General features: G+C 46.9%; 2 long non-coding RNA genes across 2 annotated transcripts; both read right to left on the bottom strand.

The window, feature by feature from the left end:
* Nucleotides 1-38,909: 38,909 nt before the first annotated feature.
* LOC131485282 (uncharacterized) lies at nt 38,910-61,122 on the bottom strand. Its single transcript, XR_009248749.1, has 3 exons — nt 60,318-61,122; nt 39,807-40,348; nt 38,910-39,288 (listed from the first exon to the last, which is right to left on the bottom strand). It is a non-coding gene; the product is annotated as an uncharacterized LOC131485282 (long non-coding RNA).
* A 4,228-nt stretch (nt 61,123-65,350) lies between these two features.
* LOC131486227 (uncharacterized) lies at nt 65,351-68,316 on the bottom strand. Its single transcript, XR_009249251.1, has 3 exons — nt 67,847-68,316; nt 66,457-66,926; nt 65,351-65,756 (listed from the first exon to the last, which is right to left on the bottom strand). It is a non-coding gene; the product is annotated as an uncharacterized LOC131486227 (long non-coding RNA).
* Nucleotides 68,317-71,888: the final 3,572 nt, after the last annotated feature.

Genomic DNA, 71,888 nt, shown 5'->3' with positions numbered 1-71,888 from the left:
TTAGCACTATGTTTTAAAGGTAAATCATTGCCAGCAGGGTTGGATCCTGTGATCTTGACGTAGGTGAAATGAAGCCAGGCCACCTGTCCCTCTAGTCCTTCCCTCCCTTCATGCATGACCTTTTCACCCTGTGTTGCAATTGCCAGGTTAACGTTCCATATAGTTGGCTCCTTGTGGTCAAGCACAGGCTTATTCATCACAGGTGCTCATACAGGTATGCAGATGATGTTCAGAAAATTCAGACATTCAAGGTCAGATGGAGGAGCCTGCATTTTTCTCATATGCACATATCAAATTGACAAGGGTAGTGATGTACAGAAGGAAGAGCGAGCACACTAGGCCAGCTAGGAAGCTCCCCAACTTAGTTGCATGAACACTTATTGAACACTAGCTTTGGGCCAGGCACTGTGCTAGTTTTCAGAATATAGACCTCATTCATAAAAAGCATGGCCCAGGCTTCCTGTCCACGTCCAAGGGCAACGTCTTGGAAAGGTCAGCTTAGAGATCTTGCACGTTTGGTCTACGATGGCCTTGCTCACTGCTGGCACATGTAAACTCCCAGTTTATATATTTGCAAATGATATTGCAAACTATAAACCATGATTTTATATGATTCGTGTCTTTGGTTGCCTAACCAAAAAGCCTACTTGATATAATTGGACTGCCTTGTCCCTGATGACTGCCATTACCACCTGGGATTTGCTTCTAAATAGGCAGGCTCTCAAGTGCTCAGCATCTGTGAACATAGTTATTGGCTAAAGATCTAGGGCTCCAAGATGTGTCCCATTTCTTTCTGAGTTGGAAGCTGAACAATCTGGGGGAGAAGATGAAGCTATCAGGGGGAGGGGGTGGGTCCATGTGACCACATCCACCCTGTAGGAAATCTTAACACTACACAGGATGGCTTCTATCTCTGTAAGCTCACCCCCACTGTTTTCCATAGATGTTCTCCTTGTTTCTGGAAGTAGGAGAATTTGAGCAGTTCAAGAATAACTGTTTGTCCAAAGGACATCCTGCCTAACAAGGATTGTGTGGTGTTCCTCCATAGCTTTTGAATGTCCCATGTATGTCCACTCCTGATTTCCACTTCCACTTTCTTAACACACAACTGCCCAATAACCAAAACTACAAAGACAAGGCAGCAACACTTCATATTCTAAAACCAGATTTTAAAAGCCTGATTTGGAGCCATGTTCCTATGGGACCCCAGCTCTTGGGTTTAAAGTCTGAAATCACTTGTACAGAGGCCACCGTACATTTAAGGGAGTGGTCAAGGCCATCTAAGTTTCTTCCTCTCCAGTGTTTGTGGGTCAGCGAGTGGACCAATGCAGGACTCAGAGTGGGCAAGTTCATACAAGTGTCCAGCCTTGGCCAGCAGAAGCCCTGTCCCTACGACTGAGAGACTGAAAATTAACCATCACAATATTGTTTTACAAAGTTCTGTGTTTGTTTAAAACTCTGAATGATGTGTCAGCTTTAGTCTTAAACCCCTGCACATTTCAAGGGATTCAGTATCACATTATTGCTAGAACATATGGAAATTTTATGAGAGAAACATGAAAGGCATTCTATTTCCTTTTAAAAGGACTACTTTCATGTTCTGTGTTTCAAAAATGTCACCTGGGTTTGAAATTTGGGTATGCCCCTCCTGGGGGTTTGGAAATATTTTTACAGCTCTAAATATTTTCCAACCACGAAAGAGATATTTTTAAAACATTTTAAGATGTTTTAAATCTTTGATAATTCTCAAAGTATCAACTTATGCAATCACTTATCTCTCTAATGCATCACTCCCTTGGCTACAGTAATAAGATTTTTCTGTAATTTTTTTTTTGCCACATTATCTTCCTGTTTCTCTGTAGCCTTCTTTGACCCAGTAGCCAGATTTCCCACATTTTATTGCATTCCTTTGTTGTCATCTCTGAAAACACTTTTTTTCTCTCTATTTTTACCCTTCAAATTTCTATATTTCTCTTGATCACTGGTCCTCTTCTTGGGAAACCCAAATGACAGAAAGAGCAAAATCTGACGGGTTGATTTAGACACAATGCTTTTCTCAGTCTCCGAGGAAAGATCTCGGAGGGTTGGCCCTTCCACGGTGCTTCCCACAAGCACGAAGAGGGGAGGAGACAACCAAAGGCTAGGGATGGACTAGAACATAAACATTACCGGGGCGCCTGGGTGGCGCAGTCGGTTAAGCGTCCGACTTCAGCCAGGTCACGATCTTGCGGTCTGTGAGTTCGAGCCCCGCGTCGGGCTCTGGGCTGATGGCTCGGAGCCTGTTTCTGATTCTGTGTCTCCCTCTCTCTGACCCTCCCCCGCTCATGCTCTGTCTCTCTCTGTCCCAAAAATAAATAAAAAAAAAAAAAAAAAAAAAAAACATTACCAAGAGGGCAGCACAAGGAAGCCAACTGAGTGTCCTCTTTGCTCAGATATTTTGTGTCTTGTCTCTAATTTAATATTTCAGGTGATGCATGGCTGTGCAGATTCTTTCTTGTCCAGTGTGAACTTCCCTATGGGGAGCGCCTACCTCACAAGCAGGAAGAGGAAGAGAATAATTGGGGATTAGCCAACAGACTGTGCCCCGTGCTCCCTGAATGTAAGGCGAGCCAACAAGAAAGTCCAGCCAAATGTTCTCTGCCAGTAAAAAAGTCATCCTCCCGTGTTTGGCCAGATAAGAGGCGGGCTTGACTGAGAAGGCTACATCTTTGTGGAACTCCCCCCTCCCCACACAAATACTTCTAGAGCTTTCTGTCCCCAGGGCTGCTTTCGGCACTTTTAGAAAGGCCAGATTTACATCCTTCAATTCTTATTTCTGAAAGCTTAGCTATTCCCTTGCAAATTAAAAATGGAAACCTCTGGTTTGGTATTTGGGGCCGTTTAGTCAGAAGGTGGTGTCATGGGTTCACATCTGTGTTCTGTGGTGTCTGAGGCAAAGCTGCTGTCTACCTCTGGAACGACCCATTGGCTCTGCAGGACTACCTTCTTTCCACATGGCTACAGCAGAGGTCAAGCCAAGGTCACTCACTTTCAGACTGAAGCCCCTCCCTTCCCACTTGAGTTTAGTATCTTTTTGCCGTTACTGGGATCCCCTGCTTTTCAAAAGTTTACGTGACATCACTTCAGTTTGCAAAAGACCTACGTGAGTCCCCGTTTTCGCTCACTGAAAGATATCTAAGGAGGGCTTTTGCTTTTAAGAAAAAAGACAGAAAGCGACAATAGCAAGCAGGGTTGGTTTTGCAGCGAGCTGTTATGGAGGCAGTGCTCCCCGAGATCCTTCCTGCGGGGCCACATGTAGCATCTCAGCATCACGCCAAACGCCAGAGCTCTGGAACGTGTCTGTGAGCACCTGGGCTTTATCTCGATTTATTTTCTGCCTTCATTAGCAAGATATGTGCTAAGGTATCAGAAAATCCCAAGAAAGGCTAGGTGTGGGGTCTGGGAACACTCAAAACGTTTCCACATACATTCGTGTAATTGCTTCCTTGCTTTGCGCCATCTTGGTTCCTGAAAGGTTTCCTGGGAACGCTCTACCTTTGGATAAGGGTGGACACTTGTATTTGTCACAGGAGACCCTGACCTCTACCTTGGCCTGTGGCTTCCTCTGCTCCTCCCTCTCTTTCGTGTCAGCATGAAAAACTCATCCTTCAGATATCTTACCATAGTGAGGTAGTGCTGTTCATCTATCCTAATGTCGGGATGCGCCGTGCTCGGGATGGCCACCAAGCCCCCCTCCCACATCTGCTGTTCTTCTCACTGTGTCCAAAACCTGCACAGCCAGCAAACATTCCTTACAGAGATTGAGCTACACGTGCTCCTAATGAACAACGACGGAAAGGGCTTTGTTTCTGAGTTTTCCAGAGTCACATCGCAGAAGTTTTCGTGCCTCAAATGTTGCATCATCCCTAAACTTTAAAAGCCCAAGTGGAAAGACCTTGAAATCCGGGTGAGATGTACGAGGAGAGACAGGCCTGTAAGAGCGGCAGCTGGTCACACAGAGAGGATAGAATCCACTGGCGTCAGTATCTTGCCAGATAAAAGCTCGCTTCTGTCAGAAAGTTAACATAAATAGGAAGCATGCATGAAGCCATAAATAAAATGAAAGAGGAGGGTGAGCTTTCCCAGGGGCTTGGGTCAAAGGTCAAGTAAGTTAGCCAAACATTGTCCCCTCAGGATTCGGCTCCTTCCCAGACCTCTCTTCTCCCAAACCTCAGCCCTTGCATGTTTCCAACATCTTCCTTTCAGGCCTCCCAGGGGTTTACAGTTGCCAGCACTGAAGAAGCAGTTGCCTGATAAGAGTCGGCTGTGGGGAGACAGGGAGGGAAAAGGGGGCAGTGGGGGTGATGACAAGGGAAGCACGTCCTCCTCCTGGGGCAGCCTGGGCTGGGAGACTGCGCACCCCAGGACGGAGGGGCTGGGGGGTAAGCTCCCTCAGAGGGCTCCCAAGTGTCTTGAGAGAGCCTTGCAAGCAGTCCCCTGGCAAGCCAGTTCATTCCCACACTGTCTGTCTAGAGGCAGGGCTGGGTCCCTAGGTTTCCAAGACAGGCCCAGGTATGTGCCCCTTGTAAATGGAGACAAAAACCACCGCTGTGGGCACAGATGGAGCCGTTAAGGGGACGAAGCCTGCTTAACGCTTTTGTGAGGATAATAGATGCCTGAGTTAAGAGAATTATATGCCGTGTCCCCGATACCCTTTGGAGAAGGAGAACTAGCTAGAGAATGGCTCCTGCACGCAGTGCTCGCTGGGGTCTAATGCGGCAGCGGTAAGCCCACAGCCCGGAGATCAAGCTGCCGCACAGAAGCTCCCGACCGCCATTCCCGCCCTAACCCAACTCGTCAGAGCCGCACAAAGACACACGACTGGCTGCTCTGACGGAAAGATGAAGAGAGAAGAGAAAAGCAAAACTCAGGTAGCAGAGGAGGGAGGGGGCATGGCGTAAAGAAGGAAAGGAAACCTTCAATGGAGTGGAGGTGGTGAGGTAGAAAAGGGTAGAAGAGGCCTCGTTCTGCGGCCCACGCCAGCTTGAAATGCAAAACATCTCCTCAGGACACTGTTGTCAATGCTTCGCTGGTACGAAGCAAGGGACTCCAGGGATGAACTAAGTCTACATTTTTTAAATATTTTAATACTGTTGCTGGGACCTGGAATATTCATGGTGTTTTGGTGTCCCCCTCTTGTCACTGATTTCAAGAAGAAGCATCCATCTGCTTCTTAAGGCCTCGGAAAAGGTTCTTCTGAGAAAGCTCAGTCACAGAAACGGATCTGGAGACAGCGGGTGACCTGGCCCAGCGCGCTGAAGGAACTTGTGTTCAGACGTAAAGCCATTTGCACAACTCACGCAACTCGAAGAGGTCAGAAAGCAAATAAGGGCATTATTAGAAACAGCATCTAGCGATTCCCAGGCAGGCCATCCTAGAATAGGCTTTTTCAGGTCAATAGCCCCAGAAAGGTTTGAATGATGGCACCAAAAAAATAAATAAACAAATAAGGCAGCATGGGGAAGTTAAGAAGAATACCAGAGGACGGGTGAGGAGACCTGGCGAAGCGGGATGCGGGAAGGCCCCTGAACCTTGCTGAACCTCAAAACCACCTTCTGTCTAAGGAGAAGAAAAGGCAACTGTTCTTTGGGTACACTCCTGGATATATTTGAAGACGCTTCATACTTCGTAAGGTGAGATTCAAGTATTCCAGGTATCCCAAAACAGGGTTGTTCTTTAACTTGAATGTTGACACTAGAAACCCACGATTTCCTGATTAATTTGCAAATTTTGCCGGAGAACTAGTTGCACAAAGATTATATACACGAGGGTGCAGGGCTACCCTTAGTATTTGCCAATCCAGGACGAGACCAAAGGAGGCTTACCTGGCACATGACTAAATATTTAATTTCTAACTCAGGCTAACAAAATGTGAAATAGGTTCTACTTTGCTCTCTTTATATCAGCCTGGGAGATGAGTTTTGGATATAAGGTGCTTTGATTCCTCAGCATCCCATGCCAGAGTGTGATGGCGCAGGGGAGCCCCCAATCTGCCTCTCCACTCTCAGCCCTGCCTCAGCGAGACCAAAAGCCTTGAGCACATTTGCATAGATGCTTTGGTCTGTAGTCCAGAGCCCTGTTCCCACCACTTGCAGACTGTTGCTGCCCCAAACCAGGCAGAAATACTGAAAGCAGGGTGCCTGTGAGGTGCACAGGTAACAAGAGATACCGGCCAGATGCCGTCTTTGGAGCATGCCTACCCATTCCAGCTCTCAAGTGCTGCTGGGAATATGGAGGCTCGAAGTCACTGACCTGAAAAAGATGTGTGGAAAATAAATTATTCAGGGAAAAAGCAGGTTTGAAGGTACTCTACACAAAACAACGCAGATTTTGTTGAGGAAAAAAACAGTAAGAAATCTGGAAATACACCAAAATGTTTCACCTTTATTATCCTTTGAAATTTTTTTAATGTTGATTTATTTTTGAGAGAGAGCATGAACAGGGGAGGACAGAGAGAGAGGGAGACACAGAAACCAAAGCAGGCTCCAGGCTCTGAGCTGGCAGCACAGAGCCTGACGCGGGGCTCGAACTCACGGACCGATGGATCATGACCTGAGCCGAAGTCGGACGCTCAACTGATGGAGCCACCCAGGCGCCCCTATTATCCCTTGAATAAAACGATTTCTACTACTTATCTGTCCTCAAAAACAATTATGTTTTGATTGCTACTGTAGTGTGACACTAAAATATATGTATACATAGATAAATGGATGGATGGATGGATGGATGGATATATAGTTAGCTAGCTAGATGGCAGGGGTTTAAATACAGCAAGATATCGTACTTCACAACTCTGAGAAACACACACATGATGGATATATCTGAGGGATATTCTCAACAGGTGATTATTGGCCTGTGGGTGGAGAAGTTGGGGATGGAGAAGGAATTACACAGATGTCCACTCTCCATCCTGATGTGAACAGCCTCCTCAGCGATGTGGATAATAAAACAGGGTTCATGAAGTTAGTGGCCGGGAGAGCAAGATGCTGGGGCAGACAGGCTCCAAATGCTGCAAGGTTAACTGCAGACTAATAGAAGAGCCTGTGCAAACAAACTGCAACACACGTGAGCTGGCAATACATCAAACTGTGAGGCGGTGGCAGTGTGAGATAGGAGGGCAGGGCAAACACAAGCAGACGATGGGAGAGCAACAGGCTACAGGGAGTGCGTGTGTGCGCGCACACACACACACACGCACACATTTGTTGAATACCAGGATGAGTAAAGAGGAAAGGGACTAGTAATTGTATGATGGCCTTCTGCCCTCACACCACATTGGCCAGGGACTGCCAGGGCATGCAGTCTGGGTGCATTTCATACCTGAAGCAAGAAATAATATAGGGTGAAGATCCTCGGGGCAGCTAGCTAAAATAATGACATGTTTGGGCACGAGAAATTGGAAAGCAATATCTTCGCTGAAAGGGCAAAAAAGCCAAGTTGGCTTTTATTAACAAAAATATTTAAAATATGCCGAACTAGGGTAGAAAATGATGTCACATCACCATACCACCACCCAGACTGGAACAGAAATTTCAGGTATAGTTCAATCGCCTTCAGCTTCCCGATCTCATTTCCTTCCTCCCTTCACCAGAGTCCCACATGATCCGCAAGTTAGTGAGTGTTCTTCCTGACCATGTTTTTACACTTTTTCCTACAGGTAATACGGTTTGGAGTGATTTAAAATTTGTATTGATTTGGGGCGCCTGGGTGGCTCAGTCGGTTGAGCGTCCGACTTCAGCTCAGGTCACCATCTCGCAGTCCGTGAGTTCGAGCCCCACGTCAGGCTCTGGGCTGATGGCCCAGAGCCTGGAGCCTGCTTCCGATTCTGTGTCTCTCTCTCTCTCTGCCCCTCCCCCGTTCATGCTCTGTCTCTCTCTGTCTCAAAAATAAATGTTAAAAAAATTTTTTTAATTTGTATTGATTTGAATTACACAGCTTGTTTTTTCCCCATTAACTTGGCGCCATGATTTGCCATTCATTCACGATGAAGTACGTTTCCTTAGTTTATTAACTTTCAGTCTCAGGTAGTATACATAGGATTCCCCTACATAAATACACTACCATTTATCCATTTGCTGCTGATTGGCTTTTTGATTGTCCTTTCTTTTGCTGATACAAACAAGGTACAACAAGCACCTTTACACATCTTCGATGGTGCATAGGTGAGAGATTCTCTAGCATAGAACCGTAACGGTGCCCCCGCTGGGTGGTAGGACATATGCACACCTTCGCTTTCACAAAATATTGCCACGTGGCTCTCTAAAGTTGGTGAAACTGTTTATACTTCTGCCAGGAGTTTGAGAATTCCCGTTTCTCTACATCCTGGTCAATACTTCTCGACTCTACAATAACTCACTGCTCTGTAATTGACATTTTCCTGATTCTTACTGAATGATCACGTCTTCTTATACTTATGAACCAGGCAGCTTTCTTTCTCTGTGTTTTGCCCATTCATATCCTTTGCCTGTTTTTTCTTGGTCTATTCATATTTTATTGATTTGTAGAAATTGTTTATGTTTACTATTGTCCTGGTCTTTTTTTTTTTTTTTTTAGTTATATGAGTTCTAAACTGTGACTTGTCCTTTCATTTAGTTTAGTTCCTCCCCCCACCCCACAGATAACCTTTCACCTAATTGCAGTCAAGTACATCAGTCTTTCCCATGGTATCCTGTGTGTTCTCATTGTAAAATATCTTTTCCTACCCTAATGTCATAAAAATATTTTCTTCCAAATGTTTTGGTTTTGTTGTTTGCATTGGGGTTTTTTTTAATACATCTGGAATTAATCTATTCTCCCTACACTGATAGCTACTTTTCTCAAGTACTATTTATTGAGTAGTCCATCCTTTCTCCAAATGTGTAATGCTGTCTCTGCTACACCCCCAAGTTTCCATATGTTCAAGTCTGCTTTTGGATTCTTGGTTCTAGCCCACTGATGTTTTTGTATAGGCCTTATAATATTTAGCTTTTGTAGGGCAGGGCTTCCAACGTTTTTCTTCTTGAATTTTCATGTTCTTAGGCTTAGAAATGTTTACAAAAATGAGTTACATTTTTCTGCTTCCTTTAGAGGTATGACAAAGCATCAGTTAGGAATCTTTCTTTACAAGGAACAAAATGTGCCTCTATTTTAAGCAAAAGTAAGGGAGAAAAGTTTGGATTTTTTTTTTTTTTTTTTTGGAAAGACATAGGTCTCACAGAATTGGTAGGAAACTAAGATCTGGCTTAGAAAGTGGGTCAGATGTAAGATACTGCTAGGATACCAAGCAGAACGGAGCATAATCACATAGGGACCTGGAAGGAAGTGAGAGCACCACCTCCCTGCTCAGTCGCTACAAAATGGACCCTTTAAACTATGGAGATTGTTTAACAGACACAGCAATTATGTTTGATGCCATTCATGTTGAACCACTCCACTTTTCATTAACAAAGCCAAAGACACTGAAATCATGCCATCCTAAAGGATGAGCGTATTTGACTTGCTCCCCTACATGTCAGATGGACGAGTAGCAAAATCACATCAACTGTGTCAAATTATTCTATTCTATTCTATTCTATTCTATTCTATTCTATTCTATTCTATTTTAATTTTAGAGAGCAGGCCTGCAAATAGTGGTTCTTAATCCTCAATGTAGATTAGAATCACCTGGAAAGCTTTCACAATTTAATGCTACCCTTGCCCTTCTTCAGACCAATTAAATCAGAATCTCTGGAGATGGGACCTGGACTTCAGTACTTCTGTCAGACTTTCCTCCCACCACCTCTGGTGATGCTGATGGGCTGGTCAGGGCTGGGAGGCACTGGGCTCCAGGAAAGCTGTTGTACCGGCACCAGTTCCAAGTGAGAGTGCTTCCATCTTTGATTTACATGGTTGCCCCCTCACACTAATTCAAAGAGGCAATGATGGCTTGCACTGTACTTCAAAATTGCATACTTGATCAATGGAAGCAAAGGCTAGCAAAAGATAGACACATTCCTCAGACACGCTTAAATAATCTTGATGAGATGTACCACGATATAATAGTGTTTGTAGTGAAATAATGGGGCCTGCAACCAGCTTCTCTCTTGTGGGCGATATTAAATTTTCTAAGCCCTTCATATCTTCGAGAAGGAAAAAATCGTGTTTTGAAGAGAACTCTTATTGAATCATAGATTTATAATTTCAGGGAGATAAAAAAAATTCCCTTTGCAAAAGATGTAATATACCAAACTTTATTGTCATCAGGAGAAAACCATGCTGATAGACTTAATTATAGTAAACAGTTTGGCAATTAGTTTCTATCACTCAAAACAAGATCTCAGTAATTCTGATGGCAAGAGAGCTGCTCCTAAGGCATATTTTTCTTCTTCACATTTGAGTGGTTTCATTCTTGAGACTGGTTGGAGTTGCTGGCTTCCAGAAAAGGGAATTCTTGGAACCATTTTAAAGAGGTCTTGGATGACTTTAGAGTGAACGACTTTGTTGAATCATATATGAAGATCTGCGTTCCACGATCTTTTCCCAAAAGCTGTACCCTGATCAACAGCCTCAGCGCTACATGTGTTACTGATCCTGCTGTTACTGATTACTGGTGGTGTGCCGTAGATGTTTAATAACTGACTCTCGGGGCAGGGAAAGGTCCTGTCTGTAGGGATTTCCATTGTGTGAGTACCCCCACCAAAGCTGATTTAATTTCAAGCTACCAAATTGAGACCACTTAACACAGAATTGGGAAGACTAGCACAGTAGCACCCCACTGCATTAGAATTCCACTGTACAGGTGCAATACATGTAGGAAAACTTAGTAACATAAATAATAGTAATATGAAATAAATAAGGAGGAAGCGCTGAGCTTGGGGTTTATTACCTCTGCTTTTAGTACACTTCATTTAATTGGAATTTATGTGGTGTAATTTTTGATAAGCTTTATTTTTAGAGCCCTTTTGGGTTGACAGCAAAATTGAGTAGAGCATACAGAGACTTCCCATATACCCTCTGTCCCCACACCTACCCAGCATCCCCACTATCAACATCCCCCACCGGAGTGGTACACCTGTTGCAATTGATAAGCCAACACTAACACATCACCGTTTGAATCCATAGTTTACATTAGGCTCATTCTTGGCATTGTACATTCTTTAGGTTTTGAGAACTATATCATGACATGGATCCCTCAGTATAGCATCAGACAGAATAGTTTCACTGCCCTAACATCTTTTGCACTTGGCTTATTAATCCCTAATCACTCTCTCTCCCCTGACTCCTGGCAACCCCTGATATTTTTACTGTCTCCAGAGTTTTGCCTTGTCCAGAATGTCTTGTCGTTGGAATCATACAGTACGTAGACTTTGCAGATTGGCGTCTTTCACATAGTGCCGTGCTTTGAAGTTTCTTCCATGTTTTTTTCATGGTTTGATAGCCCATTTCTTGTTATTGCTGAATAATATCCTATTGTCTGGATGTACCACAGTTTATTTATCCATTCATGTACCGAAGGACATCCTGGTGGCTTCTAAGTTTTGGCCAATACGAAGAAAGCTTCTATAAGCATCTGTGTGCAAGCTTTTGCATGGAAGTAGGTTTCCAACTCACTTGGATAAATTCCAAGGAGTGTGATTGCTGAATACATAGTTTAATTTTTAATAATGACAGTGTTTAACAATTGTCTTGGGAGGTTTCTGGAAGTTCAACAGCTTTCGTTAGCCCATGTGAGCCAGCTGTAGCACATCACTGCATAACAATCATATCCTTTCTCTTCCTCCAAGTTGCACTTAATAAAAATTCAAACTTGAGCTTTTGGGTGGCTCCAATTGAAGTCAATTTGTGAGGTAGTCTTTAAAATGTTCCTTTGGTTTCTGTGTATTAAATTAAAAAATAGACTGACTGTGGGGCGCCTGGGTGGCTCAGTTGGCTAAGCCCCCGACTTCAGCTCAGGTCAGGAACTCGCAATCCATGAGTTTGAGCCCCGTGTTGGGCTCTGTGCTGACAGCTCAGAGCCTGGAGCCTGCTTCGGATTCTGTGTCTTCCTCTCTCTCTGCCCCTCCCCTGCTCACACTCTCTCTCTCAAAAATAAATAAACATTAAACAAAAATTAAAAAAAAAAAAAAGACCAGTTGGTTCTTAGCTTTCCAACAAAAGTGAATGAAGGCTAGTTTTATTCTTTTTGCTGCCCTCAAAGCACCATGGGCACAAAGTGATAAACTCCTATGAACACAGATTTTCAAACCACTCACAGATCTCAGGGCTTACAGAAGTGCCCTAGGGAACAAACCAAATTCCAGTAAAGCTTTCCCTCTCCCCACCCTTGCCCATTCTTCCTTCCTCCAGAGCTTCTCCACTTGTCTATTTGATGTCCAGGGTTTCTGCATTCTACTTTGTTTGAGGAAGGATTTTGTGGACTACAAATGTTTTCAAATCACTGCCTTGGACCTCACAATGTGAATAAAGGAATTGGCCTGCACCTCGCCCTGCTATTGCCTAACTCGTCAGCCATACTGTTTGAATGGCGCTTGCCACTTGCCTCAAAAAAAAATTGCTCTCAGGACCAGAATGCGTTCAGAGAGGAGATGCCTCCGGCACTGTGATTCAAGATGTCCATCTCTATAGCAGTGATACAAAACGGAGAACCAATTACTAAGTAGGCAAAAGTGCTGTCCATTTCATTACAGTTACGTGTGGAATTATTCTAGATCCATCCCCGGGGCTACCAGTTAACACTGTAAAGTTGAGAATAGAAACAAGGGTGATCAATTTTTATCTTCCTCTTTGACTCCGTCAGTTCTTCCTAGAGGAGAGACCCATTAAGACATAGCTTCGGCAATCAAGAGTCCATACAATCAAAATCTTGGCAGACACGTTCGCCAGTTGCATTAGGCAAGACTCCTCTCAGTGTGTGTCATTCAGGGCTGATTTCTTTACTATCATGGGAAGAGGTTTATCACATTGTTCCCAGGCATGATGTATTTACATTTGATACATAATTAATTGGTAAGTGCTGCATACCATAAAGCACACTCTGGAAGCTAAATCAGAAATGGGAGGAGTGAACGTGTACCTGGCCCGTTGGTTATGACTGTGCAGCTTGCCAACTTCTCTGTTCTTCTGATAGAGGCATGAGATGGGGCAGAACTTTTTCCAGCTCCGCCTTGTGGGGGAAGAATCCATTTGTTCAGGTCTGTTTCAGTGGTAAGTTAGAAGGAAACTCTCCCGGGTACTTTTTTCTTTTCTTTTTTTTTTTTTTTTTGCCAGCAACCTTCTAGAGAGAGATTGAAAAATCTCCTTTTCTTTTTATTCTCTTCCTTCCTTTGTTTTCATGGAGGCATTGACTCCGGGTCTCTCCCTGGCTGTGGCACGGTAACTACTATATTCTTAGGTTTCATATTGGACTGATTACAAGACTTGATATGATTATATTAATGGTGTGCCATGAAAGATACATCAGGTGGCCGGCTCTATTGAAGGACAACACGTTTCCAGTGGCTCTCTTAGGTCCAACTGGGGACCGATCTCACTGTTACTCAGAAAGGATCAGATCTGAAGCTCTATTGTATTCCCCAATCTTTGAATCCAAAATTTCAAAGCTTGAAATAACCTTGGCGTCTAAGGGAGCCTTTTCAGTTTATAAATGAGAAAACTGAAGCCCAGAGAGGTTAGTAAGGCTGAAGGAGGACACACAGCTCAGAACCAGCTGTCAGGCACCGGCCCAAGGCAGTATGCTACTTCCTGTCTAGGGGTTTTTTTTCTTTTGCTTTTGTTTGATTTTATCTTCCTGAAACTTTTTGTTCAGGGAGGGCAGGTCTTTAAACAAAAGGTGAATGGAGCTGGAGCTCTGTGAAAAAGAGGAATCTGGCATCTTGTTCAAGTACCAATAGGATGTCTTCTCCCCTTTCCCTTTCAGAGAGAACTAAAGAAAAATGTAAAGAGATGAATTAGCAGAATTCTCAACGGTAAAAAAGGCTCACTGAGATCTAAGCAAGTCCCAGAAGGTAGAAACCAGAGAGGTCTGCATATCTCCGGGAATGTGCTGAATAGCTCAGACGCTCAAGATGGGAGAATTCAGCCAGAAATGGACAAGTGTTACTTTGAGCTTTTTTACCACGCCCGCAGCCCCTCCCTAAGCCTGAGGCATTTTTCACCTGAGAGGGGAGGTGACACATAGGCCAAAAGGTCCAGCCACGGCCTGCCCGTGGGCTTTTGCAAACCTCAGCAATACAAACAGCCCTTGCCTGGTTTGCTGACAGGTTTATTCCTGGGAAAGTTAAATGCAGGGGCTGGCTCTAGGCAAAACTGTAAAGTAGGTAGTAAGTCTGCTTTCAGCACATTCTCCCATTAGCAGCCCCCTGTCCCTGCGTCACCCGCTGCTGGCTGCCACCCAAGCCTTTCCCTCCCTCCCTGCCCCCCCTCATTCTGGACCAGCTGCCCCAGGGCAGCCCTGTGCCCCCCCTTCCCAGTCTCACCTCCCTGACAAACTCACAGGTGCTCACCCATCGGTGGCTGCTAATGGGTGCATTCGTTCACTCCTTCCCAGTCATTATGCTTTCACTTCAATGCTGGCTGGCTGGAGACACAGTCATCAGATTATTCAGACAGTAGAAATTTCCAGCGCCACAAAGTAGGGGGAGGTTAAGAGAGGGAGTAGGGGAGGGCTTTGACCTCTGAGTGGCAGCTGATCACTCACCCTGGCTCTGGCTTGAAGGAACCGAAAAGTCCTACATGACACGGCATCTTTTTAAAGCTTTTCCCCGGCACCAGACTCTATGAAACACGCCACACAGATCTGTCTTTTTTTAACATTCCCTAAATCATAAAATCATTGCTAAATAATGGACTGACCAAGTTTGGCTATTTCATAAACAGATCTGTACACACGAAGAGCTTTTCCATGTGGTCATTCTTACAAGACACAGGTTCTTTAGGGATGACTCCAGCTCTGGGCACCCAGGTTAGGAATAGACACCTGACATAATGATGAGGTCCCAGCTTCTCTCTTTTTTGAAAAAAAAAATCTTTTAACGTTTATTTATTTTTGACAGAGACAGAGAGAGAGAGAGCATGAGCAGGGGGAGGGGCAGAGAGAGAGGGAGACACAGAATCTGACAGGCTCCAGGCTCTGAGCTGTCAGCACAGAGCCTGGCGCGGGGCTCAAACTCACGAACTGTGAGATCATGACCTGAGCCGAAGTCGGACACTCAACCGACTGAGACACCCAGGCGCCCCCCAACTTCTCTTAATCAGCTGCCTGATGCCAAGCTGGTGAGGGCATTCTGTGCTGTTCTTCCGCCTTTTTTTTTCTCCTTGCATCTCTTTCTTGGTCTCCAGTTTGGCTTTGCTAGAAAGGGTGGGAGGAGGTGAGGCCAGGGTTTCTGAGACTCAGAACTCTTGTTCACCGTCATGTTGCAATTTTAGCATAAGCCATTTTTGCTATGTTTCTATACTCCGGTTGAAAATGAGGATGACATCATGGGAAAATTTTGAAACAAACATCGCTGGGAAGGAGGCACTGGTGTCTAAGGTCTGCCCATGTCCCCGTGAGAGAGCCGTGGACGTATCACGGCACGGTTAGCATCTGGTATAGCCACGAGGCCCTAGAAATGAGTCCTTCAGAGTTTTACCCTGTGTGCTCGCTGACTTGAGTCACACATTCCTGCTCACCTGCTCTACTGCGTCGGAGCATATTACCACCCGAGATCAGTAACCCCATTGCCCATTGGCTGGCTGCACTGCAGGCTGAGTTCAGGGAGAAGTGACTTCAATTGATCCTGCCTTCTTCTGCCCGGTCGTCTACACCTGTGTGAGTGTTTTCTGAAAACAATGCCAGCAGCGGCTAAAACAGCTGTAAATCAGGAGATTGGTGACCGAGGGGCCTACGAAATCTTGGGAGCTGGACACTGGTCCACATTCCAGGACTGCAAAGCCATTTTGTCTCCAGGAGTGATAACCTGAAGCCCACATTCCTTGGCAGTTGACATCAGATGAATGGTGACTGCCCGAAAATGCAGCCGATTCCCCAAGATAGGGTCACCAGGGCTCCCTCTCTACAACAAGCATACTCACGGCTCCTCAGGAAGAGATTACTTCCTCTTCTGTTGATCTCTGCAACTTTCTCCCGATAAACCAACGCATAAAACAAGACAGGCATCCTGTGGGCTGTCCATACGCGTGCACACACGCACACGCACACCAAAACACACACACACACACACACACACACACACACACAATTTAATCCCAAGACTTTATTTTAGAAGCAACCAGATTAATAGCTGAAGCATCCAGGAACAGTTTTGAGGAGTGTCTGTTGAATGATAATTAAATGTGAGTGCCTCCCATGCCAAAGACAGCTTCCCCCTTGCAGTGACAACTTCAAAGTCGACGTTAGCAACACAGTTTGTGACTTTTTCCATGCCACCGAGGCCTGGGGAATTCTCAGTGCCGTATACCAAGCACTTAAAAATGGACTTTCATAAAAGTAGTCATTTATGCCATGGTGGCTCAGTGATCAGAGAAATGGTTTCCAAGGCCCCAGGAAAGGGGAGCCTCTGGCATATTTAGATGAAGGCTCCATGTGAGGTTAAAGCTTTCAAGGACAGTCAACTAAGAAGTCACAATCTCTGTTCAGACTTCTTTTCTTTTTTTAATTTGTTTTAATGTTTTTATTTAATTTTGAGACAGAGAGAGAGCATGAGCAGGGGAAAAGCAGAGAGAGAGGGAGACACAGAATCCAAAGCAGGCTCCAGGCTCCGAGCTGTCAGCACAGAGCCCGACGCGGGGCTCGAACTCACGGACTGTGAAATTATGACCTGAGCAGAAGTCAGACGCCCAGCCAACTGATCCACCCAGGGCCCCTTTTCAGACTTCTTTTGGGAAGGGGGGTTGATGTCATGCTCATGGCATTCAACCGCTGGGAACTGTGGCCTCTGTGGCCTCAGCCAGGGCCCCTGAAGCATTTCCAGAAGGTGATGCTGCTGCCTCAGCCTCCGTCTCATCATTGCTGAGTCCCAGTTTCACATCACAGCCACCTAGAGTCCATCAGCTTGTCCCCCTAGAGAGACCCTTGCTTCATCACTTCTTACTCCCTCTTTTTCTCAGCTTACCTGTCCTGCCCTTTATACACTTTTATACGCACAATCCAAACCCTACTATTCCTCCAAGGCCAAGTTTACATTCCACTTCCTCTACAAAACCTTTATTGCCAGAGGTAGTAATAACATAATAATGCCTTACCAGAACATTATTTTTTATAGCCTTTGTATACGTTATCTCATTAGAACGTCCTGGAGTTCCGGAGCTGGAAAGCCCGAGAGACCATCATGCCATGATTTTATGGATGAGGAAGCTAAGGTCCAGGAGGCTGAGGATACAAGATGGCGCTGTGGTTGGCAGAGAAGGAGACCCGAGGTCTCCTGCCCACCCTGACCTGTGTTCCGACCTGTGCCCACCCACTGGCATGCTGCAGGTGACAAAACTGAGCTGGGTGCCTCACTCAACACAACATGACCAGTCCAACCCAGCCTTATGAGTGCACCGCTGGCTCCTAGACCAGTGCCCTCCAGGCAACCACGCTACCCTCATGCGTGTTCCTGGGCTCTCACTGCTGTGTGGCTCTGGGGGCCACGGGCAAGTTCACTTTACCACTCACATGACTCTCCACCTCGGTGCCTTGTGCAGTCATTTAAATCTTTTGATCCTGACAAGCCCCTAGAGAAGAAGGCCAGTGTTTAATCCCCTTTCGGCCTCATTTCGTTCCTCCAGCAATTGGTGCAGGGCCTTCCACGGAGTGGGACCTCAGGGTGCCATGGGGAATGTTAGGTGTTTCTCTTCTGTCTGACCTGCTTCAGAGACAAGGTGAGGGAGGAGAAAGGAAGGCAGAATTCAGGGGAGAACAAAGACTTCTGTGCTCAGGACAGGCCCGGGGAAGCCCCCACGTGCAGGGGGGAGGGGGCCTGGGGTGGAGCCCATGGCCGGCAGGGTTGTCAAGGCCACGGCAAGAGGCCGACTGTCACCTCCTTTCAGACCAGGCGTCCCTCACCTGCCGCTAGGGGAGCAATCCATCCTGGCGGACACCAAGCCTAACAGCCACCACTCATTCTACAACGTTCGGCCCTCTCTGCACGCTAGAGACAAAGCCACCATCCTTGAGGGCTGCACTCCTACACTTCCTCCTCCCCAGAGCTGCCTGCTTGAGCAAAGGGGCCCAAGCCCTCATGCTCAAAAGAACCTGGGGTTGCATTTGATCCAAGGTTCCAACAAGTAGCCTTTTTGCAGCCTGCACCGGGTGCCCTCCAGCATTGGGGTGGGGGGGGGGGGTTGCTCAGATAGGGGGAGATTCCACAGAGACATCGCTAGGGTCTCTTTGCCCATCCTTCTTGCAAAGGCACCAGATGGGGCTTCTGGCAGTGAGGTGGGTATTTCTGCCCCCCCCAGCTGCACAAGTCTGTTGCACAGACCCAGCCAGAGCGCCTCACGGCGAAGCACCGGGGGCATCAGGACAGGCGTCTCACCTGGTAGATTTGGTAGAATCTCATGCTGGTGTGTCTCCACAGCGGTTTCCCTTCTCGTGTGGTCTTTCTCAATATTGATGACTTCTGTTCGTATTCTGAGCTCTAGTCCCTCTTTGGGGTATGTCACAAGTAGGCACACAGGTGACTGCTTTGCCCGGGGGGGAACTTAACAGGTTCCCAAGCTACAGGGGCTGGTGGCTGCACCCACCCAGCCCAAGCTGGGTCCCTTAACGCATCTGACATGCTCAAGCTGTCTGTGGAGCTTGGACATTTCTCCAAAAGGTGTCCGTTAAATGCATAATACACAGGAAACCTAAAACTCAGTTTGTCTAGCAAATCATAATTATCCCTACAGAAACACAAGGGCCTACAGAAGAAAGACTCAGTAGAACCGATATTTGGCTGCAGGGACAGATTCATTTTTTTACCCACAACCCAAGTGAGTTGGACTAGTCTCTCAAGAATACTTTTAGCAATAAATATGGGCTTTTGGAATCTAGAGAGGCAAGTGATGGGAGGATTAAAGGAAAGAGCCTCGATTCTGTCCGTCTGTGGTACCAGACTCATGAAACTGTATGAGGCCTACACCGCTTCCGGGGAAGGAAGGCCCTCAGGGTCCCAACCAGCTAGGCTGAGGGGCTTCTCTCTCTCTGGGATATACCTGAACCCTGGAAAGGTTGAAGGGTTCTTTGCCAGAGTGCTGACCAGGTGAGGTGGGTGGGCTTGGAGAGTTGGGGCCTATAGTGATTGTACCCATTACTGTGGTGAGGACAGCCCCATTGACCTCCCCCAACTGTTGTCGAGCAGAGGGACCATCGGCAATGACGGCCTGCACAAGCCCAGGTCTGTGCATTCACTATGTCACTGAATGCTGGCAGGCAAGTGTCCTCATCCCCTTTGTACAGGTCAGAAAGCAGAGGCTCCACAAGGTAAAGAACTGACCTTGGCCCCACTGCTTTGCCATGTAAGGCAACCTCCTCCAGTGCCAGGAGGCCCCTGCTTGCTGCTCACTGCTTGTCTGTTGTCTCACTTCGGGGACATGGGGTCTGCTGCAAGGCTGGACTTCTTCCCAACCCCGGAGCACCTGGCCTTCATTTGCCCTCAGACTCCTAGAAGCTTCTTCTGACACTTGTTGGGAGTCTGCCCTTCTTCTCCATCCACAACTGGCCCACAGCAAGGATGGCGTTACTGGTCCATCTGGAACCAACACAGCCTCTGCCGTTAAAACAAACCACGTGGTGCATGTCCATTTTGATGCAAATTGCCCCAAATGGAATGATCCAGAGAATTCCTGTGTCTGTCAAGCCCAAGCCTGTAGCAGCACGATAGGTAGCAAGAATATCTGTGTGTGTGGTCACATGTCTGATGTGTCTTAACACAGATATTGCATCGCTTCTCGGCCTTTTGGCTAAGATCAAGTGTAGTAACACAGATATTGCTTCTTAGCATGAGAAGACTAATAATGAGTTGTGAAAACAAAACCTCGCACGATTGCCAACAATGAAAGGAATTTTCAATCCACCATGCTAGAGAATAGATGGCCCTCTCTTCTTCTCTTCACAGAAGATGCCATCAAGGGTCAGTGCCACATAACAAGGCTCTCAGACTATGCAGCATAAAGGCATGTCATATGGGGGCACCTGGGTGGCTCAGTTGATTAAGCATCCGACTCTTGATTTTGGCTCAGGTCATGATCTCACAGTTCATGAGACTGAGCCCCACATCAGGCTAGATGCTAACAGTGCTGAGCCTGCTTGGAATTCTTCTCCCTCTCTCTCTGCACCTTCCCCACTCATTCTCTCTCTCTCTCTCTCTCTCTCCCTCTCTCTCTGTCTCTCTCTCTCTCCCTCAAAACAAACAAATAAACTTTTTTTTAAGTATGTCATATAATTAATGAAAATATTATCTTATGTTCTGGACATTCTAAGGCCTTTGAAAATATGCCATTTGTTATGAATTTTTATTATCATAAATACACATTAATTTATGTGATTTTGTTGTTGTAAATGCACATCAGTTTCACTGGTAGCACTGTATTCATTTTCTTAAAGAAACCCTCCCCTGCCCCAATTGTGTAAGTTTCCAGCCCCACAGAAGCTGGATCTGCCCCAGCCTGGTGGGTACCAAAGGTGGGAAAGACTGGTTAGGATAGAGGCAGGGAGGTATGGGCAGATGGGGGGGGGGGGGGGGAGGGGCAGGCAGGCCAGCGCCAGCTCCTAAGAGGGTCCAGGTGCCATACTAAAGAAGCTGAACTCTCATGGGGGGCCAGGGGAATTTTTCAACAGGGAAATGACAGAGTGAGATTTGTGTCTTTGGATAATCCTGGCAGAAGGGGGTAGAAGGGTCTACAGAGGGGAAAGGGGTGGAAGGGAGGTCATTTGGCGGCATTAGTTGGAGATAAAAGACTGAGTCTAGGGTGGGGAGGGTGGGTGGAAGTGAGGGAGCTTCGCAGACATCTCTAGAAAGCAGATGGACGAGGATGTGTGTGGGTGTGTTAGGGGGCGGGGGTCAGAGGCAGAGATGGGATTCAGTGAGGGAGGGGAACAAGCTAGAGGAAACTGGAGCATGGCCTGGGGTGGCTGGGAGGGTACAAATGCCGTTCAGGGAGAGCCCAGGGGGAGCAGCAGCTCTGACCAATGTTGAAGCCAAACAGCCTCAAGTGCTGACCCGCAAAGCTTAAAGAATGAGCTGATTTGGGTCAGCGAACTACATTATTTAATGAGCCTGATCGCATGCCGGGTGGGAATAAGGTGCAGGGAAAGACTGAACGGGGGCTTTCACATGGCCCCACACCCAGGGAAGGGGTGACAAAATGGACCCCTTCCCTGCATTTCATTGGACCTACACAGTATTTTATTTCATTATTTAAAAACAGGAAATGTATTCACATGGTTCAGCAAACAAAACTTACCAAAGGATATATGCAAAAAGAAACCCACCCTGGAGGTAATCAATGACCAGTTTCTTCCACGTTAGAGATATTTCACGAACGTGCAAGCAAATGTGTACCCTTCTGCACAAATGTGTGTTGCACTTTGTTGTGTATCTTGGAGATAGAGTCATATAAATACATTAAAAACTAGCTCATTTTCAATAGCTGTCTACTAATCCTTTGTACAGATAGCACACATTTATTTTACCCAGTCTACGACTGAGGGCCATTCGGTGGTTTCACACATGTACGAGCATATCCATAGGACAAATTCCTGGAAGTGGCATCCCTGGGTCAAAGGACATGTGCATTTGTAATCTCGGCATACATCAGCAGAGCAGTTTCTAAAAGTTGGATGTGAATCTGTATTAATTACGTGCAATCTCCCATTCATCATGGTCCTCACTATGCCGCATGGTCCAATGGTTATTTCGTACCTTTGTGTTATCTGTCTTGCTGCAAGGCACTGGGGGAAAAAAAAGACAAAGGCATACGAATGAGGGGACCTATATCCGGTCCTAGCTTCATTACTTACTCATTGTTTTCATGGGTAAGGCAAAAATAATAACCATATCCAAGTGTTTTTGAGAGAATTAAATAGGGTAATGTGGGTTAAGGCTGTCTTGTGAAAAGTAAGGAGAGTCGTGACCATGTATGGTGATGATGGTTGATCTTTGCCCTGGGCCAGCATGGAGAGGAACACCCCATGGATAAATCCTGCCCTGGCTCACATCTGCTCACAGGTGTCACCTGTCCTGTTAGCCCTGGAAGGTAAGAGAACAAAACACAGGACACAGAAGGAAGCCATAGAGGCCTGGAACCTTTTCTGTGTGGTTCACTGTCAGATCCCAGTGCTTAGAAGATGCAGCAGGTGTTCAATAGGCATTTGCTGAAAGAATTGGAAGATTGGGTCTCACTCTGTCCTTTCTAGATGTTTCCTGAGTGCTCATATGCCAGGTGGATGGCTCTGGTAACAGTGAAATCAAATCCTTTCAATTTCTCCGTTACTCAAAGCTCATTAAACTGAGTTGAACAGTATTTACCTCCAAAAAAATTCACGTCCTCCAGAACCTCAGAATGTAGTCTTATTGGGAAACAGGTCTTTGCAGTTGTAATTAGTTTAGTTAGGATGGGTCATAGGAGATAGTAGGTCCTAAATCCATTGACTACTGTCCTCAGGAAAGAGAAGGCTGTTCAGAGAGGACAGGGCCCTGTGAGCCTGAGGCAGAGACTGGAGTGATGTGTATTTAAGCCAAGGAACGCCAAGGATCACTGACCGCCACCAGAAGCCCGGAAAAGGCCTGGAACAGAGCCCACCTTCAGAGCCTCCAGAAGGAACCAACTCAGCCGACACTGTGATTTTGAACATCTGGCCTCCAGAATTGAGAGAACAAGTTTCTGTTGTTTTAAGCCACTCAGGTTGTGGTACTTTGTTATGGCAGCCCTAGCAAGCTGATACACTGACCCTTGACCCCGTGACTCAGTCTTATAAGAGACTGCATTATGGAAGGCACATGGTCATTGAACCATCCACACTACGTGGGGTATGAGCGGATGGGGGTCGTAAAGCATCATGAATCGACCTGACTTGAATATGGGCTTTACCCCTATAACTGGTGGAAGCTATTCTGAGCATCAGCGCCCACACTATACAAAGTGGACAGCAACACACACACACACACACACACACACACAATTGTTCTGAGGGTCCATGAGGTTACATGCAAAAATGTATAGCATACAGAGGGAACTCGATAAATATTTGTTCTGTCCTCTTTCAAGCAATGAAAAAAGTTTATTTTTTTTCTTTCATTGAGAAAGAATAATAGCACCTCATCTATTTTACCGTAAGCTTTAACCCGAGACAACTGTTATTGCCCAGGCAATTCTATGGCAAAAGAAGACCTACAGCAGGATTTCTGCTGTCATTATTAAAAAATGCAAGTAAATGTAATGAACCACGAAAATATAAGGGGGAATAAGGAGAATCCAGTACAAAGGGGTGTGTGTGTGCTCAGCACTTGTGACAGCTTTCATGTGCAGATTGAGTAATGCCCTTATAAACATTAATGTCAGGTTCATGTCACAGAAGAGACAGACTGACATCATCACCATTTCTTTTTTTTTTTTTTTTTAACTTTTATTCATTTTTTCAGAGACAGAAACAGAGTGCAAGCAGGGGAGGGGCAGCATCGAATTTGAATCAGGCTCCAGGCTCGGAGCTGTCAGCACAGAGCCCAACGTGGGGCTCGAACTCATAGATGGCCAGATCATGACCTGAGCCGAAGTCGGAAGCTTAACCAGCTGAGCCACCCAGGTGCCCCTACAACATCACTATTTCTGCCCCCTGAGTTTCTCTAGTCAAATAAGTCAACCTACATAAAGAGTGGAAATCATTTATGTATAAAATAGTCTTCTCAATTAAATGTATACAGAATGCTGGGGGCACCTGGGTGGCTCAGTCGGTTAAGCATCTGACTTCGGCTCTGGTCATGATCTCATGGTTCGTGAGTTTGAGCCCTGCATTGGGCTCTGTGCTGACAGCTCAGAGCCTGAAGCCTGCTTCATATTCTGTGTCTCCCTCTCTCTCTCCCCCTGCCCTGCTCACACTCTGTCTCTGTCTCTCAAAAAGTGAATAAACATTAAAAAAAAAAATTTAAGTAAATAAATAAATAAATAAATAAAGTATACAGAACCCTCCACAATTTTGGCATCTCTCCTTTTCTGCTTCTCTGAGTTATGCTGCTGACACTATTGGTTGGTTATCCAACAGCTTCTCCTCTGCCTCTTATTTCTTGCTAGTAGAGACCGCCTCCCACTGCAGTGGCTGAAAACACCAGACATTCGTTCCCCAGCCTCTCTTGCAGCTAGGTCATGGGTCTGAGAGCCCACTAAGGCCAATGGACAAGAGCGTGCACCTGCTAAATGCCTCACTAAGGAAACAAAGCAAGTGAAAAGAATTTCCTTGTCTGCCTTTGTTGGACTCGTGGGAAGATAGTGCCTGGGAAGGGGCTGCCATCTTGTGGCTTTGGAAGGGCAAGGGGTAGAAAAGACAACAGCCAGCCTTATGAGGTGTCAGAGAAGGACCTGGAGCCTCTAGATTTTTGTTATGTGAGATAATAATGAACTTTACATTTTAGGCCCTCGAAATGGAATATTCTATTCGTGGCTGAATGCATCTGAAATGGTAGATATGGTGTCCAAAGCCATTGCGTGTTTTGTGCATATGAGTGTCTGTTTTATACCTTTATTCAATACCTTCAAATGAAACAGCTTGTGAAGAAGGTTTTATAGGCCTATTATCTTAACATTTGTGCAGGGTTAGGCAGGGAGGCTTGGCCTAAACATTTAATGGCTATAAACCATGGACAGCAGTAAATGCTTCCTTCCTAAATGCACAACCTCCACTCTTGTTTCCTGGTCTAGATATGTTAAATAACCTCAACCTTTTCTCTGAAATAGAACATCACATTAAGGAAGTAAAACTCGCATTCCTTGCAGATGACATGGTACAATATATAGAAAACCCTGAAGACTCAACCAAAAAACTCCTGGAACTGATACGTGAATTCAGAGAAGTTGCAGGATACAAAATGAATATACAGAAATCGGTTGCAGTTCTGTATACTTATAATAAAGTAGCAGAGAGAGAATTTGAGAAAACAATCCCATTTACAATTGCACCAAAAATAGTAAAATACCTAGGAGTAGATTTAACCAAGGAGGCAAAGGACCTGTACTCTGAAAACTATAGAACACTGAAATAAGAAACTGAAGATGACACAAACGGAAAGATACTCCATGCTCATGGATTGGAAAAACCAATACTGTTAAATTTTCCATTAAAAAAAGCCCAAATAGAGGAATTCCCTAATGGGTACATTGTTTCATTTGCCTAGCATATATTGAATGCCTACAATACAACAGGCCATGTATTACACATTGGGGAAACAAAGATGAATGAGTGAGAGCCGTTGCCCTCGGGAACTCGTTAGTTATTGGGGGAGACTGGGAGACAAACAGAGGACATGGCTGAAAACCACACTCTGATCAGTCAGGGTCTTGGCAGAAAATAGATGGCACCATGAGAAAGTCTAGTTGAATTGAGTTTAATCAACCACCTACTCAGAGTGTGGATGGCTTTCACAGAACCATGAAAACCATCATGGAACCATGAAAACCATGGTGCCTGGTGTCCATGGGAGCTGTCAGCATCCTTGGACCTGAAGGGACAGAGGGAGGGCGCCCTGCAGTAGAGCCCAGAGAGAGCTCAGAGCCACAGCAAATGCAGCAGCCACTGAGGCCTGCAGCCGCCCAGACTGGGCTTATCCCTGCTGAACCCAAGCACCTAACCGGAAGTCAAAGGGCCAAGAAGCCGAGAGAAGGTACCAATACAAGTTAGAGTCCTGGATCACACAGGGCGGAGAAAAGCAGAAAATGAGGGAATGATTGGCAGATGGAAATACCCAACACAATACTAAGACTTGGCTTTGTCCCAGAACTCTTATTTCTGATAATACCGCCATTGACGTTTACCTATTTCAATTCTTCTCAAAGTAAACACCCTTTTGTACTTCCATTTTTAAAAAATATTTATTTATTTCTGGGACAGCACAAGCTGGGGAGGGACAGAGAGAGGGGAACAGAGGATCCGAAGCAGGCTCTGCACTGACAGGCTGACAGCTGCCACCCCCACACGGGGCTCGAACCCACGAACTTCGAGACCATGAACTGAGCTGATGTCAGACACTCGACCAACTGAGCCACCCGGGTGCCCCTGTACCTCCATTTTTCAGAGAGCTTTATCTCTGGCCTTGTTAGAAAGACCATCCAAATGGGAGCAGAAAAACTATTTCGATCTTAGAAACTACGTAACTACAGAGACAGCATCAACTCCAGCTTAATTACAAATTCAAGCATCCAGGGCGAGCAGTAGGCCCGAGGGGAAAATGGTAAGGATTAAAGAGATCCACCAGCGGCATGTGCATTAAAATGAGGCATGACTCCTATGACCGGGGCATGCAGGACAGGGAAAGGGGGTCCTTAATGTGTTTTAGCTTTAGCTCGGGGACCTTGGGCAAGACCCACTCAAGAATCGCGAACTTCATTTTACGGAGATCAACAATTCTGAGGAATATAAGAACACTTAACTTTTAATGAACCTGAATCTCTTTAATCAAATCTATAATTAATTCTCATGCTGCCCAGGCTTGCACTGGAATCTTTAATCATTAATTCAAATTATCATCCATACGTCCTACCCTGGAAACATACTCCGATACTTTCCATGTTTTCACAGCAATACAGCAGCAGGGCGATTGGAGACCTCTTGGTTCCCAGAGTGGGTGTCGAGTTCTCTGACTCAGAAGAAGAAGGTGTGGTTGACATCATGGGTCCACCCTCTGCCACCGCACCCATGAAATCGCTCACATCTGAATCACCTGCTCTCTTTCCCAGTCCTCACTGTGTCTCTGTGAACTGCTCTTCAAAGATCAAAGTTCTCCTTCCTTTCCTCATTTGTGGGGTTTTCTCCTATCAAAATTATATATGCACATATCTTAAAGGATTGTTCCACAAGGCTTTTTTATGAAAAACAGCAGAACCTCCTTAGCGTGTTTTGCTCTCCCAGAGGCAACCCACTGGCCACGAGTTTAGCACATTTCTTGGGTGCTTCCTTTCCTATCTGTGAATAACATGCTCCTGTTCCTCTTCCTGGAGTCTTCCATTTTAGGTCCTATCTGTGAACCTCTCTTTATGGACAAATGACAAGAGTGTCCTCATTTACCCCATAGTCATTGCACCCTACTTCATCCACATGCATTTCTTGACTTTCCATCCTCTGAATATCAATGCAGTTACAATGTAGATTGGTTGTAGCAGTCTTGTGTTTACATAATTATGCTTGCAAATGCTATTTGCAGCTGAGTCACACTATACTGTTACTTTTCCTTTCTTGCGCAATAGTGTTTTCCCTAGAGCTTATCCTTGTACGATGTGTGTGTGTGTGTGTGTGTGTGCGTGCGCGCGCGTGTGTGTGTGTGTGTGCACTTAACTCCCTGTGTATTTATTACCACTATACACCCAAACCCTATCTTTGTGTATACTCAAACATGTGAGGGCATCTATCAGGTCATTTTTCCGGAAGAAATGTCTCTGCCATATCCTTTGTTTTTTATATTCTGAGTCTTCCTCTTCTGTGGTTTTATAGAGTACATCCTGTAGCAGCTTCCTGAGTAATTTCTTCCTGAGGTGAATTTCTTGACATCTTGCACGTCCTAACAGGTCTTTGTCTTACCCTCACACTTAGTGGATTTTCCAGCTGGGGATAGAATTCTAGGATAGAATTAAGTTCTTCCTTGAATTTGGAAAGTGTCGTAGCCCTGTCTTCTAGCTTCTGGGATTGATGGGTTGATACAAAGAACTCTGATTAACGTCATTCTGATTCTTTCTGGTTTTTTTCCAAAATAGTTCCTTTTATTGTCTTTTTAAATATAATGTCATTCTGATTCTTGATTTTTTTTTTTTTATCTGTGAACCACTTGCTTGTCACTGTCAGTGCTTTGAGTCTTCTCTTTGTCCCCAGCATTCTGAAATTCTTCAGTGACGTGGCTTGGTTGGCATGCATCGTTTTCATACTTCGAACAGGGTACATGGTGGGCTTTTTTCGTTCTAGAAAATAGCATCCTTTGCCATTAGGAAATGTTCCTCTATTATTTCTTAAATAATTTCCTTCCCACTTCCTCCTGTTTCCACTCCGATAATTTACTAATTGGATTCCTATTACCTGGATTGATTCCCTAATTTTCTTATTTTTCCCTGTCTTTAATTTTTTTATATCTTTTTATGCTACTTTATGGGAGATTTCAACACTACCTTTCAGCTTTCTTACCGGGTTTTAAATTTCAGCTATCATATTTTTATTTTCTCGGGTTTCTTTTGTACCCTGTGTATTCCTTTTATATAAGATACTATTCTTGTTTTATGGATGCAGTATCTTTTCTTACCTCTCAGAGGTTATTCTGTTCTCTTCTTCTGTCTGCGTGGTCTCTTGCTTCTACAAGGTGCACTTTTTCCTGTTGCTTTGCTCTTTGTTATTGCTGGGACATACTTCACCCTGGGCATCTTGCCTGATGATCCTTGGTGGTCAGTGTGTAAGAAGGAGCCACTAAGGGCTGACTGGAAGCCTTTTGGGGTTTGTGGCCCATGGTCTTTACTACAGGATGATCAGGCTGGGCCAGGTTCTTGGGAGCTCCTGGGGTCAGTCCTCATCTGCTGGTGAGGCTCCCCAGAAAAGACACTTCCAATCTTGTGCCTGAAGGGTATATGGCTGGCTTCCAGGGTCCCCACCCTAAAATGGGAAGGAGACTGGAATTTTGAACATATGCTCCCATCTTATGCATCCCAATAAGCTATCCTTATTTTAGCTGCACCTGGTGCTCCCAGATCAGACAGCCTCAGTTTACTCTCTCCAGAAAGTAAACCTCCAGGTTGCTGCTGAATCTAGCCACCCCTTAAAGAAGGCTCTTTCTTTTTTTTTTTCAACGTTTTTTTGTTTTTTTTTTTGTTTTTTTGTTTTTGTTGTTTTTTTTGTTTTTTTTGGGACAGAGAGAGACAGAGCATGAACGGGGGAGGGGCAGAGAGAGAGGGAGACACAGAATCGGAAACAGGCTCCAGGCTCCGAGCCATCAGCCCAGAGCCTGACGCGGGGCTCGAACTCACGGACCGCGAGATCGTGACCTGGCTGAAGTCGGACGCTTAACCAACTGCGCCACCCAGGCGCCCCAAGAAGGCTCTTTCAATCACAGTCCTCTTTCAATCACAGTCTCAGTAGCACTTACTTCCACCAACTTTGAAGAGTTAGTGTGTGGGAGGAAGTGAGTCTCATGATAGAAATAAGGTTGTTCCTCAGCATTTACCACTGCCAGTGAGGGGTGTCCTTTTCTCCAGTCTGCTAGGTCAAGTACCACTTCTCCATCTGGTTCGACCTTCCAAGGTCTTCTCTAATCCTCTTTGCCTTTGTGGTTTGTGACTTTTAAAGACTCTTTACAGTTATCTCAGTGGGGCTTCAGGAGGGGGTGGAGCTAATGCTTATCTCCACCCCCCGCTAAGACTAAGGTGCCTCATTTGCCTTTGCAGCAAAATTCAAGGGGACGCCAAAAAACTCAGATGTCAAGGCAAATAATATTTAGTGCAACCTCTTAATAAATCAGAATTAATGCCCAAAGTCCACCATGAGCAAAACATCACAATTTTAAATAAAGACAAGATCAGTATGACTGATTTTTCCTTGAGTATCATGTTCCAATATGGTTCAGTATGGCATTGGTACGATCCATTACATTGAACCAGTCCTAACGTTCTTGGTATTCTTCATGACCACATCAGGCTGTAATGCTCACAAGAGGCTGCAAATTATGTTTTCATTTGGCCATGATGCCAGTTCCTTGAACATCCAAAACCAAAGGACTCACTGGTCTGGCCTGAACCATTTTTGGACTGAATGTTGCCCAAGCATATGGTAGATGGACTTGGCCTGCATTGATGGGCATATTGCTGTGTCCTGTAAGTGAACTTTCTTTTATCTTAATAAACACTTCTTTCAAAAACTTTGGTGAGTTAAAGGACATATGCACATGTTAGCAAGACAAGAAGAAGAAGAAGAAGAAGAAGAAGAAGAAGAAGAAGAAGAAGGAGAAGAAGAAAGCCCTGAAACTGGTGTTTTTAGATGTATCAGGACCCTGGGAGCATATTTGAAGCTTTAGTCAGCAGGAAGGCAGCCCAATGAAAGACAACATAAATTCAGGTTTTCTGCTATAATTTATGTCAGGAATTTTTTCACAACATCCCCACCTTTGCAGATTAGTGTCCCCCATGCCAGGCTGAACTCAGACACCTCAGCTTTCGGGTGGGAACTTCTGTGCAAATCCAAACCCTCGTTCTCTTTACGGAACCCGGAGGCCGTTCGACCACACATTTCTGGATAGTGTTAAGAGGTGAGCTACAACTAACTCCAAACCTCCTCAGAGGTCAGAAAACTCTCATTATCTGATATTTGCCCGTAATTGCCTGGTTCTTTTAGAAAAATCACATTCTCCTTCAAATAGATTGCGCTTCAATTGTGCCCTCCCTGGAGGCCACGTTCCCGAACCCTCTTTCACTGATGTCACTCTGGATCCTCTTTCAGAAGCCCCACCCCTCCGGGTGGACTTTTCCCAAAAGCCTCCCACCTCACCCTGAAGCTAAGTAATGGGTCACCTTCAAAAGCCAGGGTGCTGTTCCCATGGCGATGTTACAAAGGCAAACTTAAGTTTCCACCGGTACTTTGAGATCCGAGATGACAGGCGTTCTAAAATTTCAAGGTAAAATGTTATTCCCTTCGTCAAGTGGATCCCTCGATGAAACGTGGAGGGACCTGGCTGGCAGTTGTCCGTTTTCTGAAGGGGCGGATAACCTACTTGCGCTCCGCTCTTGGAAGTGAGTGAGTGTGTGTGTGTGTGTGTGTGTGCGCGCGCGCGCGCTCACGCTCTTCACCAGCAATGAATGTATTTGTAAGGTGCCAGGCAAGAACAAGGTACCATTATGAAGACGAGCATTACCTCACGGCTCAGAGACTCCAATGAGACCACACCTGGAGTGCTCTGTTCTGTCTCAGGAAGCTTGGTTACAGAAAGATGAGGTGGCCACTGGAGGGATGCCAGGAGAACAGAAAACAATAAAGAGATACAGGAAATTAAGGCTGCCAAAACATGAGAAAACATCTCCAGAAAACAACCATCCCCATCTTCGATCATTTAGCATTATTTAGCGAGAGTCTAAAATGTATGAGCTCCACGCTGTAGAGAATGCAAAGGTGAATAAGATCCGGTCCCTTCCCCCAAAGCGCGAAGGATGTAGAAAACAAGTGGCCCGAGTAGCGGCAATCTAAACAACTCAAACCTTCCGAGCCATTGTGCATACGGAGGAGGAGGTGTTGTTTCATCACAAATATTGATTGATTTCCTGAGCTCCTGTTAGACAAACAGGGAGTCATCAGGCTCGATACACACACATTAAACAAGCAAGCACTCCTATCTTCTACCAACAAAAGATTTTAATTGAAAAACAAAGCAAAGCCCAATGTAAAGCAGCGTTGCGATTTCAGTCACCTGGGAGTGGTGCCGTGATGGTCAAGACTCTAAATAAGGGAGAAAGACGGGTGGAAAGAGAAATTGGCGCTCTGAGCAAAATTCCTTCTTTCTGAGATTCAGAAATAGTTATACACACAACAGTCATGGGATTCGGAACGGCAATGTTCACATGAAATTTGTGGCATAGAGGACAATAAAGGAACTAGCAGGGGCAATGAACTTGTGGTATCCCAACTGTATTGCAATTGATGGCTCTAGCATTTCCCATGCTGCTCTCACAAATTGCCACCAACTTGGTGCATGGAAACAGCGCACGTTTATTGTCTGATATTTCTGTAGGTTAGAAGTCCTCACTGGGTTAAAAACCAAGGTGTCGGCAGGGCTGAGCTCCTTTCTGGGGGCTCCCAGGGAGCATCTGACTCCTGGTCTCTTCCCGCTTCTAGAGGCTTCCCGCATTCTTTGGCTGACGGTCCCCCCATCTTCAGAGCTGGCAGTGGCGGGTTGAGTCCCTCCCGAATCTCATCAGTCTGATGCACTGTTTTCCTTGCCTCTTCCGCTTCTAAGGACGCCTGTGATTACGTCCGGTAATCTGCTTATTTTAAGGTCAGTTTGATTAGCAACCTCAAGTCCCACTTGTCACGTGTTATGAGTTGAACTGTGTCCCCTTCACAAAATGGTATGTTGAAGTTCGAACTCCCAGTGCCTGCGAATATGACTTTGTTGGGGAGCAGAGTCATTGGAGATGTAGTTAGTGAAGATGAAGTCACACTAGAGTAGCGTGGGCTCCTCATCCAATATGACTGGTGTCCTCATAAGAAGACAATCTGTGAAGACACAACACAGAGAGGACACCATGTGGAAACGGAAGCAGAGGCTGGAGTGCTATATCTACAAGCCTAGGAATACCTGGAGCTCTCACAAGTTCGAAGAGGCAAGGAAGGGTCCTCCCTACAAGTTTCAGAGGGAACACGGCCTTGCCAACACCTTAATTTCAGACTTCTGGCCACCAAGAGCGCAAGAAAATTAAATTCTGCTGTTTTAAGCCACCAAGCTCGTGATATTTTGTTATGGGAACCCCGAGAGACTACTACACTTACATTCTGGCAATTTCCAATGAAAAGGAGGACAGGCGTGTTTGGAGACGATCCTCCACAGGTCTTTCAGGTTTCTGCACATCCCGAGAGAAGAGGTGCATGAAGCCTTCATTCCAGACTATATTTTTCAGAACATTTGTGTAGCAAACAGCCTTGAAATATCGGGGCGGTGTCTACCCCTGGAGCAAAGGTGCTGTACTGTCAGTAGAATAAACAAATGTCTCCCTCCAGGGCAAAAGTCAGGTAAGCTCTACTGTCCATTACAAAAGATTCAGGTTCCCCCTAACCACGGGGTGCCTTTCTTGTACCACAGCCCACCGCAGGGCCAGTGTGTCACCTGGCCCTCCTGTGGGAGTTGGTGCTGGGGGAACCGGTGTAAACTCTGATACTCGGGCTGCTGCTCTGGCTGGCTGTAAGCTCTGATCTGTCCTTTGTCTCTGACCCAGGCATCTCACATCCTCTGCCAGCACCTGCGAATCTGTGATAGACTAACAGGTTAGCTTGCAAGTAGGGTAAACCTTAGACCCCTGAGTACACGACAGAGGAGAATCCAGGTAGACAATCCAGCAAGTGGGAGAGAAGCCACAGCGAGCAGGTGCAAATGTATAGGTCAAACATCCCGGCACTTAGCTCACCTGACTTTTGGCACCACTGCTTGTCTCAGTGGTTCTCCAGGTGAGGTCCCTGGATCTGCAGCACCAGCATCCCTGGGTGGTGTGCTGGCAATGCAGGTGCCTGAGCCACGTCCCAGACGCATGGAATCTGAAACGGGGTGGGGCCCAGCCACCTGGGCTTTAACAAACCCTCTAGGGGTGCTGCTGCATGCTTTTTGGGAAACACCGGCCAACGCTGTGGTCAGCTTTCCGGCTGCAGGGTCCTTGTGTGCACACGTGGGTCCTTGTGTTTGCACCGGGGGATGCTGAAACCTAGGAAGCAATGGGGCACAGGAGACAGACTTCACCTGTCCACTCTCTGTTGCTTCCCTGCTGCCACGTCGAGGTGGGGGGGGGGGACAGGGTGCTGTTTTCTGCATTTTCCATAAGGTTCGCCCTCGGCACCCTCACCTCTAAAGGAGACCAGGCCTTTTACTAAAGGAACACGCTGAAATCGTGCTAGCAAAGTTGGTCAACACTTGCAACCCCTCTCACGGATGCAAACTGGGCTTGTCCGCTTGACTGTGCCCTAGAGAAGGAAGGGTCAGAGAAAGAAGGGAGGGGGCCCAGGAAGAAGTGTTTCTGGGGTCTCATAGAGGCAAGCTTTGCCCCAAAGTGAAAATAACCTGAGTGGGGTGTGCTGTGTACGTGACCGGCACGGACCTTGCACACGGAGGGGCCTGCTTTTCGCAGACAGGGTCCGAAGTTCTCTCTGCTGGAGGCGGCAGGATCCCAGGCAAGAGGGCGAAATGCCGTATGCAGACACAAAGTCACCACTTGCAGACCAGAATAGGGAACCGAGTCTGCAGGAATCATCCAAAGGCTTCAAGAGGGACAAGCAGATTCAACAATGCATGGGATAAAAAATGACTATCTGGAGATCCAAGTGACTGATAGAGTGTCTTTTCTTTTTCTGTCCTCGGCTCCAAATTACCTTGAAAATCCTCCTTAGCTCTGTAGCTCCAGATCAGAGTGAGGGATGAACAATATTTTACTGCAAAAAAAAAAAAAAAATAGTACAGGGGAGGAAAAAAAAAAAAACAATCCTGACATGGATCTTAGGGGATTTTTTTTTTCTAACCCACATTTCTTTTCTTCCTCCCACATTGGCGGATAAATCCCAGCATCGAAACTGTTCTATTCACTACACATCACTACACATGCAGAGCTTGTAAATATACCGGTTAGTAAAATGCTGAATGCAGTAACAACCGAAAAACGACTTTGATACCCAAACTAATTTATCCGTACCCTTTTGTTAAATGATAATAAAGGGTTTACAATGATCACATCTTGCCTCGAATGGGCCTGCCATCCCTGACAGATGAGCATTTGTCTGAGGGCACAGCGTCACCCCATCTTTCTGTGGGCTCCTTCCCACCCGGAAAATGTGTTCTGGGCATTATGGGACCGTGTATTAAATCCACCGGTCCCGTAGCTTCCTGTGAGCAGCCGCAGACCACCTCGTGGTCTGGAATATTTACAGAATGTTTTATTAGTTTATTACCAATGGACCTCACCATGCTCCTTCTACATGAACAGGTTTTTTCCAGTTTAATTCTCTTGGCTAGATCACAGTCACGTGTGCGCTTTTCAAACTGCCTGTTTTGTGGGCTGGGGTGATTCTCACTGTAAAAGGGAAAATCTGGGGCTCGTCAGGGTGAGTACATTAGCTCCCACTGTGACCCTGAGAGCCACCACCATATGGGATGAGGGGCGTGGCGGGAGGCAGTCCACCCGAGCTGGGGCAGAGAGGAACGTGGCCTAAATCTGTCAGCAGCACATAACAGGAACCCGGACAGGTGGCCCCTGAGGGCTGCTGGCAGGTGTGATAGGAGGCCCACGTTCACACTGGGACCCAGGTGGGCATGCGGTGGAGGATGGAGGTCGCTCTCACCTGTGTCTGCAGTTGGGGTGAGGTGTCTGTGTGGAGCCGGGTCTCCAGACCAGCCAAAGAGAAAGCAGCCTGAGGCCATAAACAGAAGGGTGTTGGGGCGCCTGGGTGGCTCAGTCGGTTAAGCGTCTGGCTTGGGCTCAGGTCATGATCTCTCAGTCTGTGAGTTCGAGCCCCGAGTCGGGCTCTGTGCTGACAGCTCAGAGCCTGGAGCCTGCTTTGGATTCTGTGACTCCCTCTCTCTCTGCCCCTCCCCCTGCTCTTGCTCTGTCTCTATCTCTCTCAAAAATAAATAAAGATTAAAAAAAAAAAATCTTAAAAAAAAAAAAAACCAGAAGGCTGTTGGGGAGCCTGGGTGGCTCAGTCAGTTGAGCATCCGACTTCGGCTCAGGTCATGATGTCTCAGTCCGTGAGTTCAAGCCCCGCATCGGGCTCTGTGCTGACAGCTCGGAGCCTGGAACCTGCTTCAGATTCTGTGTCTCCCTCTCTCTCTGCCCCTCCCCCACTTGCACTCTATCTCTGTCTCTCTCAAAAATAAAAAGAGATTTAAAAAAAAAATCTTAAAAAAAAAACACAGCAGAAGGGTGTTAAGTCAGGATCTGTTGAAACCCTGGGAAGAGGAGTTTTAAATCAGGGCAGGAGGCCCCAGAACCCTGGAAGGGGCCAAGGCCAGCTCGGATGTGGGTGGAAACGGCAAGAAGCACTTGCTTCTGGCTCGTCCCTCCAACTAACCAGGCTTACAGCCCTGCCTTCCAGGTCAAACAGGGGTGAGAGCCTGGGCCTCCTGCCAGGGAACAAGATCTCGTGCCAGTTCTGCCCCCACAGGGCTCTCTGGCCTCTGGAAGGCCACCCCACTCTGTTAGGCTCTGATTCCCCCCTCCACATACCTCAGAAAGTCTTCAGTTTGGACTGAGGACCTGCACCCTTCTGACTCTGATGCTCCCTTCCTGGTGGTGGTACCTTGTCACTGTCCTCACCGTCTGGCAACCAAAACTGACCCCCCCCCCCCCCCCCCCCCCGCTCAAGTGTTTCTGGAACATTCTGACAGGGATTACACACACGTGGTTCAAGTAATGGCAATTAAAACCTCCTGTCTTGGCTGATGCACTTCCTCCACACCTCACATGGCTTCCATTGCTTCCTCTTGTCCCACCCCACCCCACAACCAGCCCTCGGCCCTAGACCATAGGGCCCTGGACCTCTGTCTCCATTCTGGGCTGGCAAGTAAGGAATTCTTTATGGCGGGCTAAAGAAGGGACCTCAGGGAATCCTCTGGTGCCACTAATTGTGACCCGAATTCCACACTTTCATCTAAATAACCTGCCCTGTCTTTTACCTCTTCTCGCTTGCTCTGTTGGCAACGGGAGGTACAGCTCCCCTGTACCCACAGACCATGGCGAAGGGGGAGCCCTAGAGGGGCCTTCCCAGGCAGGGCCCACCTGAGTGCAGGATGCTAATGTATCTCAACACTTAAGTTCTTAAGACTGCACATATGCATTTATGAGACACAACGTAAATACACTTCCACGGATGTTGAGGGAAATATAAAGCTTACGGTTTCGTATCTGAGACATATCCACAAACAGAAGTTCCAGCTCTTTGTCCTGAAGATGATTCCACACAAACGACCTGCAAACACTTCAGCCATCTATGAACTTAGTCTCAATTCTTCACGACCTCTAGTGGCAGAAGAAGGACTCTGCTATTTTTCCAGGTAGTCTGGCCTTCACGTTTGCCTTGTCATCATCTCCCCCGAATATCCCGCGTCCACTGAGCTCTCCATTCCCACGGACACCGCCCCCCTTCCCCTCATCCTGCATCACCAAGAAATGGCTTCAGAAGCAGCCTCTCTGAGCCCCCTGGGTACCCTACCCTCCTACACCCAGAAAGGAGGCACACCACAAGCTTGTGACTCACCGGCAGCAAAGCTGCCCTAAACGGTGTTTAGGGGATTATCCCTGGGGCACAAGGATCTAGGCACCTCCTGTAGGGCTGTTTGAGTATGGGCCACTCCCTCAGAGTCCCCGGAGGCAGGTGGGGAGGGAAGGGTGTAGAGTCACAGGCACCGTTCCCCAAATCCAAAAATTCCAAATTCCAAAACACAGTGGACTCCTGGGTGTGAGTTAAAGGACTGGGGACATGCTATGTGGATGGTTGGTTTCCCAGTGTCCATACTCAGTGCCCAATTCCTGGTCAATCCATTTGGGAAGAAGTTAAGAGTCTGCAGATAATTTCTCTCCCTCTTTCGCACCCTCTCTCCCCCTCTGCCCCCTCCGTCTCCTCCTCTAGCCTCCTTTCTCCATCTCTCTCCTCCCATCCCCTCCCCTTCCCTCTCTGACTTCTCTTATCTCTGTCTCCCTGTCTCTCCCCGCTCTTCCCCTCACTGTCCCCTCTTCCCCTGACCCCCACTATTGGATGCACATAGGACACTGAATATGGCCCTGCTGGCCACAGGCAGCCATTCTGTGACCCCGAGCGGAGCCAGACTTGGGTTAAAGCTCACACTGAGGCTGGCAGAGCAGAGAAACACAAAAGAATCACGTACTTGAGGACCTCTTTGAGTGCCGATCAGGCCAAGCCTGGACCCACCCTCCCTCTGAACTCAGTTACATAAGATAATAAACTTCCTGATTGTTTAGACTGGTTTGAGTCAGGCTTTTCAGTTTTCTTTTTAAAGTGCAGATCTTATCATGGCACACCCAGCTTAGAATCCTTCCCCGGGACATTCAGAATAAATTGCTACCTCCTCCAATGGGCTCAGGGCAGAGATCATTGGCCCCTCGGCGCCCAGTGTAACTCACATTCCCTGAAATGAACTCTCTCTTCCGGCAGCCCCAAACTATGTGAAGCTCCCAGACCATGCCTTTCAAGATATTCTCTGCTGGAATGTGCTTCGCTTATTGTCAATCCAGTGCAAATTCTGCCTTCAAACTTCAAGGCATCATCTTCTCGTACCTCTTCCTGATCCCCAGGGAGCAGAATAGTAGAGGGGCTGAAAGTACGGGCTGGGGCAAGAGGAGTGGAGAGGAGCTGCTAAGAATGGGGAAGACATGAAAAGATAGAGGAAAGAGACTCTTAAAAACTGAGAACAAACTGAGGGTTGATGGGGGGTGGGAGGGAAGGGAGGGTGGGTGATGGGCATTGAGGAGGGCACCTGTTGGGATTAGCACTGGGTGTTGTATGGAAACCAATTTGACAATAAATTTCATCTGTAAAAAAAATAATAAAAGAAAAGAAAAGATAGAGAAAAGATAGAAACTGAATCCAGATCGGAGCATGTGAGGCCCTGGATCCAGCTTAAACTGGAAGCAAAACTATCTTAAGTCATGTGAGTTTTTAGGTCAGTTGAGTCCGATTTTTGTTAGTTTCTTTGTTTCTTACATCCCAAAGCATTCCAAAATTTCTTCCCAAAATTCAAGCCCTTATCATACTTGTCATGGACTGACAGCTTTTCAGGGGCAAGAGTCATAGATTATTTGGTTTTCCATTCTCTGTCCATTCCATATCCATTAGAAGATACTCAGTAAGAGTTCAATGAAGTTAAACAAGCTTCTCACTCTTGCAAGTTCTACTTTATATTTCAGAAACGCTGTCTCTTAACATTGTCGGTTCAAAAACATGCTGAATTCTAGTGAGACACAAGATTGGTTTTTTCTTTTAAGAACAAAATTGAGTGCATGCTTGGTGTGTCACTTAAATTGTGTTGAGGGCACAGAATAGAATATTAAAATTATACACTCTTTATAAAAATGCCAATTTTTAGTTTAAAATGCGTAGTCCCCAATGAGCTAATTCTTTTTCCGGTAGGATCAAGGGTTACCCACCTACTAAGATAACTTGTTTCCTTCTCGTAGCAGACCTAATTGCCACTCTGGGAGTGAGGTCTGGAAAGACTGATTGGCAAAAGGGCTTCTGATCACCTCCCCCATGCCATCTTCTGTACTCACGTGAAGCCTTAGCCCAGAGGAACAGCATTAATTTCCCTCTGAAAGGTGTTGAAGCCCAGAGGGGCCTTTCTTCCCTGGTCGTGCTGAGTAAACCACGGGCCACACGGAGACGCCAACCTCATTACCCTGCTTGGGGAAACATGTAAAGAAAAAGACATCAAACTGTTCTAAGAGGCTATTATTTTTGTAATATTACTAAACAGTCATTTCACTTTGTGACTCAGCAGCACAAACTTCCTGCAGCCCTCCCCATGCTAAGGCGCCGGGGCAGGGGATGGGGGGTGGGGGGGTGGTCTCACAGGCAGAGGTGAGAAAAGATGGCCAACAGGTCAGATACCAAGCACAAAGCTGCAGTGACAACATGGACCATTTGACACAGTCACTCTCTGGTTACAAGTGGGGAATATCGGCTCAAGAGAAAGAAAAGAAGAGTTTGAGGCTTGTGTGACTAAAATAGCCGTGGCTTCAGGCCTGGCTGGATCCAGGTGATCATTTGTTACGGCTGCTGTAACACATACCAAAACCTGGGTGGCTTCAAACAACAGAAATGATTGTCTTCTCAGTTCTGGAGACTACAAGTCTGACGTCAGGTGTTGGCAGGGCCATATTCCTTCTAAAGCCTATAGGCAAGCATCCTTCTTTACCTCTTTCTTGTTTCTGGTGGGTGGCTGCCATACTTTTGTGCATTCCTTCCTTTGTAGATGCAACAGTTCAATCCTCTGTCTTAGCGTGGCTTTCCCCTGTGTGTTTCCTTCGTGGTCATCCCTGTGTGCATCTGGGTCTGAATGTCCCCTTCCTGTCAGGACACCAGTCATATTGGTCAAGGCCTACCCTAATGGCCTCCTCTTAGTGTGTTACATCTATAAAGGCTCTCTTTCCAGATGAGGTCACTTTCTGAGGTACTGAGGGTTAGGATTTCAACATAGCATTTGCAGGGGCAGGAAGTGAGTAATTCAACTCATAACACAAGGGATAGGAAGAGTTAAAACAACTCTCGCCAACAGCCCCAAGTGTAAACTGATACAATAATAGCATCCTCCTCCTTGAGCTGAGGTGAAGAGTCGATGATAAAATCCATGGAAAGTTATGATCCCGGGGCCTGGTTCGTGGTGGACACACAGTTTTTACTTCCATGACTTCTACCATGGAGCAAAATCACGCATATGCTTAACTTGTGAGATTTCAACTGTAGGTAGAGAGAGGGGGAAAAGCAAAATGTAAATAAATGGAAGGGACAGAGTAATGGGGCACCTCGCCCACCATTCCATTGCAAGAGAACACACTCTTGAGTGGGAGAGAAAGTTGACTTCACTCTTCTGTTTCCTCAGACAGCCTAGGTCCCCAAGCATCATTCACAGGAAAGTAACTCATCATTGGAGCGGGGAGTGTTTAGGGAGGGGAGATGTGTGCACATTTGCCCCTAAAAGCAGACCAGCCACCTCACTGGGTGTCCAACCTGAGAACAGGCTGTGTGTGGAGGCTGCAGGAGAGGCTGGCATGCTGGGACAGGGGCTGGCGCTCTAGGACAGTGTCCTCAAGCCATGCATGGTGAAGGACTGGTATCATCCACCCTTCCAGGATTGACAGGACCCCCCACTGGGCTTGGTAGAACCCAGCCTGTGTTCGCCTCACCACCCTTTTACCCTTCCCTACCCAACCCCCTGCCAGGCTCAGCACCAGGTAAACAGCCCTTGATCTCAGACCCTCTGACTGGCTAAGGCTACCGGCCATGTGCTTGGATGCCTTGGCCTGTCAGCTGCTCCCAGTTTGTCCCCTCTTTCCTCTTCACTCCCGTGCTTCCCTCACTGTGGACTGGAAACAGATCCCTCGCCACCGGCACTGGCCCACAGACCTGGCTTTGAGGAGAAGAGCATGTGGTTGGAATGACTTAAGGGATGCTCAAAAGGAATCTAGGCTGGATACAACATTTGCCTTTCCTTACTCCTAACCCCTGCCTGAGATGGGCCTCCTTCTAGAAAAACCCGCAATCCCCCTCCTGGCTTTTCCAGCTCCCTCATCAACTGTCTCCCTCCTTCCCCAGCTTCCCCTTGCTATCTCCCACCATGCTCCTCCACCCCAATCAGCCCAGCCTCCTCACACGCCTACCTGCACCCTCGGCTCATTCTTGGAGGCACAGCCACGACTTTCTTCATCTGTAACACAATCAAATTTGACCAGACTTTGCTTTATTTGCTGGGGCTTCAAGTTTCAGAGGAAAAAAAACATGGCAGACTTGTTCCTTCAATTGGCTCTTGGGTTCTGATGGGCAGGACAGGGAGGTGAGTTGGGGAGAGGGAATGGTGGGGAACTCCAACCCCCTTCTTTGGTTGCAGTCGGCCTCACAGGGAAAATGGACAGGGCAGAGGGCTGGTGTGAGGAGGAAGCCAGGTGGCCAACAAGTACAGCCAAAAAGGCCTCTCAAGGCTACCAGGAGCACCTCAGCCCCAAACCAAAGCACACAATGGCCAGGAATTTTCCCTGTCCCTTGAAATCTCCAGCTTCTCACAGTTCGGTGGTAGTAACTAGAAGTTATTGTGAGTGGGGGGCGCCTGGGCGGCTCAGTCAGTTAAGTGTCTGATTCTTGGTTTCGGCTCAGGTCATGACCTCACAGTTTCATGGGTTTGAGCCTTGTATTGAGCTCTGTGCTGGCGGCGTGGAGCCTGCTTGGGATTCTCTCTCTCCCCTCTCTCTCTCTCTCTCTCTCTCTTTCTCTCTCTGCCCATCCCCCACTTACACTATCTGTCTCTCTCAAAAATAAATAAATAAAACCTTAAAAAAAAAAAAAAAGAAGTTATCGTGAGTAATTACTAAGTGTAATGTTGACGTTGAGATAGGTCATTTTGGGCATGTGCACCCCCCAGGCCACTCGGGTCTAGCCGCTGCTGCCCCAAAGGGCTACTCTGGGAGTCCTGGGAATATCCTGCTTTGTTGGCTTCCTGGATCATCGATTATACTAGATCAGACGGCGTACTTTTGTTCCTCACACCTCACATTTGGCAAGCACTCTTGCTACAAGGTTCTATTAAAAAGTTAAATGAGGGCCCCGGGGTGGCTCGGTCGGTTAAGCATCCTACTCTTAATTTCAGCTCAGGTCATGATCTCACGGGTTCATGAGATGGAACCCCATGTCACTCTCTGCGCTGGGTATGGAGTCTACTTAAGATTCTCTCTCTCCCCCTCCCTCTGCCTCCTCCCACCCCAAAGACTTAAATGACCACAACTTTAATGTCCATCGATGAATGAACGGATAAACAAAATGTGGTACATACACACGATGGGGTATGACTCAGTTTAAAAAAAAATTTTTTTTTTTAACGTTTATTTATTTTTGAGACAGAGAGAGACAGAGCATGAACAGGGGACGGGCAGAGAGAGAGGGAGACACAGAATCTGAAACAGGCTCCAGGCTCTGAGCGGTCAGCACAGAGCCCGACGCGGGGCTTGAACTCACGGACTGCGAGATCATGACCTGAGCCGAAGTCGGACGCTTAACCGACCAAGCCACCCAGGCGCCCCATGACTCAGTTTTAAAAGGAAGGAAATGTTGGGGCGCCTGGGTGGCGCAGTCGGTTAAGCGTCCGACTTCAGCCAGGTCACGATCTCACGGTCCGTGAGTTCGAGCCCCGCGTCAGGCTCTGGGCTGATGGCTCAGAGCCTGGAGCCTGTTTCCGATTCTGTGTCTCCCTCTCTCTCTGTCCCTCCCCCGTTCATGCTCTGTCTCTCTCTGTCCCAAAAATAAAAAAAATAATAATAAAATAAAATAAAAGGAAGGAAATGCTGACATTTGAGGATGTTACACTAGGTGAAATCAGCCAGACACAGAAAGAGGAATATTATGTGATTCCGTTTATACGAGGGAACGTAGTCAGCCTCATAGATTCAGAAAATGGAATGGTGGTTGCTAGGGGCAGCAGGCAGGAGGAGGAAGGAGCTTTTGCTTTACAGGTATAGTTTCCATTTGGAAAGATGGGCAAGTTCTGGGTATGGATGGTGGTCATGGTTGCGCAGCAACGTCAATGTCAATGCCATTGAACGATACACTTAAAACTGGTTAAAATGGTACATTTTACATTTTGCCTACTTTACGGTATAAATTATTTTGCATTTTATAGCTTAAGAAAACATGAGCAAATACATAGCCGTGTGCAGTCAGCGGCTGATAACGAAGACTCACTCGGTCAAGGAACACCAAGCACCTGCCCTGCCACGGTTCGTGGGACCCTGTTCTAGGACGTGGCAGGACAGCTGTGTGCAACCAGGCAGTCCCCGCCCTCCAGGCACTTACTTCTCAGTGGAGGACGGAGGAGGAGGCAAACAAGAGCAAGCAGTCATTCTGGGCTGTTCTCAGTACCACGTAGAAAGGTAAGTCCAGGTAAGGGACTGGAGAGGGACCCCGGTAGGGGAGGGAGGTGGTTTCTTGACTGAGACCTGAGAGGCCAGGAAAGGCCTCCCAAGGAGGACATTGGAGAAGAGATCCAGGTGAGGGGCGCAAGGGAGGGACTAGTGCACATGCGCTAAGGCAGGGGATCTTCAAGCGTACAGGGACTCCCATGTGACTGGGTCTGAGAAGGAAGGAGGTCAACTAGCGGGAGATGAGTCTGAAAGGGACGGAAGGATAAGGATGCTGCTCGTAGGGGCATGGTGGGGGGCTGCTAGGGAGGCTTTGGGCATGGAGTGGTGGGCAGGGAGGGCTGTGCGGACACGTTCCTTCCTGCTGTGGTTTGGAGCCTCCTCCATGGGGCGGGAAGTGTAAGCTGGAGGACAAGAATCGGAGGGGAGCTGGTGGAATGTTCATAGGTGGCACAGAGACCTGGACCAGAGTGACACTGCGGAGGCAGGGTGAGGTTAGACAGAGACCCCTTCTGCAGGTAGAGCTGGCAAGAGCTGAAGATGCACTGGATAGGGGGTAAGAGGGGAAGAGAGGAGTCAGTCGGCCCCCACGAGCTTCTGGCTAGAGCCCGTGGTGCAGCTGTTTTCTGGAATCGGGGAGCCTGGGGGGGAGAGAAGAGGTCCCAGTGTGGCCATGCTCTGAAGCGGGTTGATGAGGTGTCCAGGCAGGAACCATGTGCAGGGAGTTAGAAACCTGAGTCTGGAGTCAGGGATGGGGGCTGGAGGTCCCCAGTCACTGTATGGAGACGCCATCAGTGATTTCAGGCCATTGTAGGGGAGACATGACCCACGTAGAGACTGGAACCCAACCCTGGCCTTCGAGAGTTCAGCTGCCATGTTCCTTTGCATGAGGATGCCAAGCTGAGCAAGCGCCCTCGTGTCCTTCCCCTCGCCAAAGGGCCACGGCTCCTCCCGTGGGGCCCTGACCCCCCTGTGCTGCTTCCTGCTTCCTGCATATTCCTCTCAGGGCTGTCCTCAGCCCCGACATTCTCAACTGTGGCACACAACAAAAATCACCCAAGCAGCTTTCTAAAAAGTCCACTGCCCTGTGCTCATTCCAGACAGACTGACCTCTAATCTCTGGGATGGACTCCAGCATCTGGATTCAAATATCCACACGGTTGAGGTTGAGAACAGAGTATTCCGTGATACTTGCCCCCCATGGATGGGTGCGTGTACTTAGCCATTTTGGATTCCTCCCCGCAACCCGCCACAAAGGATCTCTGGGCTCCCTAGAAAGAGCATCTGACAACTCACCTACCTGTTCTCTGGCTTCTTTGGTCTCAGCTACCGGACTCAGGTGGATTCATCACGGTAACCAGACTGAAAATAACTCCGGGTATATCAGGCAAGGAAACAATTTTTGAAGTGTTCTCTTTTCATATTGCATTATACATGTAGATCACACATGAATACATTTTCATTTTAAAAAATTCCAACAAAGCTGATAAAGCAACAGACCTCATTGATCTCTTCTCGTGCCTTCTCCCCAGAGGTAATTACTCCAGGGTCCGTTGGGTATAATTCCAGCCATTTTTTTTTTTTTGATGCATTTGAAAGCATCTATATGCACAAATGTAAACGTAGTGTTTTGTTTGCGGTGAGTGTATTTTCAAAACGGGGATTGCCTCAAATGTGTAACACTGCAATTTGCTTTTTTTCTTTTTTCCATGTTGACAATGTAACTAGGAACTCTCTTGATCCATTCTGTGTTGGTCTGGTCTATGGCTCCTAGCTACAAATGACTAAGCTTAAATTAATTAAAATTCAACAAAACTTAACATTCAGTTCTTCAGTTAAGCCAGCAGCCATATTTCAAGTGTTCAGGGGACCCCCGCGGCCAGTGGCTTTTGTACTGGATGGCACAGAAAGTTCTGTAGAACAGCCCTGGCATAGAGCATTCTTCTTAGTTAATGAGTCCTATCCCACAGTATAGCTATGTCAGAGTCAGAAAAAGAAGGGCTTAAAAAAAAAAAAAAACCATCCAGCTAAGAGAGAAGAACACTTCAGTGCATGTATCTTTCATGTGAAAAGTAGGTCAGTCCACAGCAAACAGTTTCTCCAAGGGGCAGAAATCTATTCTGTGAGAGGCTGAGGTGGCAGCGAGGTATTTAGAGCTCAAAGCCTTCTCTGCAAATGGTTGTTTTGCTTTTGCTTCTAGTTTCTTAGGTTCCCTTGCCACGATTCTCATCTCCGAGCTGTGAAATCACCTCCCAGAGCCTGGTGTTTCCTCGACTCTGTCTCAAAGACTCCCTTCCCCTGCCTGCAGGCCCCGTCCCCACTGCGGGCCGCTGGTTTCCATATTCATCTCTCGGTGGTTGGGGACAGAGCCCACAGGGCGTCGTTTATTCTAAGGATAGAGAATTAATATTCATGACAGCGTCTCATCAAGAGAGCATAAAGGCAGGCTCTTCCGTACCCAATGCCAGCCTGATGATAGCATTTAATGCTCCCTGTGAGGGGACAGTGTTTTTAAAATATTCCAGATGCCTTTTAATACTGTTGCTTGAGTCCCTGGGATCAGAATTGGCAGGTTGTTATTGGCGGTATCGAATACTCAGGCTCCCACTTCATACTAAGGGATAAAAGACCCAGGGGGGTGGGGGTGGGGGCAGTGGGAAACAGAAAAGACACAAATGAGGGCAACATAACTGAATATTTAAACACTTGCAATAAAAATTTGAAGGGTTTTGTGCGGAGACCGCATTGAATGCTTAGTTCAATTCATCATGCTTACGTATTTTAACTGTTCTAGTGTGTTTGTTCTTAGAGTGATTCACTCATCCGTTCCGTCAATGTTTATCGATTGCCTAACCTAGGCCAGGTGCCGGGGCCACCGTAATGAATAGGACAGATGTGTCCCTGGCCCTCAGAGGGAGACAGACAAGCGACCAGGCAAATGCCCCCCGGAGAGTTCATTGCTGTGGTGGGGCAAGCCGAGCACCCTCTGGGAGCATTTTGGGAGGGCACCTCACTGGAGTTGGGGACCCTCCTAATAAACATTTTTCTTGTACCTCTCATTCATGTACAGATCAAGTACAATGGACTCTAAGCCCTTTTCCATCTCCTCCTTTGCGAAGGATGCGGTAAAATGAGTCTTCGGTACCAGTGAAACAGGATAAGGAACCTGGATTTTCTTCCTGACTCCACCACCACCTTGCATCTGACCAGGAATGAAACACGGCTTTGTGATTCCTTTTCCCAAACGTGAGCACGGCATTGGGTTCACTCAGATCTGGTGCTTTCAACATGGGCTCAGTGATGGGCTCAGTTGGTCGATACCCATTCAAACTGCTTTGGATGTACCTAAGTGCACTTTGGGGGAAGATCCTCAGAATATGGAAGGTCTGTGACGCCGAAGAGGTGAAGAACCAGAGACCTAGGTACCTGAGGTGTTTGGAAATAACAAACTTGGTTCTTCAAAATATTTCCTCTTTTACCAGCCAGTGGTGGGGTGGTACTGAATTCATGGCGTGCTCCGGAGATGGGGCAGTTAGCAGTGGGCGGGAGGGGAGGGGGGAAGCCATAGGACATGGCTGCACCTAGGGGCTCCACTCCAACATACTGAGGGCTCTCCTGAGGGCACACATCTTCCTGAAGACCTGTTACTCATTCGCCCAGGTGCCTGTGGGGAGACCCTACTTCTGCAGGCACGCCTGCTATGTTAGGCAGTCACTTCATATATCCTGTCTTATGCTTATTTTTTTAAGTTAGTTATTTATTTATTTTGAGAGAGAGAGTGCGTGTGTGGGAGGGGCAGAGAGAGAGGGAGAGAGAGAGAATCCCAAGCAGGCTCCGCACTGTCAGAGCCCGATGTGGGGCTTGAACGCACGAGCCGTGAAATCGTGACCTGAGCCGAAACCAAGAGGTGACCACTTAACCGACTGAGCCACTCAGGTGCCCCCTGTCTTATTCTATCCTCAAGACAAGGCTCCGGGATCAACACGATAGCCATTCTTTCACAAATGAGGAATTCAAGCTCAGAGAAGGTCAGCGGCTACCTAGATTGCACAACCTGTCAATGACTAGGGATTTCCGCTGAGGTCCGTCTAATGCACTGGTTCTGAGCTTGGCCTTCACTTTGGAAACCTTGGGGAGCATGTAAAGCTCCCAGGGCTTAAGCCAATAGAGACCAATTAAATCAGATGGTCCTGGAGAGGGACTCAGGCACCAGGAAATTGCATTCCACATGCCCTGTGTTCTATATTTTTCACGACCACGTAACAAATATTCTTAGAAACCACTTAAGACAACGAGAAGCCTTCAGCAAATTGGTTTTCCAGGCAGAGGTTCAGATACAGGGTCGTCAGTCCCTTTAAAACAGCAGCACCCTGATGGATACGGCTAACCTCGGACAAGGCTCCCAGTGAGCAGTATGGCACACAGGTGCCTTTCCTGAGGTCTAGACAATAAGGACATCATGCAAGGAATTGTTGCATTTATGAGCAATGGCCCTGTTGTCTTGTTCTCACGGCCTGAGTGCCCACTGAGTCCAAACCTGCCCGGGCAAGAATGATGCTCAATAGGTACTCTGTGAAGGTAGTGTTTGCTCGCCACTGACAGAGGTTGCTTCCCTGACATCGGCTGGTAAGTGATGGGGACTAGGGTTGTGTAGCAGGGAGAAAGGAGCCTTCCCTACAGGGCCCGGCCTCTGAGCCAGCAGGCTAACACCTGTCGGCTGGGCTCCAGTAGGGTGGGGAGCGGATCAAAAAGACGATTCAAGTCAGTTCCCAGCCCAGAAGCACTAGAAATACTTGAATGAATTCCAGTTCCCTTTATATCCCTCCAGAGCACTCTCAGATGTTGTGTCTGTCACCAGAGGGAGCGTCAGCTGTCAGGCAGCCAGAATAAAGGAGTGGATGCACCTGATGGGGAAATAGCATCTGAGCACAGGAAAGGGCTGGGAACATCCAGCGGCAGGACCACGAGGCACGCCATGAGATGCCAGGTGCTGTCCCAGGGCCCACGGAGTCCCTATCCCCCTAAATGCTCACAAACAACCCCGCGAGGCAGGAACCGTGCTCCTGATCTTACAGATGAGCGAGCCAGCATTCAGAAAGGTCAACACGGAGCCCGAAGTGATACAACTGAGCAGAGCAGCCAGGATTTCCCCTGATCTCTCCACGCCTCCTGCTACGTGACCTGCCTCTGAGATAACGGGCCTGGAAGACCCCCCACCCCTGCTAAACTGGGGTGGGCTTCTGAACTCCTGGGTGTCGCCTGTGAGCCACACGCAGCGGCGGGAGCTGCCCCATTTCCGTCTCTCTTGACGGATCATTTTCTCACAATTGGCTTCATTTCGTCCTCAATTGCTCAAAATAAGGGCAGAGCTATCTGACAGGGAAAATAAGATGACTCCTACGCTGCGGATTTCCATCACGATGCTACCCAGGGCTGCGATGCGGGAAGAAGCAGTGCAGGCGATCCGGGGAATGATTATCGTTTATCGTGGTGAGCAGACACGAGTTCTAATACTGACTTTCAGCGGAACGACTTCGTGCTGACAGCCACGCTCTCGGAAAGAAATCTGCCATCCGGCCACTCAGGCAGGTGTAGTTGGAGATGCAGTGTGGGCAAATCGGCGCAGCTCAAGGTACCGGCGAGGGGACACGGAGTGAAGGGGCGTGGCGTCCTCCAGCCAGCAGGGTGCTGGGATGTAGCTGCCACTTGATGTTTTGCCACATGTTTTCCACCCCGAAGCCTAGCGAGGTGGTCGCTGCCAACCGAGAAGAGCTGCTTCCACTGCCCCTCCCTTTCTTTGACATCTGTATTTCTAGAGGGTGGACTTCAGCAGCCGACACACCAGGGTTTCAGCTCAGGCTCTGCCTCTCACTGGCCGTGTGATCTTGGGGGAGTCAAGTGACCTCTGTTTCCACATCTGTAAAATGGGTTATGGGTTATGGCCATCCTCTGTGGCACCCTCCCTGTGGCCTGTGCCCGGACATGGGAGGGACACCCTCGACTTCCAGTTGGTTTCCTTTTTCTGGTCTCTCTCTCTGCACCTCAGGGGCTGGGGCATTGTTGACGTTGCCCAAGAACCTGGAGCTGGGCACGGCACAGCATGCCCTCTGTGTCCCTGGCTTCCACTGACACTGTGCTGTCCACTATTGCACGGGGTGCCCACCCCACAGAGGCTCCAGACGGCCCATAAGAGGCACAAGTGTGTGATTACCAATGGGCCCCAGACCACCACCAGCAGGTATTCAGTATTTCTGTCCCCATCTCAAGCCCAGAAAGCTTGGCCTGCACAATGTGCGTGAGGAAAAGATGGCCTTCTTCCCCTAAGACAGCCTTGTCATGGACCAGGTTTCAACGGGGACAGGGGTTGATGGCCGCTTCATCAGATGGGGGTATTGGCAATGGAGGCACCGAGTTTCCACCTACCAGACTAAGATCAAATTGCTCACCACCTACCACTGGCCCAGTAGGGCCCACAGTGGGGGGTGGTATGCCCAGGGTCCCCAGTCCTGCCCTGCTCCCCCAGGCTGGTAGAGGTGGGGACCGCAGATTGGCAGCACCCTACGGCTGGGATCTGGGAACAGTCACTAAGGGAGAAAAATGGGTCCTTTGCAGGGAGACCGTAAGCCTTCTCGACAGCCCAAACATCTAGGGACTGGTAGAAACTGGTTCTAATCAATGGGACATTGTACAGGCTGTTGCTGAGGGCTCATGAATGAGGGTTGAGCCCCTGAGAAATTGCATCAGAGGATTCTACCAGCAATGCAGGACTTCCTGCAACATTCCTGGTGAGGAGACAGATATGAGAATAGAGCAAGGATCACTTCATTCCACTTTCTGGCAAAGGGCACTTGGACAGATTGAGAGCACTTTCTAAAAAAAATTTTTTTATTTATTTCTGAGAGAGAGAGAGGGAGACAGAGAGCAAGTGTGGGAGGAGCAGAGAGAGAGGGAGACACAGAATCCGAAGCAGGCTCCAGGCTCCGAGCTGTCAGCGCAGAGCCCGACGCGGGGCTCGAACCCACAAACGGCGAGATCATGACCTGAGCCAAAGTTGGACACTCAACTGACTGAGCCACCAAGGCGCCCCGAGAGCACTTTCACCTGCAGACCTCAGGTCTGGCCAAGCTCTCTAGAATGAGCGTACTTTGTGTTCTCCATGGGAGAAGAGCTTACTTGTCTTCTTATCACTAGAGCCATACAGCTGAAACCTCTCCACAAACTTGTATCATCAGACCTGATTGAGTTGAGGCCTGAAGGCCTCTCCCACTCACTGCTCTGTGGCTCCCGTGTTACCAGGTAAGTTCCTTTCTGTTTGCAGATTCATGAGCTCCCCATTCAGATCCATTCTGATCAACAGATACCAACAGATGTGCTTTGATCGGCAGGCATCAAAAAGCCAACTGCCAGGGAGATACTCAACACCCACATTTATGCAGCCTTATTCACAACAGCCAAGAGGTGGAAACTCTTGGACTCAATGCCTGCCATTCATTATTAGATGAATAACAGATAAACAAATTGTGGTATATACATGTCACAGAATAGCATTCAGCCTTAAAAAGGAAGGAAATTCTGACCCCTGCTACAACATGGATTTTGAGCACATTATGCTAACTAAAACAGGTCAGACACAAAAGGACAAATGTTGTGTGATTCTACTTTGCATGAGATTCCTAGGGTAGTCAAGTTCGCAGTCACAGAAAGCAGAAGAAGTAGGTGAGGGAAAGAATGGGGCTTAGTGTTTAATGGGGATGAGTTGTATAGCCTGGGAAGAGGAGAAAGTGCTGGAGATCCATGGTGGTGATGGTTGTCCAACAATGTGAATGTATTTACTTGAACGGCACACTTGAAAATCACTAAGACGGTACATTTTATGTAAGGTGAATCTTACCAAAATTTGTGAAAAAAATAAATAACTGGATAAAAATCAAATGTCATTCTCTGCTATCTGCTCAGGCGCCTACAGCCTGGGAGAATTAAAGAACTTTATGGAGCATATTGGGAACTCTCCTTCCAAACAGAAAATGTACGGAACTGTGTGGGGAGCTTCCCATCCCACACATGCAGGCCACTCCGAGGAAGCTCCACCCCTCATTCTCGGGGTCTGTGTGGCCCTACAACTCTTCTGTAGAAATGGGGGGTGGGAGTCAGGGGGCACAGAGGGACATTCTATCCCCATTATACCCGAACTGATGGCTGAACTTTGTCAGTTTGTACCATGAGCTGGGCTTGAACCTTCATAGCACAGTAACTATGCCTAATATGGTGTGACTTATTTCCGAATGGGGTGGATCTGAATGTGAGGGTCCCCCCTTTGAGAATTTATGGGTTAGGATTGTGCCAAATTTATAAGGAAACACGAAGGCTGGGTTCGGATCATGATGGCGGCACAATCCTCCCCAGTTGGGCTGTGGGTGGGGAATGAGGGAAGGAGGGGTCTCTGCAGACTGTAGAACACCAACTTTAACCCCACAGTGACCCCCCTAGTGGGGTTCAAATGCTCTTCCTGACACAGTGAGGAGCAGGAGGGGAAGGGACCGGCAATCTCCTAGAGGTCCAGTGACCCCTAGACCTCACGAGTGGGGAGACCCCTGCTAATTCAGTTGTGAGGCAAAGACATTTGGTGCAGGCTGGTCTCAATCTGGAGTAGCAATGTTTGAGCCCAAGGGACCGGTGCCTCCAATCAGGTTTTTGCTGAGGAAAGTGTGCGGAGGGGGCTGCCGTTCAATTTCTGAATCAGGAAACCAAGGGAGAGCTCCCTCAGAGGCATCCAGAAAATCCAAGCAATCTCTCAAACTGGTCAGTGAGGCATCAAGCCCTCTTATGCCCCAGGGGTTCCTGGTGCAGCCCTGTCCCCATCTCTCCACATCCAGTTCCTGCTCTAGAAGGGCTGAAAGTCCATCTTGGAATACAGAGAGGCAGGAGAACCCAACATCAACTTGAAAGTCCTCACAGGATACAAAGCAGGATGGGGAAGAACAAAATCGCAAACTTGAGTGAGTTCACAGAAACAAAAAATTCTAACAGAAAAGAGAAACCCGCCAAACACTCCACAGTGAAAGCAGCTCACCTGCAAGGATTTGCACCCAGGCTGTTTCCTGAAAGCTTGAGAGAAATGGGGAAAACTGGCCATCACATTACACTGTAGCAGGAGGGAGGATGAGCCAGATTTCTTCATGCGTACTTGCCCACCTCCAAGCCCCAGGGCAAATGTGGAATCTGATAAAGACAGGTCTGTTGGCTCCTTGCCAGGAGGGAAAGGCACCCGGAACCGGGGGCATCACCAAGAAGAGAGAAGGTAAAGTCGCCCAGTATTTGGGGGGACCGTGGAGGCAAGGTGAAATTTACACGTAGTGGTGCTTTTATCAACTCAGGGCAAAGAGGGGCTGAATGCCAGTGGGTTGGCCTCAGGCCTGGACTGCAGAATCCAGGGTCCTGTGTTTTTTGGAAATCACAAAAGATGATGTGGAATTCGTGTCTAGAGTACCCTCATCTGAAACTCTGGCCCTGGGCTGGAAATGGAGGGAGCGTCAATGATGTAGGTCCAAGAGCAGGATGCCACCTCTCAGTGCTCAAGCTTCGGAGGGACAGTCTGTGATCTGAGAGAGCAAGGCTGCTGCACAGAGCACCCTGCCATGTCACAACTTCCATCAGCATGTTCTTGGAAGGAATACAGGCAGCTTCTCTGCTGGCTGGTCCGTATCTCTTATCCCAGACTAATGCAATGCCAGGCACGTTTTCACCATCTGGGTCTGAGCTAATTTTAACTCCTCAGTCTTCAGATCCACTTGCCACCCTTCCCCATCCTGCCCTGTGCCTGAGGCTGACCTACTTGAACTATATCAAGGGTGCCCGTGACCCCTGGCTTCCGCTTGGGATGGTCTGGTAGGACTGGGATAGAGTGAGAGAAGGAGGTAAAAGGACCATGGCAGGGGAGTGTCCCTCCCCACAGGGACACCTGGACATGGCTGTGTCCCCTCTCTGCAGGCAGCTGCTCTGTACAGCCCTCCTGCTGGCCTCAGGCAGCCACACTCACCTCCTTCAGGAAGCTAACAGCTTGGCCGCTACCAGTCAATACGAGGCTCATCCACATCTCCATCAGTAGTCTCTGTGTAAAGAAATCTCTTCGAATTACCCTATTTTGAGTGTGCCATCTGCTTCCTGTTTCCTGATATAGGTGGTATAGTCGGTAAAAATAAACATGATTTAATAGATCAAGCTTATTAATATGTCATTCAAACTTCCTACATCCTTGGGCAAGTCATACTGTGTTTCTGAGCCTTAGTTTGCCCAGCACAGAACAGAGGGCTTGAGGCACTGTCGCGTGGATGAAATGAGATAAAATACATCAACGGACGGTGTGTTCATTCTGTGAGCCCAGCATCACAGGCTTTCATTCCGCCCCAAACTGTTGGTTTTCTGGCTTGAACAATTAATGTCGCCGTGCGAGCAAATTGTGAAGAACTTGTTCGTGATTCCTTTATAATAATAACCAGGACCGTGGAGCCTGAACTAGAGCCTCATTGTTATAGTGTTTAACATCCCTGGATGGAGCAAATACTGTATCCCTGTATCTAGAACACTGCCTGGCATACAGAAAATGATCGGTAACTATTAGATGATACAGTGGATTATTATCTCCGTCTTTCAGAGGGGACTCAAAAAGATTAGGCAATTTGCCCAAGGTCAGAAAGCCGGTGAAAGGCACCTCAGTGCTGCTAATTCAGGTCTCTGGACTCTAAGACAGTGCCAAGTTCCCCTCTGCACCCTCCCCTTTCCTGGGGTCCCATTGCAATGAGCATGCTCAGCCAAGGGCTGGGGACTGAACCACACAGAGCAGCATGCATGGGAAGGGAAATAGTGCAGGCTGCTGTAGGCCCAGAGACACAGGATGGTCTGTCTTAGCCCCTCAGCCCTGAACTCAGGAAGTGGCTTGTTTTACAGGTTCCAGGTGTATAGGTCTCTCGGGTCATCCAGCCTGGGGACCCCTAGGTCAATGAGCATCATGGATATGTCCTTTCTAAGGACACTAGACTAAGATATAATGCATGAAAAGTGGGTTTTAACCAACTAAATTTGGGAAGGATGACATACTGTAGCACCCTTAGAGCTTTACAAAACACACTGATGTGCTGAAGGCTGAGAAGTCCTGCAGCAAAGCAACCTGTGTATGTTGTCCAACCCAGCATTGCTCAAGCTTATTCAACTCAGAAAAGTATCTCCCATCTTTAGAACACAGTTGGGGAAACACTAATATTAGGTCTGTAGGAAAGAAAAATGTTTCCTTTCTTCCCTTCCAGGTTCTCTGGCTACTAATTATTAAGCTGACATAATGCAGGTTAATAGGACAAAAATAAATGCATTTCATACATACAGGAGCCCCATAAACTATGAGACCCAAAGGCAGCCAGGCAATTGAGGTTTATATAACATCTTATGCTAAGGAAAGGGGTAGGGGGGGTCTAGAGATACAAAGGGAAGAAAGGCCACTCACAGGAAGGCAGAGGAGATGTTTAGAAAACAAAGGTTGCCCTGTTAGGCAGATAAGTTTCTTAGAAAAAAAGGTGTCCCATGGCAATAGCTCTCCTTCTAGTACAGGCCCCTTTTCCAGTGTAAATTTAGGCAGTTGAGGGGGTGATGAAGAGATTCTCCTGAATCTGCGGGGTTTTGATTGCCTTCAGCTCAAAATAATCCTTATGCCAAAGACAGATTCGGGGGTGGCAAAATCTGCTCCCCTCTACAGTCATTTTCAGAAGCTCAGATCTCAGTAAGAGCCTGAAGTAGAGGCAGGAAACTTACGTGCAGAGTCTTCTTCCATGGAAAACCAGGCAAGAAACTTTTGGTCTGAAGAGTTCCTCTCTTCCGTCATTTCAAAGTACCAAGTCACGCATACCTAACACGTTCCCGGATGAGGAGCTCTAGCAACTGGCACTGCATACATCTCCAAACTTTCCAGCTCCAACAGCAGATCAGGTCAACTGCCCTGTCCACAGATTGATGAAGATGCAAAACTAGAGCGATCGCTCGTAATTCCGTAAAATGCCACATAGCTAGAAAAGGCGGAATCGCGAAGAGCTTGGAAAACAAATGCACATGGATGGAAATTCCCCCTGGGAAGCCTCTTTCCCTTGTACCATGCCCCTGCATGGAGCAGGACTCTAACCTGCACCAGCAAAAAAAAAAAAAAAAAAAAAAAAAAATCTGCATCATCAGATGGGATTCTAAAGTTGCCACCTTTCTTGTTGACCAAACCAAACTACTGCCTGGCCCTCTCCATTTACAACACCTCTACACTAGTTCAGAGCTTCACTGTTTCTTACCTAGACATTTCTGATACACCTCCCCCCTTCCAGCCGCCAGCTGGTCTTCCTCCTCCATGTCCTGTCCACTTTCACCCACCTTGCACCCTGTTGCAAAATAATGTTCCCAACCATTGAAAGATCAAGTCACTTCCTGGCTCAACAACTTCAGTGACACACCTCTAGCCAGGTATTTAAATTATTTACGATTTAAATACCTCTCAACTTCTTTTGCCTTGTTCTTGTTCTGCCTTGTTCTTACTTTTCCACATTGATGTGTCTAAATCAGTCCACAGTATCATGGCAAATACTTATTTGGTCTTTGTCCCCAGTTCCTGGCATAGAGGGCCGTGAAACCCTTGGGATTTCCAGAGTGCTAAGAGCGAGGGGAGAGTTCCTTGTTATTCAGAGCAAGTCCCACCTGAGTTTGAGTTAATCAAGTGACTCGTGGAGGGAGGGTCTGCCAAAGAAATCTACCTTGTGATCAGACAGTTGGAAACTTTAGGTCCACCCCCTGACCACTAGGGAGGGGACAAGGACTGGACAGTTTCAGTCACAACCAATGATCTAATCAAGTGTGCCTTCGTAATGGAACCTCCATAAAACCCCCTAAACAACAGGGTTCAAGAATCCTCTGGCTTGAACAGGTGGAGGTGCTGGGAGGGTGGTATGACTAGAGAGGGTATGGAAGTTCTGTGCCTCTTCTCCCATTTTGGAAACACACCATGCATGTGGTGTCAGAAAATACCCTACAGACATTGCCATCTTTTAGACCCAGCTTAAATTCTAGCTCCCCTGTGAAGCCCTTCTGAATCACCATAGAAAGAAACAACCTCTCTCTTTTCTAAATACCAGCAATACCTCACACTATCTGCTTTATGACTTTTTCCACTGTTTTATCATTTTTATTTACCTTCAGGTATTATCTCCTTTACACTACTGTAACATCCTAGAATAGGGGTATCCTTGCCTGGTTTTGTTTTCTATTCCCTACGGTTCCATATACATTTTTGGTTTTTTGAAGGGACAGGGGCACCTGAGTGGCTCAGTCGGTTAAGCATCCGACTTCAGCTCAGGTGATGATCTCACGGTTTGTGAGTTCGAATTCTGCATCAGGCTCTCTGCTGTCAGCACGGGGCCTGCTTCAGATCCTTTGTACCCCTCCCCCCCCGCCCCTCCCCTGCTCACACTTGCTCTCTCTCTCTTTCTCAAAAATAAATTTTAAAAATACATAAAAAAATAAAAAATAAATTTAAAAAGGAAGAAATCTTAGTGAGATTAAGACGTAAAAATATTTATGTTTCTCTTAATACCACTCTAAACTATAGGTGTGATTTTTCTTTTTCTTTTTAAGTTTATTTCGGAGAGAGAGAGAGAGAAAGAGAGAGCGAGCACATGAGCCGGGGTGAGGGGCTGAGAGAGGTGGAGAGAGAAGCTTAAGCAGGCTCCATGCCTAGCACAGAGTCCAACGTGGGGCTTGATCCCACAACCCTGGGATCGTAACATGAGCTGAAATCAAGAGTTGGCTGCTCGGCCGACTGAGCCACCCAGGTGCCTCTGCGTGTGACTATTCTAACAGACACACCAGCTATGGCTTTTGAAATCCTTACTGCCTTGCAGAATGAAACCTAATTTTACAGGACAAAACTGTATTCATTCTGACTGAAGATACTCACAAAGGACCAGCACAAATGAATCCCTGGATCCTCTCCCTCAGGACCCCACCCATGACCAGAAGAGCGGCTTCCACCTGCCTGGGACGAATACAGAGGGAAGGACTTCCCAGCAGCAGCAGTTGGACCGGCATGGGTATCTTACCTGAGCAAGTTTATTGGATGACAGTGCAGAGCTGTGCTAAGCCTGAGGACACCTTTCCCCACCTTCCTATTTCATCTGGGTTTTAACCAAGATTTCCCAGGAGCCAGAGCATTAAAAACCACCTTCCTGGTATATTTCGGCTGTAAGCCACAGGCACATTAAAGTGCTGTGTGACAAGTATGGAGCAAAGTGGGAGAGAAAACAACAGATAGGAAAGAGTGGCACGCACCCCTTTCTAGCCGTGTTTGACAAAAGCACAGCTTTGGCAGGAAGCTAAAACACCGTCGCCTTTTAGACATGTGACAAACCCAGCTCCTTAATATATATTTTCCTGAGTGGTCCTTGAAGCGAATTGCTTGCTCTGGTTAGAAAGAAAAAGCCCTCAGTTCGCCTCAACAAAGATAGGGCATTCCAAATTCTGGTGTGGTTAGCTAAATCCCCGAAAGGTATTTTGTTCTCCTTTGAAAGCAGTTTTTGCAGTGGATCAGGGCAATGCTCGATAATAGGTGGTGGAAATTCCCACATAATCCTCACAGACATGCTTTTCTCCTTTTGTTAATGTTCTGTCAATGGCGTTTAACAGGGGGGAAATGAGAATTTTCCTGCGGGCCGATAAATGTCAATTGGGTGAGGATTTTTTTTTTTTTTGCCTTCATTAACAGAAATGATTTTGCCTCATAAAAAAGTTCTTATTTTTTCCTAGAACCAAGATGACCCTCTAAAAACCTGCAACTTACATTTTTGTCGTTTGTGTTCTGCTGTTCAAGCGTGTTCATGTTTTCCTTTAGAAGACTACATCGTTTTCAACAATTCAATAGAAATCTGTTTTAAAGTAAGTTTTAATTTTTAAAGTAAGCTTTAAAAAAAATTCAGACCAGGGGCGCCTGGGTGGCTCAGTCGGTTGAGCGCCGACTTCGGCTCAGGTCCTGATCTCGAGGTCCGTGAGTTCGAGCCCCGCGTCGGGCCCCTGTGCTGACAGCTCAGAGCCCGGAGCCTGTTTCAGATTCTGTGTCTCCCTCTCTCTGACCCTCCCCCGTTCATGCTCTGTCTCTCTCTGTCTCAAAAATAAATAAACGTTAAAAAAAATTTTTTTGAAAAATAAAAAAGTAAATAAAAAAAAGATTCAGACCAGAGAAAAGGCAATGATAAAGCCCTTATTATTTTTTGTAATAAGCTGTATCATCTTGCTTTGTAAGACACTGATCATACAATGCAATTATGCAAGAAAGGAATAATAATGGGATATATTTACATTTTTTTTTTGCTTATTTTGTCTCATTTTAGAAAATGCCTTGAGCAAATTTTATATCATAAACGGAATTGGTAAATAATTGACCCGACGAGTTACCATCACCCTGACATCTAACCAACATTGATTTTACTGTATTCGAATTATGCGGTTGACGGTCATCACGAATTTTGGTCTGATCGGCTGGAAGCAGTGAGTTTCTACTTTTCTATTTTTCTTGTACTGCACAAATCATGGTGACTGTCTTCACAGGCAGGTAACCAATGCAGTCAGGGAGGATCGCATGCTCAGAATGCCCCAAGAGGATAGACATTATATAGCAAACAGTGCCGTGATAAGTTGAGGAAAGGGACCATAGGGGAAAAGAAAAAGCTTTATATTTTAGTGCCATCGACATCCATGTGAACAAGGGGCCCCAAATTTTCATTTTGCACCGGGTCCCACAAATTATGTCACCAGCCTGCTCTAAGCTCCCGTGTATGAAAATTCGTTCAAGTGATCACTCCCAACAGCCTATTTGCAGTAGAAAACGGGTTGACGTTCATCAGAAGAGAGTATTCGGCCCTTTAAAAGTTGAAGCTTTAGAATAACTAGGAGTCAGCACAGGAAGGGGAGTCCTGTGGGGGCAGGGGGCCCAAGTTCAGCCCAATTTCTGAATGCCTGCCAGCTTTGGATGCACAATTGCTATGTGGATGCACGGATGACTCAAACTCCCTATTCTTTCCTTCTCTGTGCACCCAAGAACTCACTGCCTTCCTGCAGAGGGCCCCCAGGGTTCCGGGCATGGCCAAAGGGTGTGCCCTGCGATCCCACAAGAGGCTGCCAACTTTCAGGTCCCCAGGGGCATCCATCACACTCTTTCTCAACCTGTTCCAGCTCCCTCTCTGTCCATGCCAGCTGCTCTTGAAGCTGCTTGGACAGGCCTCACTAGAGCAGTACTGTTTCTGTTGCAAATCAAAGACGTGTTAAGGAACAGATTTGTCGTTCCTGCTACTGAGGTTCAAAGGACATCACAAGAACTCCATGGGTCTCTACCTCTGACATTTGTTCTCCTCTGGGTTGCCTTTACTGTGGCCCCAGTCTTGTCAAAATCACCTGGGCCCTCTCCAGAATAATTGCATCAGAGTTTTAGGAGGGAGCTCCCCTGGGTGGGGGGGGTGGGGGGGGGTGAGGTTCTGTACTTTAGCAAGCTCCCCTGGAAATTCTTGGGCACACCTAAAGTTTGGAAGCTTCTGCCCTAGCATCTCCCAGCCACTCTGAAGGTCTTGACTGCCAGCTTTCCAGCAGGACCACCCTGGTCTGTCTTCCTTCCTCAGGTAGGAAGACAAGCTGAGCAGTGCCTGTCTGGGCTCGATCGACAGCTCTGAAACACCAGCAAGTTATCGACCTCTCTGCATTCCGGCAGGTTTGCCTAGAAAACGCAGACAGTCAAACCTTACCTGCCCAAAAGCCGGAGCCCGTCTGAGTTGTCTTCACTTCTAAAGCGTATAGCTCAAGAAAGTCAAATGACTTCGTAACTGTAGCACATTTGATTCAACAATGCGTTAAGGAGAGCACAACATGGCATCGTAACGTCCCAGGACTTCTGAGAGATCGGCACTGTGAGACATCCAGTGTGCAGGAAGGTTGTGCTGTTTTCTATCTCACAGTGAAGGAGCCTTTTTGTTGTTAGGAGAAAATTAGATCAACGGGCTGAAGGTAGCAAGGGCTGAAGGAGAATTTGTTACGAGTGGCCTGGAAAATAGGAAAACCCAATGCACGTTCTTCGTGTGGCAGGTAAAAGAATCTGCACATTGCACGCCCAGCCCTGAGCATGCTTTGAACCCCCCTTTTTATTTTATCAGTGCTCATTGTCTAAGGCTTTGATCTTATCAAGTCCTCAAGTCTTTCCACCAAGGAATATGAATTCCTTCATTTCCTTCTCCTCCCCAGGGATGGTTCTCGATGGTCTAGGCCCTTTACCTTGCCCTTTGCTGCTGTGATTCCCCAAACTTTCATTTCCTTCCGTGATGTGAGCTGTTGTCTAGACTCTCCTGTCGGCCTTCTTTATGGCTGTTCCAAGCCCACAGGGAGACCTTAGAGAATGTGCTATATCCTTTCTTTTAAGATCAACAGGGATGGTCAGGAACTTAGACCAGCCTCAGCTCCTCGCTTCCAGGCCTCAAGTCAGGCAGGACTACCTTGCATGCAGAAGGACCTGAGAGCCCAGGCTTGGGGGCAGGCTGCTGGGGCTGGGACCTCAGCTCCAACACTTCCTGGCGTTTCCTTCAGTGAATGAAGGGGTCAGGGCTTTAAATTCTTCCTTCTGAAAAGTGAGAACATTAAGAATAACCTCCTGCCCATGACTTCCGGTTGACCCAGATCTCACTGCGCAGGCGTCCTGCTGAGCTTCGGAGGAGGCGGGGCTAGTCTTGAGGCAGTGCTGGAGTTAAGGCACTGTCCCTTCAGGGCTCTGTAATTGCTAGCTATTACTTTCATAGGTTAAGCACCCAGCAAAATTGTCCAGGATATATAGCACATTTTAAATGCTTTTTTTAAAGTGTATTTATTTTTGTTTTAGTAGTCTCTACACCCAACAGGGGGTGCGAACTCATGACCCTGAGATCAGGAGTCGCATGCTCTACCAACTGAGCCAGCCAGGCACCCCCATATATAACACATTTTAAAGAAACGTTATCTGTTTGTATGCATGTATTATCCATACTTAAATAATATTTGGGTGTCATTAATTAATATTAGAGTATTAATATTAGTTATCATTAAATGTTTAAATTCATATTTGTTCCTCTAATTGAGGGTGACGAAAGATAGAGTCTCTCTGTGAGTGGGATAAGAAAGGGGTGCTATGGAGAAGTGAGGAGGGGGCTGTTTTTATATAATTTCACATACACTAAGGTTTTGTGTTTTTTTTTTACTGTGTCTGACATCCTTCATTTCTTTTCTATTTTTTTTTAAATCCTTTTTTCTCTCTTCTGAACCATTGCATACAAATTTGATCCTTTGTTAAATATATCCATTACGTTTTTCATTTCAGTTATTGTCCCTTTTAGTTCAAGTATTTCTATTTGATTCTTTTTTTATGGTTTCTACTTGTCTATTTACAATCTTCATCCTTGTCATCTAATTTCATGACCTTTCAAATATAGGTATTTTCCAATCCCTATGCAGTTCACTCCAACATCTGGATGTCCCTCGGCTCCATAATTATTGCCTGATTTTTTAACTTTCTGTTTTGAAATAATTATAGACCTAGAATTGCAAAGATAATATGAAAAATGCCTGTATCTCCTTCACTTAGCTTTCCCCAGTGTTAACACCTTGACTAATCATGGTACAAGTTTCAAATCTAAGAAACTTACATTGGCACGATCCTGATATTGAATGGTCGACTTCATCTGGACTCCCCCATTTTTGTCCTCCTCGCTTTTTCTGTTCCAGGATCCAAGGCATAATATTGGGCATATGCGATGGCAAAACATCTTGTTACCAGTGACACCTTGACCATGTGGCTAAGGTGGTGTGTGCCAGGTTTCCCCACTGTAAAACTATTTCTTTTTTCATACTCTTATTTACACGCGAATAGGTCCTGACCACACTGAAGATGACGAGAGTTAAGATCCACATAATGGAGGAAGGAGTATCAAAGAATTTGTGAAGTATAGTAATTAATTACGATTAGCCACAGTTACTTATAAATGTTTGGGGAGCCGTATTTAACAGCTATGCCAAATCCTGCTTCTCCTTAAAATTTGGTGCACTAATGTAACATTCACTGGGGATCTTGCCTGCAAGCAATTATTACCGTGGGATTCTGGTAGTTGATTTTCTATTTCTCGGAATCCTTCTGTATGTATTATTATTAATGATTTATTAGTTGCTGCTGGGGTATCGCTGCTTCAATGCCCTACAAAATACAAAATATCGATGCAAGAAGCTAAAGAAGACCTACTTAAGGGGCGCCTGGGTGGCTCAGCTGCTTGAGTGTCGGACTTCGGCTCAGGTCATGATCTCATAGTCCGTGAGTCTGAGTCCCGAATCGGGCTCTGTGCTGTCAGCTCAGACCTGGAGCCTGCTTCGGGTGTCTCCCTCGCTCTCTGTCCCTTCCCTGCTCATGCTCTGTCTCTCTCTGTCTCTAAAAAACGAATAAACATTAAAGAAGAAGAAGAAGAAGAAGAAGAAGAAGAAGAAGAAGAAGAAGACCTACTTAAAAACAGAGATCTATTATGTCATAGGCTGGAGAACTCCATATTATCAAGATATAATTCTCCCCAAGTTGATTTTTCCCCAAATTACCAAATCGATCTATATTGATCCCACACTGGTCCCAATGAACATCCCCAGCAGGGTTTTTTTTTGTTGTTGTTTGTTTGTTTTTTTTTTTAATTTTTTTTTTCAACGTTTTTTATTTATTTTTGGGACAGAGAGAGACAGAGCATGAACGGGGGAGGGGCAGAGAGAGAGGGAGACACAGAATCGGAAACAGGCTCCAGGCTCCGAGCCATCAGCCCAGAGCCTGACGCGGGGCTCGAACTCACGGACCGCGAGATCGTGACCTGGCTGAAGTCGGACGCTTAACCGACTGCGCCACCCAGGCGCCCCGAGGGTTTTTTTTTTTTAAATAGAAATTGACAAGCTAATTCTAAAATTATATTGAAATACAAAATACTTGCAAGAGCTTTAGTAATCAAGACTGTGAAATATATGTATGGACAGACACATAGGTCAATGTATCAAAATAGAGTTCAGAGGCTGAAATCGAGATTTGTAGAGAGATCAATACAGAGAGAGGTGCAGCTAATAGGTTTTAGACAACAGTGTAAGGCAATTGAATGAGGGAAAAGAGTTTTTTTCTTTTTTTTTTTTCAACGGTTTTTTTTTTTTTTTTTTTTTTTTTTTTTTTTTTTTTTTTTTGGGACAGAGAGAGACAGAGCATGAACGGGGGAGGGGCAGAGAGAGAGGGAGACACAGAATCGGAAACGGGCTCCAGGCTCCGAGCCATCGGCCCAGAGCCTGACGCGGGGCTCGAACTCACGGACCGCGAGATCGTGACCTGGCTGAAGTCGGACGCTTAACCGACTGCGCCACCCAGGCGCCCCGAAAAGAGTTTTTTTCAAAAGTGATCCTGGAACAATGGACACCCCTATGGAAAAAATGATTACTCTGGCTGTAGAGTATAGCAAAGATCACAGGAGGTCAGGAGTAGATGAGGGAACACCAGCTAGGAAGCTCTTATTTCCAGGAGAAATAATGGTGGCTTTGCTCTTAGTTAATCTAGTAACTTCACGTCTAGGAATTTACTTTATAGATATGGGAAAATTGACAATGACCTGAATGCCTACCAATAACAGTCTAGTTAAATTACAGTTTGTTTTTTAATAGGATGACAGAAAACTGTTTAAAGAATAAGGAAACTCTTTGTGGAATGAGCACGAAGATAAATTCTTTAATTAAAATAAACCAAGACGCATAGTAGAGTAATTGGATATTTTACACTGTGTCAAAGGACACACAGGGACTGGGTAGCATGAGTTGCATGGGGGACAGTAACAGGTTGGCTAGGGGACCGGCAGGAAGGAGATTTTTCAGTGCATACTGTTCTATACGTTCTGACTTGGGGTTTTATATCTTTGTATTACCAATTAAAATGTGTGCTAAAATTTAAATTATATTTAAGGGGCACCTGGGTGGCTCAGTTGATTGAGTACCAACTGAGTAATTATAGATTATTTGACTCCAGTCATGATCCCTGAGTTGTGAGATCAAGCCCCACATGGGGCTCTGTGCTGGGCATAAAGCCTACTTGGGATTCTCTCTCTCTCTCTCTCTCTCTCTCTCTCTCTCTCTCTCTCCCTCCCCTTTCTCTCTCTGTCTCCCCCTCTGCCCTTCCTTCTATCACTCTCTCTCTCTCTAAAAAATAAAAAAGTAAATAAAATAAAATAATATTTAGAAAACAGGAAATGATAGGACTAGGGTGATGGTCATGAAGATGGAGAGGAAAAAAGTCAACTGTGAATTAAAATCAATGGATACAGGGCGCCTGGGTGGCTCAGTCAGTTAAGTGTCCAACTCTTGATTTTGGTTCAGATTGTGATCTCATGGTCGGTGGGTTCGACTCCCACATGGGACTCTGTGCTGACAGTGCGGAGCCTGCTTGGGATGCTCTCTCTCTCCCTCTCTCTCTGGCCTTCCCCCCAGTCATGCTGTCTCTCTCTCAAAATAAATAAATAAACTTAAAAAATAAAAAATAAAATGAACAGGGAGTCGTACACGAATTGAACACACGTGGCTGTATGGGGGAGGGGAAGGGGGAAAATAAAAAGTTACAGACAGGGAAGGAGGCGGACCATAAGAGACTCTTAAATACCGAGAACAAACTGAGGGTTGATGGGGGGTGGGGGAGAGGGGAAAGTGGGTGATGGGCATCGAGGAGGGCACCTGTTGGGATGAGCACTGGGTGTTGTATGACAACCAATTTGACAATAAATTATATTTAATAATAATAATAATAATAATAAAAAGAACATGTGGCTGTAAGACAGCGTGGGGAAGCCTACTCGGTTTCTTGGCTTGTGCCACTTCCTGGTGAAATAGGGAACACGGGTTTAGTGTGTAAGGCATGAGAAGGGGGCTGGCAGGGGGCATGAAAGGAAGGGAAAAAAACCATGAAAATGGTTTTAAGTATGTTGAGTTTGCAAAATTCCAGAGGTGACGCTGAGTAGGCAGTCTAATGTTTGGATGGTTCTGGAGCTCAGAAGACAGGCCCCCGGCTGGAGAAGCAAAGCGAAGTTTCCATGTGAATAGATAAGAACTGACACCAGGGTGTGGATGCGATGATCTATAGCCAGAGGGGGCACAGTCTCGGAGGTAAGGATTTTATCCTAGGAAAAAAAAATTAAGCATAATCAAAAACTGGCCTCAGCCATTTAACAAACACATAAGCAAAAATGCAGTTGCAGATGCCCGTAGAAAGCCTTGCTTTGTCCCTTCTAGTTCACGGTGTAAGAACTAAGATGAATTATTGCTGGAACATACATTTACATCAAACTGAATGAAGTTAAGTGGCTGGAGGAGCGACAAAGAATAAAGCAGCTAAACGTTGAGAACATTTTGCCAAACGTTTGAGGCTCGGATGGCAATACTTCTCCATCAATAGCTTTCTGCTAATGAGTGAGGCGATGGCAGGCCCTTATTATTTGCATATAAAGGAGCAAACGTCTTCCTGTTCTCTGTATCAGGAAGCTGTGCGTGCACCGCGGTGCCATGTGGCCTGCTGACTTCAAGGGACATTGAAGAAGAAGGGACTCAGGTACCCAAATAACCTCAACTTGGCCACGGTCGAAGAGACAAATACAGCTGCACAGTGCAGCTCTAACAAGCTGCGGAGAGCAAGGCCCGGGTGTGGGCGGAGGGGAGAGTTGCACACACTGTGCTGCATGTAGATAAGATCATAGGGAATTTCTCAACGCCCCCGCCTGTGTCCCACCCGCTCCTGATCCTGACCGCCTGATTTCACCAGCGTTCTTGGCCATGTGGTTCCCAAGACCGCCTCTACCCTGGCAGCAGGAGAGGGTCTTCTACCTCCAGGGGCGGTAACCGGCTTCCTGTCCCCTGCCAAAACAATCGCGGAGTGCGATGATGTCACTTGGGACGGCATCGCAGGACACCACATGCAGACAGATAGCTGTGGCTGTCGTGTGTGAATACAGCTTTATCTACAGAGGAGGTGGCCAGCCGGGCAGGCATCTGCTGACTCTTGCTTTCAATGTCTAGAACAGAAACTAAGAGAGAAGGCAAGACAAGTGGGGCCGGTCAGAGGCAGTTCCTCTCTGCATGCACCCTTGCCCTGTTTGTCTGCTCTCGTCCCAGACGTCCCTTCCTCGTGGAAAGGATTCTCCATGGTGCTTTGCAGGGAAAAGGGTCTGCTCCGTGGTTCCCAAGCATCTACATGTTGCTTTGTTGGAAGGGCTGGGCCCAGGTTTGTCCTCAAGGGAGAAGGCGGTGGCATCCAAGAGGGTGCCCGGTGCATGCGTTTCCCTCACACATACCACCTGGTTCATGAAGAAATGAATTATTTAGGCAACATCATCACTGACAAGAAAGCCCACCAACATCTATGAATGGTTTGACTTTGCTTTTGGGGGGGGGGGGGCGAGGATTGAGAAATAAACCTCATTCAACATCACTAATGTGCTCATCTGATCCAGAACATTCATACTAATTTCAGACTCCCAATTGAATCATCATTTGCTGTTTTCTGCAACATTTTAACTACTTTTTTTTTTTTTTTTTTTTTTTAAAGCTCAGGGCGCCTGGGTGGCTCAGTCTGTTGAGCGTCTGACTTCAGTTCAGGTCATGATCTCACTGTTCCTGGGTTCAAGCCCCATGTCAGCCTCTGTGCTCAGAGCCTGGAGCCTGCTGAGGATTCTGTGTCTCCCTCTCTCTCTCTGCCCCTCCCCTGCTCACGCTCTGTCTCTCTTTGTCTCTCAAAAATAAATAAACATGAAAAAAATGTTTTAATAAAAAAAAAGCTCGACTCTTCGGATAAAAGTCACTTTGCTAGATAGAGAAAAAATTACAAAATTTTATCTCTCCTCCATGGTATTGCCATAAGTTTAAACGAAGATGCCAAGAGGGGCACCTGGGTGACTCTGTCAGTTACGTGTCCGACTCTTGATCTCCGCCCAGGTCATGATCTCACAATTGGTGAGCTCCAGCCCCGCTCAGGGCTCGGCCCTGATGACAGGAAGCCTGCTTGGGACTCTGCCTCTCCTTCTCTCTGCTTGTGCTCTATCTCTCTCTCTCAAAATAAATAAACTTAAAAAAAAAAAAAAAAAGATGCCAAGATACAAAAGACTTGAGAACTATTTGAGTTGCTACTCTGCCTATTTCTCTTTAACGGGTGTAGTAACACTACTTGAATTTAACCTTTCCTCGTGGTTTAGAAAGCCCCGATAAAATGTGTGTGTACCTTCCTTAGATGACCAGGAGATGGCGCCCACGTCAATGCGGGGAATCGGCCTCCTGGCTGAAGGCTGCTGAGTCTGCCAGAAACCCAACTGAAGCATGAAAAAAAAGGAGGGAGAAACATACTCTGAGTGTTTCATGAGATGGGGGGAGTTCAGGACAACAGTCTCAGGATGCCCTCAACATATGATTAGTTCCTACCTGGGGAGACCGCAGGAATAACAAGAAACACAAAATAGGAAGAGGCCGAGAGCTAAGGAAAGGGAATGGTGGTATCATGTCAAGTGCATTCTGATGCAGGGGCAGTGCTATCCGGTGATTCACATAGATGATCCTCACCCTCCCGGTCAGGCTATGAGGCAGACACTGGGCGTCCCAAGACAGAGCTCCGTGAGGTCACCTGGGCGGCTCAAATGCTCATTGCGCAGAAGCAGTCACCAAGGCAGGATTCCGACTCTGTTCTGTCTGGTGCCATCATCCGCTGACATGCGTGTTTCTTCCAGGATGAAGGCTGAGAGGGGCCTATCGAGAATGTTCTCAGGTCCTCGATAAAAAAAAGCTTTAAAAGAGATAATAAAAAAATTAGTATCTGTCTGATATTATAAGTAGTGTCTCACCTCAGACATACTAAAAATAAAATGTCCCAACTCATGAGGAGTTACTGTCTCATTTAGCAGTGAAAACTTACATAGAAGAGGAAGTGTAATATGTGTGGCTAAAAGAGCACAACTGAGACGCTAAGCGAAGTGAGAATCTTCAATGTCCCCAGCAAGCAGTGTCTTGCTGATCAAGCACTAGCTTCAGTGACTTTCGCAGCAGCTGAGGAGGAGAAAAGACTGCCACCTTATAAAATGCAAGGGGGACTCTATGGTCCCAGCTGCAGCCCTCCCATTGCTCTCAAGGGGGCTCCATTTAGTTGGATGTCTCGAATCGCCAGAGGCTTCTGAACGCATCTGAGATGAGGTGTATTTCTCTACTGGTCAATTACACCCATATGTATCCATATTGTTTACAAGTTATAACAAACAATAGGTACCAAGTGTCTACTCCCTGCCCAGCTCTGCTCAAGGCACTTCCTCAGGACCCCCTTCCCATGCTGACCACACAGGAACAGAAGACTTCTGGGTCAAACCATCTTGGATCCCTGAAGCCAGGCTTCCCAGCTGGGTGCTGGGTTACCCGACCTCCAGGGGACACACCTTCTCATGTGTCAACTGTGATTGCATCTGGCTCATTTGTGGGCGTGATGACTGAATGAGCTAAGATTTCAAGGGCAGAGTTTACAGGTCTGTGCTTCCAACAACTTTAAGTGACATAGAATAACCTGGAAGCAAGTCATGTCACGGTAAAGGAAAATTTCTTACCTGATGGTGCACTTACAGTATGTAATTCTGTCCCTGTTTTCCATCATGCTTTTCAAAGTGTCTTGGTAGGGCCTCCTCATGTATCAGTGAAGTAGGAAGGGCAGAAACGATTTCAGCCCTGTTTCAAAATCACCAAACTTGAGTCACAGGGCTAGTGCTTGGCCACTGAATGGCTAAGCTCCAAACTCTTCAGATGGATGGAGAGGAGAACGTGGACCAACAGATACTTCGGAGTTAGAAAGGCAGGAACTGGTGTTGGGTGGGATGTGATGATGAGGGGAGGTTTCCAGCCTGCACACCCGCGTGGATGGTGAGGTGGGAAATCAACGATGCAGCCTGAGGCAGATCCCACCACCAAGAATGGCATGTGACTAGATGGCTCTTCTTCCCTAAGTATTCAGCCACAGAGGAAATCCTAACAATGTCCTCTGGCTCTCATAAATTTTGTTTTAGGTGATTTCTACATCCCAAGGACTCTTTTTTATTTTTATTGAGAACGTTTTTTAAGCTTATTTGTTTTGAGAGAAAGAGAGTGACCGGGGGAAAGGCAGAGAGAGAGGGAGAGAGAGAGAATCCCAAGCAGGCTCCACACCATCAGTGCGGAGCCCGATGTGGGGCTCGAACTCGTGAACCACGAGATTATGACCTGAGCCAAAATCAAGAGTCAGATGCTTAACTGACAGAGACACTCAAGTGCCTGGAAAGGACTCTTTTTACTTACTTTCTGCCATGGAGGCTGAGAAGTTTCTTGACAGACACCCTTCTGAGGCTTGGCGGCCGCATATGCTGGGGAGGACATGTAGCAACACCCAGCCCGCTCTGACAAATGTCTTCCCTGGTCCCGAGGCAGGGATGCAGCTGCAAGAGAATCAAAGCAAACAAACCAAAAGCAACAGTGACTGGCCCAGCATACAGCAGAGCTCCAGAAGTGAAGGCACACGCTACTTGCTCTGCTGGCTGTTCCTACTCCCAACCCGGGGTTTCCAGGTGTGCATTAAAGACATGACTTCTCCTCCACCTCAGTTCTCATCACGCTGTGGAAGCGTGTCATTGGAACAATCTCCACGAGGCCAAGCCAGGACAATTATCTGGACCCCTGCCAGCCTGCTGACACGTGGCCAACTTCAAAGACTGCCCCTTCTGCTCTCTTCCAGCTGAAGCCAGAGCCCTGACATCTGGATTGGTTTATGGATCAACTTATCCATTCATTCAGTAATCAAATATTAACTGAGGCCATCGGGGCCAAGGTGCAGTAGACCCTGCATTAACTGCCACTCAAGGAGAAGGGAGAATGTCATCAGAACTAGACTTGATCATTGCATGAAAGTGACATTGACCAGCATGAAAACAGGAAGAGCTTGAGAATCGTTCCACTCATTCAGTCTACATAATTAAGCGTTATTACACTGGAAAGCACAGCATATCCTAGGGGTCATTGTTGAGGGTCATTACCAGCTCATTAGATCAATAGGCAAACCTCTGCATTGGCTCATTTTCTGTTAAGCTTATTTCCTAGGATGACATTATCGTTAATGTTGTTTTAAATCAGAATATATAGGGGCGGCTGGGTGGCTCGGATGGTTAAGCGCCCGACGTCAGCTCAGGTCAGGAACTCGCAGTCTGTGAGTTTCAGAGCCTGAAGCCTGCTTCGGATTCTGTGTCTCCCTCTCTCTCTCTGCCTGTCCCCTGTTCACACTGTCTCTCTCTCTCTCTCTCTCTAAGAATAAACATTAGAAAAAACATTAAAAAAATAATAGTAGGGGCGCCTGGGTGGCTCAGTCGGTTAAGCGGCTGACTTCAGCTCAGGTCACGATCTCGAGGTCCATGAGTTCGAGCCCCGCGTCGGGCTCTGGGCCGATGGCTCAGAGCCTGGAGCCCGCTTCCGATTCTGTGTCTCCCTCTCTCTCTGCCCCTCCCCCGTTCATGCTCTGCCTCTCTCTGTCTCAAAAATAAATTTAAAAAGTTAAAAAATTTTTTTAAAAAATAACAGTAAATCAGAATATATATACAAAGAAAATTAAAAGTATATGACCAAGATAAATTGAATAAGCTAATATTTTCTCTTAATTACTTCCATTTTATGAAAATGATCCACTTTTTAAAACTGATCCAGCATTGGAAAATCAATCCAATTCTTTCCCTTGTTGCATACTGTGCTTGGATTCTGTGCACAGAATCTGTACTGGGCAGGAAGAAGTGCCCTCAGACCTCAGAGACCAAGATACAGAGAGACCCTGAGAAGCCAAGTACTGAAATGTTGGGGCTTCAATAGGCATCATTACGTACACTATGGTCTTCTTCTGTCCAACTGAAGTCTTTTCCCACGTGATACTAAGGATTTCTAAAGCTCCTCCATACCCTGGATTTATCCCACCTACATTGAATGTCGTCTTCCAACTGCATGGGATGAATCTACTCGGCCAACTGGAGATTCATTACAAAATTATGGCTCTAGACTCCCAGCCCAAAGACAAGAGAAACAAGGCCAGAACCCGAAAAAGAAGACCAATTATGCTCACTGCTCCCTTTCCCTTGTGAATTCCACTTGGGCAGACCCCTGAAATTTGCAACTACTAAGGAGAATGTTGCATTTGGAAGTGCCAAGAACATGACGATGTCACATTTGATCTCCCCATGGTGGAATGATTTTAGATAAACCTGCACTTGTGAAGTCATTGGAGA

This window comes from Neofelis nebulosa, chromosome 9 (assembly GCF_028018385.1).
Source record: "Neofelis nebulosa isolate mNeoNeb1 chromosome 9, mNeoNeb1.pri, whole genome shotgun sequence".
Classification (NCBI taxonomy): Eukaryota; Metazoa; Chordata; class Mammalia; order Carnivora; family Felidae; genus Neofelis; species Neofelis nebulosa.
Note: the sequence above shows the minus strand (reverse complement) of the source record. Positions and strands in the feature narration are given on the sequence as shown.